The sequence below is a fragment of the Glycine max genome, chromosome 7, assembly GCF_000004515.6.
Source record: "Glycine max cultivar Williams 82 chromosome 7, Glycine_max_v4.0, whole genome shotgun sequence".
Classification (NCBI taxonomy): domain Eukaryota; kingdom Viridiplantae; phylum Streptophyta; class Magnoliopsida; order Fabales; family Fabaceae; genus Glycine; species Glycine max.
In genome coordinates this window covers 17340926-17413014 of record NC_038243.2, presented here as the reverse complement: position 1 = coordinate 17413014, position 72089 = coordinate 17340926, and the positions used below count along the sequence as shown (strand labels likewise).

Below are 72089 nucleotides of genomic sequence, written 5' to 3'. Positions count from 1 at the left end.
CCATGGTAATTGAGATGGGGACATAGACATTATGGGAATATAAACTTTGAGTCCTATATTTTTTCCATAAATAGTTTTAGCTGCAATGACATGGTTGGCTAGTCTTGTAACAATTAATCTAGTGTCATTACAAAGTCCTTGAGTTTGATCTAAGTTTCTTAACAACATGATGGGTGACCCAATCTTAAGTTTGATAGAATGATTGGGCATGCCAGATGTTGTCAATGAATTAAGAAATTCAATAGTTAATGAGTTGAAATGACAACTTTCTATGGTTTCTGACTTGTCTACTAAGTCGAAACTTAGATATTCCATATGTTCACCTATATAAATTAAACCAATAGATAAATAAAACGTTGATGGTAGGTTTGCACAATTGCCAATCAAATGTTAATCAAGCGTACAAAAGGTGAGATATAATTGATATATAAATAAGTGGAAGGGAGTTGGTTAGGTTAAAATTGGCCTCATTTTAAAAGCAATATTGTTATTACCTGGAATCAACGATAGTATGTAATCGTTGACTTGTTGGACAATTTCATTTGTTAAAGCTAGTATAGCTCTAGATTGGAAGAATTCTGTGTTGTTGTGGTTTCGGCATAAATATGGAAATGTTGAATTCACTATAGCATGGATTGGGTCATCATATTCTGTGATCAGTAGGTATTGTGGGATTTCAACTGTGGCATAAACATCATTTGGATGCCCGATAACCTCATCTCCAATGTCCAGAATCCACTATGCAAATTTGGCAGTTTCATCCTTATCTCCTGGTTCCATATATTTTTTGAAAGAATCAATACTTGGTAGTTATCCCATAGATAAGAAGAATTTATTGTTGCATGAACAATGTCAAAGCGGTTGCCTCTAGGAATGACTGGTAGGATTTGTCGAAAATCACCACCTAAGACAATGACCTTACCTCCAAAGATATGATCTGAACTTGATTTTCCTTTAATGATATCTCTCAAACTTTTATCAAGTGCTTCAAAACATAATTTGTGAGCCATGGGTGCTTCATCCTAGATGATTCGATTGCATTCATTTAATAATTTAGCTAGTTGAGTTCCTTGGTGTATATTACATGTCGAGTCTTCAAAAATAGGAACATGTATTTTGAATTTGGAGTGTGCAGTTCAGCCTCCAGGCAATAATAAAAAAGCTATGCCCCTGGAAGCAACCATAAGAACATTTTTCTTGTCTGCTCTTAATGAACTTGCTAGTTTTTTCCAAATGAATGTTTTTCCCGTGCCTTCATATCTGTATAGGAAAAACATGTCACCTTCTGCTTTGTTGACAACTTGAATAATTTTGTTGAAAATTAATGCTTGCTGATCTGTAGTTATAGATATGCATTTGATGAGTGATGAAAGTATGATAAATTTAAAATATTGAAAATTGAAAAGCAAAGGAATTGTAGTCAAGTATATAATTTTCATTTGTTATCTATATGTTGTAAGTAGGATATTAAATGTTTATTGGTCAGATGTAGGGATAACATATGGTTAGGTACATTACCTGTCATTTTAGTAAAAAGATGAAGAAATTCTGATTTGAGCTCATCAGTATTGAAGTTGAGTTCTGATAATATTAGACTATTGTCTAGTTTGTTTGAGCAATTTCCTCCTTCAGGGAATGGTAATGAAGGATAGTCTCTAAGTGTCTTTTGATTGGCTTGCAACAATTGTTCTATTTCAAGCAATGTCAAATTTTTCAAATGTTTGTCATTCAGATGAATCTCTAATAGGCAAGAAGTATTTGGTTAGATCATGATAATTATTCATCACATTTGATATTAAAATATTATTGTACTGACTTGCATTGCCTGTTGATTTCCTTAAATTATATTGAATGTCATCAGCTAACCAATGTCAAGTTTGGTGCCATACTTCTTCAGGTTTGCTCATGGAACCTGTTAAAAGCATCAAAACAAATAGGTTTATCAAATAATGTGTTGTGCCTCAGTTCTTTTCTTCTTTGATTGCTTCTACAAATTCTCGGTCATCTTATAAGAAACCCATTGCAAAGTATGCTTCTCTATATGCATGATATTGAACATTAGCAATTGTTCTGATATGCTCAAATGAGGTTGGTCCTTTGCAAACAGTAAGCATCATCCTTAAATAGAACAATTCTCCTGCAGTTGGTGGAACCCATATTAGCCTCCCAATAGTGCATCCTTTTTTCCTAAGTTTCTAGCATCTTTTCCTGTGAGCATAGACAAACTTACAAATAAATTCAGCATAAGTAAGATTTCTTGCTTCAGGAAAGCTTTTATTAGTGTTGATCCAAGAAATGAACTTTGAATCAGAAATAGTTGGTTTAGACAAAACATCATCAATATCATCATGGTCTTGGTAAAAAAACAACATGTTGTCCTGGAAGGTGAAAATGTAGTCTTTCAACAGCAGGCTTCCTGCCATGAATTGGAAAACCAAAGATCCTCCAAGTAGCTTCACAGGGAGAAATGCATCTGTTATTAAGTCAACCACCAATTAAAATGATATAGTTGATATTAATCGGATATAACAAATTAAGCATGCTTGCAATCTAGATATTCTCTGATCTCATCATGATGGCTTGCAACATGCACGGTTGCATCATTTTCATCATGAACTATAATAGCAGTAACTCTATCATATCCCTTGTTGACATACTTGAACAAATATTTGATGGATGTGCTCTGGTTACACCATTCAATATTGATATATGCTTGGTATTTTCTCAGCAATTTTGGATTGTAAGGTACAATATATCTATTATCAATTATAACCCAATGTTTGGAAATTATTTGGCCCTTGTCTCTTCTCCGATAGACTGGATGACCATCTGCATCTAGAAGAGTATGAGGCTGAAACATTTTAGGATAAAAACGGCTGCACATCCCTTCTTTCATGCATGAAGATTCTTTTCGTAGAATTCCGCATGGGCCATGAATCATATTGTTTTGGACTAACGTATATAGTTTGGGGTCATCTTGTTGTGAAGATATCTCTGCTGATATAATTTAATCAACATCATCTGGAGATGGATATTTATTGTTGGGATGTAAAAACAAAAATAAATGAATATGAGGAAGTCCTCGTTTTTGAAATTCTATTGTATACATATCTAGAATACAAAAAAAAAACCTATTAATAGACAACTGGATATAAAAATTCTGACTTAATGTTAGATGAGTTGCAAATAAAGATCAACAATTTGTCTAGTCAGTAAAAATGACCAGTAAACTATTTGTTGGAAAAAAAGTAATAAAAGTAGAGAGATTGTAAGATGTAAGTAGCATTGAAAATTATTTGGAATAACTTACATGTAACTACTTTCCCTAGTAGATGATTCTTTGTCAAGTCTGAAAGCATTTGTTCAAACTTTAATTTAAAAATCCGTGACATAATGTCAGGTCTATTGGTTGCTTTCAAATTTAATGGTGTTAGTAATCTACGGACTTTAGGCCAATTTGAATTACAGGTCAAAGTAATAAAAAGATCTGGGAAACCAACATGGCTGCATATGGCCATACCATCAAAGTATAGTTGATCCATGTATCGTGGGCTCCCAACAAATGTTGAAGGTAAAATGACCCTTTTACCTTTATGCAAGCCTCTGGTGGAACCAGTATCCAATGACTCTTGCAAATTGCAATACTTGTTAACTCTAAGTTTGTTTTGATTGTTTCTGATGAAGGAAAGTCTTTCTGATTCAACCATAGTATATCCTTCAACCACAAATTACTGGAATAGCTTCCTTGAGTGCAACAAAGTCTATGCTTCATTTGATCTGCATTTTAGTCTGAAAGCAAACCACTATCTCAGTGTAACACGATTCCGCTTTCTTTTTTCGCTAGTTGATGTAGCACGATGAAGTATGTCAGATCTGTATCCATCTTCGCCATAAGGAAACAATAGAGGGTATTGTAAACCTAGATAGCTAGAATGAAAGTCATCAATCCTTTGTAATTGACTAGTCTGAGTCTCAAGAATAATATCTCTTCTTGAATGTGTATCAACATCACCTACAATAAGGGCAGCAACTTTAGGCACAGTAGGCACATTATATATGCGACCATCCTTCTCACGGTTAGCAATCAATCTTAGTTTGATATCATGTACTTCATTTTGTTTCAGCCTATCTCTTGCCATCCTAAAACTTTTTGCATGTGTTATGTTCATCTAGCATTTGACTCAAACTTGAAACAATGTTTTCTTCAATTCCAAAATGTTAGTTGCAAAGTGAAACATTAAAATCTCAATTTCAGAGAGCATCAAGTAAAAAAGCAAGCATGGACCACTGTTAGGTTTAAAAGATGGGAACTAATTTAAAAAAAATGAGAATCAGTACCTCATGGCATTAATTCTATTTTGCACTTCATTATGTGTCAAAGATATATAATTGTGCAAATTTAGGTTCTTTTCCAGGCATTGGTAATAGGTTGCCTATCCTATGACATGGTTGTCCTTGGATTCTAATTGTAGGAGGTCCTTTTGTGTCATTAATTGATTTGTCTATCTTAATACCGGCGGAAGTAAAGGCAAACATCATGTTATATGTCCACGTATGTTGCTGATAATTCTTACTATCAGTTGTATTATGATCAAACAAAAGATGTTGTAGATGTTTGGGGGGATTTAGTAATAATGGGAGTTTAACTTTACCATCACTACAACATAAGTTGAACTTTGCGTTTGCGCTATCTTTATGTTTGGATATTCTTTCATCATACCACATCTTTGCATTGCAGTGCCTACATTGCATGACTTGATCACCAAGTTCAGAGTATCCTGAAATTGTTTTATGAGTTAGTTGTAATCTCATCTACGTTAGGGCACAAATGGTTTGAGCTAAAATTATTACCTTGTGCGATAATAAGAGCGTCATTGTTTTTGATGTGATAATGGTTGTTCCCAACAAAAGCAATAGAATCTGGTTCTGTCAAATTTGTAGTTAGATGTAGTTATTACATGATAATGCAGGGAAGCAAATTGGGTTTGAGAAGTTTTTCAGTAGTACCTTCTGCTGAATTAGAATTGTTATTCTCTGATGAATCAGAATCAATCACTTAGGAATAGGAATAAATTAAAGTTAAATGCAATATATAACCATAAATGAAATACAATTAGAAATCATATGTTGTTACCTATACCCAATTTTGATGTTTTGCTTATAAGAATATAGTTTGGAAATAGGGTGGTCTAGGTGTGAATGTGGTTTTTAATTGCATGCAAGTCTCAGTTAGTTTTTCCATAGTGTCCTAATATTACGGTTGTATTTGATTGAGTTTGTACTAATAAATTGATAAAAGAAATATTTAACCCCAGGAAAAACATTTTAAAAGATGTTAATTAACTAATGTAAGCTCATAATTGATTCTGAATGGCATATTGAGTTTCTTACTCTGATCTTCTGTGGCTGGAGCCAAATGATGTGCAGTTATGCTTCTATTTATATCAAGGTTAGTTGAGCATAGAATCGCATTTGGATATAGTTGGTTTTGTCGAGTAGGGTGTATAGTTGGTTGTATCGAGGACTGAAAATAAGTATGGCGTTTTTGTTGCATGATACATTTTCTCTTAATTCTGGCATTTGTTGCATCTGACTTCTTTGTATATTCATGGTCATCCATGTCGATAATGTGTCTTATTGCTGCAGTTGTGTGCTCAAAGGTGATAGATAACGGTTGTTGGAATGAAGTGGGAGATGAAGATTGGAAAAATATGGAACAAAATGAAGGAAGATAAGGGAAAGGATAAATGGCATGGGGCTTTGTATACATAAAGACATCTACAGTTGATAATGGATAGGTATTTAATGCACCATACATTTTGGTAATGATGGCTTGTTACTGCAGTTGCATATTCAAATGACATAGATGATTGTAGTTGGAATGAAATGAGATGAAGATTGTAAAAGTATGGAACAAAAGGAAGGAAGATAAGGGAAAGGGCAAATGAAATAAGCTATTGCATAGGTAAAGGTTGCTACAGTAGAGAATGGACAAGTATTTAATGCACTATACATTTTGTGTTCTTGATGTTGACATTGAAAGAAAATCTGATATGGTAGGTATTGCGCATGGCAGGAGTAGGTAGCCATAAATTTGTTTATCATATTCTATTTTTAGATTTTTGAAGTTTTTTTAAATATACAAATTGTCATTTTGAATAGGTGTATTAACAAAAATAGGCAACATAAAATTAATGAAGTAAAATTTTAGTTTTTTTTAAAACATAACATTGTCCAATTAATTTGCCCCATTCTTTTACAAACGAAATTTTTTTTATTGCGTATGATTGCATGAAAAAAACAAAAAAAAAACACATAAGGATATTTTTTTCCTTGTGTGTATTTTTTAAAAAAATTATGAGGTAAGAAATCTATTAAATCTGACCAAAGTTAACACGGTCTTGAACATGACAACAACCCAAATGATAAATTAATGTATAGTTATGGTCATCAAATCCAACACAATTTGGTGATGAACTCCTGGAATTTACTTGATAAGGCATCCAAAATACAATTTAAATTGCATAACAGTCACATAGTAATTTACATGTAGAATAAGAAGTAATCCATATATCCCACATTCACAAAGGAAAAATATGATAAGGTTTCATGAACGATAGGCAGGTATAGTACACAAAAAAGTATTTACATGATAAGGTTTTATGAACGATAGACAGGTATACAACACAAAAAAGAGGCTCCTTAGAGAGTGTATGGACATCTTGCAAGTAACCACCTTCATTCAATTTTAGTATGTTTTCCTAATTTGTTAGATGAATATTGAATAGGTGAAATCTGGGAACTTAGTGCTTCATCGTCACATCCCTGAGGTGTTGGTCGCTTCGTTGGTGTAATGGGGGATCTGAGAAGCAGATCATGATCTGCTGTTGCAGATAGGGAGGATAAAAGATGGATCAATTAATCAATTGCATTCAAAGTTGCCATTGGTGCATGTGGAAAATGTCACAATGTCTACAAATATGAGGTAAAAATTGGAACATCAAATTTTGCACTCATAGTCTCATAGTTGGGAGGATCATTGTAATCAGGGAGTGGAATATCGGTCTTGTAAGATGCCTGAATCATATATATGGGAACAGATAATAAGCATAGGTACAATATATGGGTATCCCAATGAGTGCTGAAATATGGGTCACAAAATAGTACCTCAGCATCAGGTAGTAAGTCTACTATGGTCTTAATCAAATCTAAGTCAGATGAGTATTTTAGAACAACAAAATTCTTGAACTTTGGCTGAACCTTAACTTTAAACACAAGTGAATATCCCAAGAGCTTATCAAGCACTTCGGGTGAAACATTCAAATCAACATCACCATCCTTGCATACAACATGTAAGATAGGTTAATTGTTGAATTCATAGACCACAGGGCAAAAAATCCAGGCAAAATAACATTTAGACTGAAGGTTTAATTATGTAGGAACTTACTGCTATCTTTAACCTATTAACTTCGTCAGCTGATTGACCAATTAGCTTAGTGCATTCATGGTCCCAAAGCAAGAATTTCGTGCATTCCTCCTTGTGGTTAACCATGACCTCAAGTCTATACCTGGAAACATAAATAATAGTCTTAAGTTGAAATGCAAATTAAGGAAATGTAAAGCAAAAATAGGCTATTAATGACCTAAGCACAACTTGCTGATTATATTTGCCACATGCACATGTGAAGGGAGCAGTGTCTACATCAGTTTTCTTGTAACAATGGATGCAAGCTGCATAACACAATGAATGATTTTCCATGACAATTTTGGTAATGGTCTCAACTATTACACAAACAATTTCCTGCCCAAAACAACATGGTAATTAGACTGATGAGTAAGTGGCTGGTGTGATGAATTATAGAAAGGATAAATAAGCCCAGTACCTCTAACATGTTGTTAATCTCAGAAAGGATCTTTGCCTCAACTTTATAAAAAAAAATGCATCCTTTGCTGACAATTGGCTAGAACCTGAAAGTTGTGAACTTGTTTGACTGTGAGGTGTCATAACTGAGTGGGCCTCAATGCCTAATTCGGTAAGCCTAGACATAAAGAATTCAGATGAAAGACTATGACAAAGATAATCAAACCAAGGGAACCTTAAACCACAATACCTTTGTTTGAATTCTTGGATTTGAGGGATTGGTTAATTTATATGTAATTTTGAAGCTTTTAAAGAGTTACTTATGGTTGGTGGGTAGGGTCCTACAAATGGTAGAAGAGGAACATAATATGGCATTTAAGCAGCAGAATAATGGACAAATTGCACATGACTCACTACCCTGGGCTTCTTTAATTCTAGCGTGGGTCAACAGAATAATTATTGGTCCCTGACTTTCACACTCATTTAAGTACTCCAAGAACTGCAAGCAATAATCTTCCTAGAGAGTGCACGATAGCAATTAGCCACTATGATAAACAAATGAAACTTTAAACATCACTATATAATCAAAGATGGATTTAACATTACAAAGATGATTAAAAAATGTTGGTCAATGATATACTATATAGTTTGTAAACATACACACAACAACAATTTAAAGTGAAGGAAAAAAATGAATGACACAACCTCAAATTCTTCAATTTAAAAGCAACCCTCATACTCTTCGATGAAACTTGTTGGTAGACGACCTCATCAACGACACCAATAATGTCTAATGAAGAATAAAATATGGAAACATGTTATAAAAAGATGGTTGCAATGTTTGTAATAAGGTTTGTTAAAATGAGAGGCAAGATGGGATCTACACTAACCTACCAACAGGCCATGCTGAAAGTCACCAGAAATGATATCGTTAAATTGAACGAAATTATGCATTCTTAAAGGCACGTCACCCAAATAAATTTGTCTAAGAACAGTTACTCCAGTAAACACTAATTTATACGGGTGTAAACAAACTTTGTATTAACCATCATTCTTGACAACTTTAAAATTGTGCATCATATAAGTACAATTCTCTTTCAAGATCGACTTCCAAGACTTGATTTGGTCTCGCTTACAAACCGCATGAATTTGGTCTCCCTGGTTATGGCAAAGAATGTGACAAATGGTTAGTTAGGAAAAGAATTTTAAAAAGGCAAAAATCACCCAAAGGAAAAAAAAAATAGTAATGATACATTGCAATCTACTATAATCATCTCTGCTTGTTCAGACTTGTCAGGCGTTCCCACAAACCAAAGATCAGTTATCCTCACAACAAGTTTCAGGGTTTCTTTGGATCCATTTATGTCCTGTATCTTGTCTGGGATGCGAGCCATTGCCCTGCTAAAAAATGCAGGGAAAAATATGCAACTTCAAGAGCAAAAGATTTAGAATAATGGTGCTTTTCCAAACGTCTGCAAACAAATAATCTAGAACCCATTTGACCAACAATGTAACTGCATGACAACGAACGTTTTCCAAAACAAAAATTATTAGCTTTGTTCATCACCACCGACACAGCAAACAAAATCTAACATGATCAAATCACAACATAAGCAATGACAGTATATGTTTTCCTAAACAAAAATTATTAGCATCACCAACACAACAAGCAAAGATTAGCATCACCAAATCACAACATAAGCAATGGTGGTTGAGCAAACATGTAAAAAATTGGAAACGAACAACAAAACCAACAAAAATAATCAAGATATGAACATTGCCTTGCAAACAAAACGGTATTATGGCCCAAAACTGACGCCCTGAACAAACAAAAGTTGTGGCTGCTGGATTCTTCTTAGTTGTTTGCCTTGTAGAGAAGGAAATCTTAAAATTTAAAATGGACAACAAAACCCACAAAGTAATCAAGAGAAGAACGTTGAATGGGAAAAGAATACCATGTTATAGGCCAAATCTGAGGTCGCTAACAAATAAAAGTTGTGGCTACTGCATTCTTCTTAGCTGTTTAAAATAGGTATTATAGACATCCAAAACTCAAGAAGCAATGGGGTTTTCTTCTGACCTCAGAGAAAGAGAGGCAACACTTTTTTTTTGCTCGTGCTTTGCATCATCGAAAGGACAATTCAGTGGGGAGCAGAGGTAGTGCACCTGCCATGCCATTGGTTTTCTCTCTGTCACTGCCATTGTCCACCACTAGAACGTGTAGACTGAAATGACCGGAGGGGATTGGAGGCAACGACACCTGGATTTGCCAAACAGTGGTGTTCGTAGGGAAAAATGGAGCAGCACAAAGACAATAAAACCAATAAATGAATGACGTGTCAACAAATTAAGCAAGGGTAAAAAAGACATTTTCCTAGACTACTCCTTTCATATAGATATATTAGATTACCATTTATATTTGTATCGATCTTACTTTCTTTATATATTTTAAACATTGAATTGCAGGGACACGCGTCAACATGGAATCCTTCTTCAGAATGCTCGGTAATTAATTAGTTTGATTAAATATTTTTTTATACTTATAATTTAAGGCAAAAGCCTGAATTAAAGATTATGCCATTTTCTTGTCTACATGCAGCTACGAACAATGCTGATCTTTCAGCTATTCTAAATTGCATAGTACGTATCAAAATCACAAATTATATATATTTTATGAATTGAATGGAGTCGTTATTAATTTCTCTGGTTCTGCAGTTGAGGTTGCAACTTTACAGTCATTCCAATGAATCCCGTGTAATCTCAACTACAATGCCATAGAAAACTCCAATTATGTTGTCCCTTATGGGTTTAAGACGTGCTTTTTTATAGGAGGTGGAAAATCTTAAAATATATGAAATGTTATTCAAAAGGTTTATAAATAAAGTTGCAATTGTTAAAATTAAAGTAAAATTAATATATACACTGATAGCATAATGAGTATTTTTTAAATTGTCAATAAATGAGAAATTATCTTGCATGCAAGCATGATAAAACTTTATCTTATGTTTTGATTTTGAGATCAATCTATCACCAGTACAAAATCACCTTTTAAAGATGGTATTTGGATCTTTTACATGCCGATTTTGAATCATCTTTAAATTCGTCATCGTACAAAATAAACACTTTTCACGATAATTTTTAAATAGTCTTAGACTGTAGATTTCTACGTTGGTTTTTGTAAAACCGTCTTAAAATATTTTTTTAAATGTTAAAAACGAATGGAATTAAAGATGATTTTTATTTGAAAATCATCTTAGAATATATATTTTATAAGACAGTTTTTCGAGAGCCGTCTTAGAAAATATATCTAAGTATTATTTCCTTTTTCAGTTTACAAAAAATAAGCATGCATAAAAACAACAATACCTAGATCATGACAATGAATAAACCACTTCATGAACCAAAATAAATAAACATTGATATAAATAAAAGCTATCAGAACTCACAAATTTGTTTTAATTATTATTGTTAAATTTACATTTTTAAGACTACACAAATTATTCTGTGCAAAATACATACTACCTAGAGAGTTATACAAGACTCTTAGCAGCATAATGCAAATGAGAAATAAAAGAATTCAAATCTTCATAATGAGAATAAATGAAAATAGCAACTTTCATTGTCAAAACTTAAAAACCAAGTTTTTATTAAACTATGTGCGCTGGCATTGTACATGTAATAAAAACTGAGATGCTATTTGGTAATCTACCTTCAAAGACATGATTTGGACTTTGCCTTTGGGATACTGCAATCCTAGCTTTGTTTTACTTATAAAGAACAAGAAGGTAGTGCTTCATACCATGCTAGCTCTTCTGTTGTTCCTCTGTTCTTTATGGGGATACAACCACAATTGTGTTGTTCAAAATTAATTCATTTTGCAGTGGCAATTAATTATGGTTCTAACACTTGTATTTTTTTTTTGTCTTCATGTATGTAGTGCTTGGTTCAAAGCAGATGTATGCATGAAATTGTTACAATTGTCATGGCTCTTAAATAAGTTGTCATTATTGTTAAACATCAAGCAATTGTTATACATCTATTTATTTATTGTAGTCCTGTTTCCCTTCTAACTAATGGTTTCCTAATAGGACAACCCCAATGATATTGCTTATGTCTTCTCTGGATATGCACCATTCAGCATTCGACTAGTCCAGCAAAACATTTCTGATATGGATGGTAAATCTAAATCTCTAATAGTGACAATTATTTCATCTCATGCATCTCATTGCCCCAAGTTGTCTTTTGTTAAATGCTTTTCTGTTAGAAATGGGTCTGTGCAGACCGTAAAGTCTAGTTAAAAATGTTAAAAACCTTGCTCTATTGTAAGGCATTAGTTTTTTGGTACAATTATGTCAACAATCACATTTCAATACATGCTACGGAAAACAGGATATTTTATGGGCTTTGTATTAGTATGTTTAAATTTGGTAACTTAATAGGCAAGTCTCTAAAGATGATATATCATTGTTTGTACATATTACTGTGCATGTTTTACATTTGAGGATAAATTCCAATGTTTACTTCATGCAATACCATTCCTGCTCAGCTCCTTACCATGTTCAAAAATTGAATAAACTTTGACTTTTTGTTTTTTTTTTTTTAAGAAATAGCATTTTCATTGAGAAAGCAATGGAAAATATAAAGATAAAGGACAAGACATTCTCACAATAAAATGCAAAAGAAACACCTACAAACAAAGATGAGTCATGTAACAAGGCATGCCAATCTCCCTACATATCTAGCAATGAAACACCTCTAAACAGTCCATATGATATGATAAAACTGAAGGTTGTTTGATATTAAGCAACTATTTATATACCCAATTACACTTTCTTAAAACTTAACATTTTCCCTTTTGGTATATTATTGCATGCAATACATTTGCTTTTTATTGAATATATCTATTGATTGGTTCAGTGACCGCACTAATTTTTGAAGTGAATTAAGCTTGGTAGTTGACCAACTGATACATTACTGAATGTCATTGATCTTTAAGGCGTCTTGTTGAAGAAATTTTGAAGCTATTGCCTGGACCTCATTTGGAAATGAAGAGGGTTAGTACTTGTCAACACTTACTAAATATGCTTTCTCATGTCATGTTTCCAACTTCCAAGTTCTTTAACTGTTTGAATCGAAGTCATGCCATCACTAATATTCAATTCACCTTTTTTAGTAGATATATTTTAAATTTTGCTTGCTCTATTGCGTGTACAGGGTGGATCCTCAAATAGCCCATCATTTGACACTTTATGAGGGGTTCAATCCAGCATAGCCAAGTATGTTTACATCCGTGCCAGTTTTTAAAACTCTGCATCTTTTCCTTTATCTTTAGTAAAATGCTATCAGAAAAGTGTTATAAATTCCAGGAAGTTCAATGCTTACCATTTCATGTAAAGGTTAAATCACTTAATCACAACTAGAAACATTTGAAAATTATGTTGTTAATAAGGTTATGTAAGATTTGGCTATACTATGGTTGTGGATGATATCAGTTATCCCCTAAGGTGTGGTTTAATGCCTTGCAAAATCTGCTAACTGCAGGGGAGATTTCAATACTTCTCATTTGTTTTTAGCTTTTGGTGATAAGTTCTTAAAAAGGAAAGCTATTAGAACCGGATGGTTGGCATTTGACATTGGTGTGCCAAAGTTGAGTGAATTTCTAAAAACACACAACTTAAAACGATTTCAAAATGAATTCCTATTCTATAACCTACTAAACACTATTTTTCTTAATCAAATTATCCTCAATTTTTCCCCAAAATTTCTAGACTCACTAAGGAATCATTGACAGAGCTCTCTATGGTTGACGATACTAAAGCAAAAGGTCTTAAATGTCTGAAACATAGTCTAGGAACTAGGAACATCATAGTTCTTAACTAAAAATGGTGAATGATTAGAACTAGAGGAAGGACAAATATAGTGGCTGCAAAAAACAAATGGGTTCTAAAAAAAAGTTGGACATTTTCTATTCAGGTTACAAGCTTTGGCTCTCAAAAAGAGATCAACTAAGGGATGGAGTATTAAATATGGATCTCATATGATCCATAATTCCAAGTCTGATGTGGGAGGACTTATAATGGTCCAACATAATGACAGGCCTGCCATTTCGATGGTTTATTCTAGTAGGAAAAGGCAGTATCCTAGTGTAGTTAGTTAGTAGTGGGGTGAGCTAATTCACATGAAGAGTATGTAAGGAGGGGTGCACACATCAGGACGGGGTTAACAGGGAAGAAATCAGTCTAGGTCATTTGGTTGGGCAGAGAGAATTACCTCTTTGAGGAGGGGTGTGTACTTACATTTGTTTCTTATTCAAAAATACTTCCTGAGATTATATCCTTTATTTTGGTCTCTATCATTGGGCCGAAGGAGGAGTTCATTCCTTAGTGATGATTGTCGTCCATGCCACCAAAAATGGCAGACCTTTCATCTTGCTAGCGCACTATAACTCCTCCCACATCAAACTTTAACATTTTGGGCCTTTGGGCCATACCAGGATCTCTATGGAAAGAATGTTTGAAGGTGATCAAATCATCGCTATATAGTTCACTGGAAGGATAGAAAAAACTGTTGTTGGGAGAGAAGCAAAAAATTAGAAGAGGGTTCATAAGGGATATATGGTTGTGGAGAAAGCAACGAAGAAAAACTAGAAATACTTTTTTGGATTCAAAGTAGAATATGTTATTGTTAGTATTTTAAAAAAATAGGATTAATATCTTATTACTTTGAAAACCAGAACCTCAACCTCAGGGACACAAAAGGTAGGGATAAAAATATATATTTTCAAGTGTACTATTGTTCAAATCTTATTTCAAATAGTGTGGTGATGTGAAACACAAAAACAATCGAAGTTGGTTTTCTATACGTTTATCATAGAGGTATTTGATTTGGTTCACTGTTTCACTGTTAGACCACCCCACGTATGTTTTACACTGGAGAATTTATTGTCTCTTCTTCCTTATATCCTGCTTTGTCCAATTGACTGGGCATTAGGAATAAATGTTCTTGATTGGTCTTTATCTCCTAATTCTTGATGTGGTTTACTTTGCAGGAGGGCATGGCATATTTGATTATTGCAACAACAAAAATAGTCAATGGCCAAACCTTGGTTGAAACGTTTATGGAAAAGCTAGGTTGATTAATGAGTGTAGCTTTGTCAGTTTATCATCCCAAGTATCTTTGTTTGTGGTGGTGAGTTTATCTTGATGATGCCTTACCAATGCTATGGCTAACGAGTTCTCTTTGAACGACACAAAACTGATGTTGTGATGAAAGCTTTATTTGTGCTATATATAAAATCCTCCAGTTATAAATTTTGATATCTATATATTTTTTTGCATATGATATCTCTAATTGTTGTTATGCTATATGTTGTTGGAAAATTTAATTCCTATTTAAATACTTCTCTTTCAATTCTTCTCAATAAGACAAGTATATCCTTTATTACTTGAAGGAATATATATTGTCCCAAAAATTTATCCCAAAAAAATTTAAGGGATATATTAGTAATTTTAAATACATTAGATAGACACAAAAACTTAAAATAAAATTAATAGAAAAATAATAAATGTATCTTTAATTATCATTTATGTACAAATAGTCAATATAAAAATAATATAACAACAATCTTGCAGGTAGATATGGAGGTGTGGTGGTAGCCTGCAGGTAGGTATCCTTTTTTGCATACTTAGTTTTTTTCCCCAAATTAATAGGGCTATTGATGAAATTATTGAGGGGATGCTTTGGTTAACATTTGATTATTGTAATTTCGTAGCCATTTAATATATTAATTTAAGTTGGAATGCATTTAGAAGTTCAGTATCAAAATCTACTGAATTTATCATGCATACTTTCTAATACGACTCTTATTTAAAAATCGTCTTAGAAAGATTAAGTTTTTTACGATGATTTTTGTTTGAACCGTCATCAATAGTATCGACTTTTAATGATATTGACTATAGAAATGATTTTTAACCATCGTTGAAAACCATTTTGAATTGTCATTAAATGATTTTTTTTCAATAGTGTTATCTTATTTTATTTTAATTATTCTATTTCTTTATTTTTAATTATCTCCTCAAACAAGGAAAAAATGTATATACAACAGAAATAAGAAAATGAGAAAAAAATAGCACAATATCTACATAAAATAAATCAAAAGTGTTTCCACACCGCATTTTAAGGGTTTTCTTTAAAAAAATCAGAATTTTAAAAAAAGAATAAAGCAAGAAGAAAATAATATAAACTTCTCTAGAAACTAAAACTAAAATTAGTTTATATATAAATTAATTTTTAATTTATACATTAGTTAATTTTAGTTTGTAAAAAAAAATTAAAACTACTTCAAGATAAACTTATCTAAAAGAATCCTAATTAAGGAGTTTAACTATTACTCCTTGCCACCCCATATATATTAAGTAATTTGTTCTTCGACTTTAGTTCTTTCCAATAGCAGTTAATTGCATGAATACTTTTAACATGTAATGAACATGCCATATTATAGGGAATGATCTTATTTTCACTTTCCTCACTGCCAATACTTTCTAAGGAGGTAAGCAACACCGAAAAGAGCCTATATTATATTGCCCTACCCTTCCTAGCCGTTGGATATGCTGGACATGCAGCTTCATACCGAAGGCCATTGGAGTCACGAATTAATAGACAAATCACATATGAAGAGCTGTGGGATAACATCTATTAGGAACTAAAGATTATATCTGTAATACTTTGTAATTACAGACTAATAATAGCGAATTATAAATTTGTGGGTGTCGTGGCCACTTATTTCCTCTCCCATGTTGGTGGCTTTGCAATTCAATTCGTGAAGTCATGGCCAACTCGTTTCGGCGTTGCCACGCTCTTTGTCACGGTAGCTACGCTTCTTTACTTGACTGGGATTGGTTCTTATAGAAAGGGGACTCCAGGAGGAAGCCCTCTCACGACGTTCTTTAGAGTCTTGATAGCATCTTGTTCCAAAAAGTCCTATGCCCTCCTAAGGAATGCAAATGAGCTTTACGATGAAAATGTTGATCCTACTATGCCTCGTCATACTAATTGCCTCAGGTAGCTTTCATTTGTGCATCTTTTCATTTTTTCTTCCTTTTTTAGATACATAAATAGTGAATCTGTATATATAAGTATATGGATCATTTGGTTTCCTCTCGTTGATGAGGTTTATCACCTGTCTTGACCTACTAATCATACCAGTTTAAAGTTAATTTTGACAAATTTGAATTTTAGGAATTAGAGATCTTATTTATTTTTAAAATTTATATTATAAAATATACTTGATCATTGTAGTTTTATATTTTAATTTCAATTTTCTGATTTAATTATGCATTTATTTATTTTGATAAATTTTCTCAATAAATCAAATTTGGTTACTCCTCTACTATATTGTTGATTTGAGTGAAACTAGTTTAGTTAGTTTTTTTTTTATGTAAAGTATTTGATTTAAGTTTTTGGATCAAAAAATATAATTAAAAAGAGAAATCTGATTAAAGATTTTCAACTAAATTTTTTAATAAAAATTCATCATAAGCAACATTGGTGGAATACTCCATACCAATTTTATAGTGATAAAAAAATTAGATAAATAATCAATTTCATCTTTAAAAGTATAAGGTGTTATCAATTTAATTCTTGAAAATAGTAAAATGATAAAAACATCATTAAAAATATATTTTGTCACTCATTTAAGTCCAAAATTTAAAAAGTTACATGATTTAAGTGACAATAAATGGTTAAGCTTAGGGATTAAGTTAAAGTATAGAGAAATTTGAGGACCTTTTTATCTTTTTATTATTTTCATGACTAAATCAATAGCACATCACATTTTTTAGGATGAAATTGATTGTTTATTAAAAAAATTACTTACTCTTATTATATATTATTAAGTCTCAATTAGTTGAATTCAAAGCCAAATTTTCAAATCAGATCAGTAAAAAAAATACGTTCAATTCCAATCCATGCCACATATATATGTACACATTTGAAAAAGTTAAGAAAAGTATATATATATATATATATATATATATATATATATATATATATATATATATATATATATATATATATATATATATATATATATTAATTTCTCCATGTAACACTTTAACCGTGTGACTATTTCTCATCATATGTATGAATGCAGGTGCCTGGACAGGGCAGCCATCATAGTTTCCAACTCAACCCTAGAAGAACAAAAACTTAACAGGTGGAAACTCTGCAGTGTAACAGAAGTACAGGAAACTAAGATCTTTTTTCTCATGATACCATTGTGGATCAACTTTGCAATGTTGGGTTTGTTACTTCCATGGGAGGCACTTACTTTATGAAGCAAGGAAACGAAATGAACCCATATCTAGGAAAATTGCAGCTCCCTCTTTTCACACTTGTTGTATTTCACAAATTAGCCGAGACCTTGATCTCCTTCATCTGGGGCATAGTTAGAGACAAGGTACGCGAAAACCGAAGAAAATACCTCGCCCCAATCGGAATGGCAGGGGCTATAGTATGCTCCATACTGTGTTGCATAACTGCTGCTTCAGTTGAGAGGAGGAGATTGGATGTTGTTAGAAAGCATGGGGTAATGGAGAAAAACCCTAAAGACAAAGGCACAATCCCTATGACCATGTTTTGGCTGATTCCACAATATGTTCTCCTCAGTGCCCTTAGTGCAATATCTAGTTTCTGTTCTTCCCGTTTCTACACTGATCAAGCTCCTGAGTCACTGAGAGATTACTTTGTGGATATCACACTTGGTGTATCTAGGGCAGGAATCATGGGGAGTGTGGTCACAGTTTATGCTATAGGCAAGGTTAGTGCAATTGGAGGAAATCCAAGTTGGTTTCAAGACACAATAAATAAGAGTCGTCTAGACAAATATTATTGGTCACTGGCTGTGTTAAGTTCTATAAATTTAGTCTTATATGGTTTGGTGACTCTCTATGGTTTCCATATAGAGATTCAACAAAGCCAAGGGAGGGACAACCAGACGATTCGACAATTGCTGAGAAACCCATATGTTTAGACGGCTTTAATTAGTATGTGTATATGCCAATAATCATCAATCCGTAGGAATTGAACATTTAATCAACATTATTATTACCTTGCCGGTGATTTAATATTTTTACAACAAACGTAGCGTAACAAAAAGGAAATGTGAAATAAATTATATTTATTATTACGTAAAAGCTGGTTTAATGTATGAAAACTTCATGCAAGCCATTGCTGTAGCCAAAATTAATATTTTTCTAAAGTTTTCTTAACCAAACTTTGTCCAAATTAAGTTAAATATTGAACGAGGGTTTTATGTCCAAGATTAACACCTGGTTTTAGCAAGTTGGGTCCGTCGTCCTCGCTATCGATCCAACAACTAGAATGGGTCTTAGGTCTAAGGTTCCATTTTTCAACTATAAAGCATGTGGAAATGATAAAAGTCAAAGCTTTATGGTTTAAAATCACAACATAACATAATAAAATCATATAAGAATGTTTTGCACAAAAATTCTATTTTTTTTTATAAGTAAACGATATATTATTAAATGAATCCAATTCGAGCACAAAATGTGTCAGGTAATACAGTACAAAAATTCAATTCAATTTCCATTTTATATTTTAAATTATTTTTTTACTTATAAATGATGTCAATCAAGTAAATTTGAAATTAGTAGAAATACAAGAGTTATAATCTACAACTAAATCTTTAATACAACGACATTATTTCACACGTGTTTCTTCATCTTTTCCTCTTGACTCCATTTCTAGATATTCTTACTGAAACTAATGCCCAACAAATTGAAAACTTTCCTTCGAAATGTGATTGAATGGCTTCTTCCAGTGCAAATACATATCCATGTGGTCCTTCATTTTATTTTTTAAATTAATTATTTAGTTATAAATTATGTCAATCAAGTAATATAAGATATTAGGAAAAATATGATTAAATTAATTTTTTAGATTCAATTTGATTTTTTAGTTTTTTAAATTGATTTAATTTAATTTTTCAATTTAAATGATAAGAAATCATACTTTATAATGATTCAAAATTGTTTATAAATGATTTTAATCACAAAATACATAATTTAAAAAAACAATTTTAAAAATTAAAAAATCAAATTAAACAAAAAAAAATTAAAACACTAAATTAAATTAATTTTAAAAATTAGAATACTAAATTTAATTAAGAAAATCAAATTAAACTTGAATAATAAATTAGAGGAAAAAAATTAATTTAAACTAAAAATATAGGTGTAATTATAATTACAACTAAATCTCTCATATAACTATTGCATGATTTACTTCTTAGTCCTGACAAGCATCTCTACCATCCCCCCACCCCACAATGGCTTTATTTCACATGTGCTTCTTCATCTGTTTTTTTTTTTTTTCCTCCATTTCAAAAGCTTCTTCTTTAAAATCGATATGCAACAAATGGAAAAATTCCCTTCAAATTGCTATTGAAAATCTTCTTTGATTGTGAACCCAAGTCCTTATATGATCCTTCATCGCCTTTAGTGTCTCCTCTACTTCCATGTTAGAGGAAGCAAGGTTGCGCATTTTGACTTTGGGTTCCTTTTGGGAATTTTCCATTTGTCATCTTGGTTGAAGAATGAGACGACGGTGTTGCAAGCTATGACGTCGTAGGATAAAGCTCACGGAGGAAGAAAGATGAGATGGGGAGGGAGAAGGGATCCATGTGAGGTAGTAATGAGAAAATGGAGGAAGTAGGGGGATTGCATAAAAAGGAGGAAAAGTTTTAATCGAGTACAACAAGGCATTCACAAAAGCATACAGGGGGGGAATCAATGAACTGCTCCTCAGGGTGGCATTCACAAAAGCAAGAGAGGAACGACGGCGAGGTTGGAGTTATCATTGGTGTTACAATGTTGATGGATGTAATGATGGCAAAGGCTATGATGGTGGTTGGGGTTGGGAGATTCATAATCATAAATGATGGTGTGAGATGGTTTAGAGTATGGTTTTGAAGAAGAAAATGTCAGGGTGTGTTTGTGAGTTACTTTGTGTAAGGAAAAGATGAAAGTGGAGTGAAGAATTGGTAGATGAATGTGGGAGGGTGGGTCTTTGACTACATATCTCTGTGTGTGATTGAGATAAAGAAGAGAACAATTAGGTTCCAATAAACTCAGAGAAAGTAAAGTGAAAGACAAAAGGGCCATGGAAAGAACTATAAAGTAGAAAAGTAAAACGTATATTGTAAGGTCATTAATACACAGATTATATTATTCCTTTTTATATTACTGTCATTATTATAGCCATAAAAATATAATAAATTTAATTAAAATATATTGATAATGTTAAAAAATTTATACATCATTAATTATGAACTGCTGACTAATTCTAAGGTGCACTACCACTATGCATCACTATTTAGAATTCTTAGAATAATCTAAGGTATATATTCTTAATATACATCTTCTACACCAGATCATCTTAGTATACACCCTCATTAATTATGAACTTGGTCAGAAACAACAAAAATCTCTAACGCAATGTTCCATCTCAATCCATTTCATTGACGACTCTCAAGCCCAACAACATGTTCCCTCAGTAGCACAACTCTTCCACCTAGGAGGATCAAACCAAGTTTTGGCTCAGACATGCAGCTTCAACAACCTTGACTCCCTCATTGATAACACCGTTCCCAAATTCATTCATCTCAATGGCATATTCAACACATTCCACGAGGTATGGGAGGGAATATATTGGAGCTTTGGAAAGTGTTGAAGAAGAAGTCACACCAGGCTGTTGGAGGAAGTAGAGCTGTCAAGCGAACTACGCAAAAAGGACAGATCGAGCGTGGGCAGCTGCTGAAGTTGCTATTGTTGATCCTTGCAACGCCACGCTAGTGATGGCAGAATTCTTCACAGATCTTAGGCTCAGTAATGGGATGTGTCAGCTTCCATTTCTTTAGGGTGTAGTGATTGGGCTCGACGGTGTCGTTTTGGTGGGTGGGGTTGGATGTTGGAGGATTTGTAAATCTGAAGAGGGGGAAGACTAGAGTGGAGGAGATTGGCGGTTGATGACAATGGTGGGTGGTGACAGGAAGCTGGAGGTGGTGGAGGTATCATCACAAATAGTTGAGTGGAAGGTAGAGTAAATATTTGATATAGAAGGTATATAATAAGAATATGTACCTTATATTAATCTAAGAGTTCTAAATAGTGATGTATGAGACCACATATGATAGTAGTCCATCCTAGAATTCAACTTAATTGTTAAGCCTTAAAAAAATTATTTTTATAATAATTATTTTAATTTAAATGTTTAAAATAATTTCAAAAGAATCAATATAATAAAATTAAATAAATCATATAAAATAAAATTCTATATTATTAAATCATCAATACTAAATTCATATAATATAATATAATAGATAATAAAATTACATAATTTGTGCTTAATTTTTCTAATAAGATAAAGAAAAGTAATATATATATATATATATATATATATATATATATATATATTTACTTGAGCACATTCAATGAAACTATACAACTCCCAGAAACTATAATATAAATTATTAGATATAAGATACATGCATACATAAGAAAATTAAAATGCTATGGATTTTAAAATTCATGAACATGAAATGAATCAAGGTTATTTACTATCTATACTCCCAATTTCAAACAATTCCCACCTGAATCCAGCTAGGTCATCTTGGAACAACTTGTTTATATTGAAAGACTTTTAAGTTTATTCACAATAGAGGTTTGTCGATCGTGGGGTGAGGTTTATATATGCAAAGATGTTAGAGTATAGAAAATACATAGATAAACATACTTAGGGTAGAAAATATATAAAGGATATGGCCCCCAAAAGTTTAAGTAGATCCTGTGCACTTCTAAAAAAAAAAAAAATAGATCCTCTGCTTATCAATAGACTTAGGCATTTCAAGGTTTTAAATGCGTAGTTGGATTGAGCCAAAAGATGAGAAGCTCAATCTAATCTTAAAGACCCTGTACGATACACAACCCTCAATTTGGAACCTAGAAAACAATTAAATTCAGCAAGTTATTTTATTTTTAAAAAATAAACATTTTAAACCAATACTTAATTAGAAATTTAGTCAAACTAGTAAATCAGCTAAACATATCTTAAACTTGTAAATTGCTCTGATGGGTCACAACATATCTTGTAATGCTAATTAAGGACCTGACTAAGGCATAGTGGACCGTGCCTTCTTACTTTAATGGCTTTAGTCTAAGTTATTATTATCAAGTCACTTAAAAAACTCACGTGGCTTTGAAGATTTTCCAAGTGACTGTCGTGCCACCCTCGTCGCCCCTACATTACGTAGTTCAAAAAAGCTTCCAGTGGAGGAACCCAATAACCTGAAAATCTCTCATTGCATTCTTGATCATGCCTTGCACTGTTTATTCATAATGTCATCTGGAATTTTTTGTTTTCTTCTTACCATGACATGATTAGAGAGGGTGATGATTATTACCAAACGTGTGAACATTAATACTTAAACTTTTTTTATTCTTGCACCATCATTGTCTGCTCCTAGCCTTTTTGTCACAATTTTGTTAAAGTATACAAATTGTTACATATAATCGTCCAATTGTCCAAGATTACTACTGTTACACTGGATGATGATCGTGATGTTACTGTTGCTTTAGTGAAATTATTTTATCAAAAATAAGGCAGAGAAAAAGGGAAAAAAAAAAAAAGGAAAGGTAAAATTGTCACAAGGAAGCAATGGTTGGGTCAATTCTTTTGTACTCTTTTTCATGGGGCTTCGGAATCACTGCACCATACCTGGTAATGGTAAGAACCAATTTTTACTAATTATTTTGGTGTATTACACTTTGTGCATGTTTGATTAAGCATTAGAAACTCTGTTCAACGATTTTGACCCTTATGCACCAAACGTGAGAGAGAAAAAATGAAAATTTTCCATTTACCGAAAAACTAACGTATATTCAAACACGCTCTTAATAGTGTACTTTCAATTTATAAATTTGTCCAAGAGTCATGTCTTTGTGTGGTTTTGGGTCTAACATACCCATCACCTATAGTGCTGAATTACATCATATGCAGTTCATATTTAATAACTGCTAACTGCACTGAGGAACATAGCTTGTATTGCAATATAGTTGTTGGATTCTTTTTGGGGAATAGGGAATTTGGGTCGAATTTCTTATGTTCTGGTCAAAGGGTTTGTTGTAAAGTTGATGTCAATAGGGATATTTGCTAATTTGCTGGATATGGTTGACAGTGGCTTTTCAAATGTTGGATAGAATAGAAGAGGCATAGATACAAGAGAATGCTCCTCTGTCAGCCATGTGGGGTAGTAGTGATGTACATGTCATAACAACAATTCTAAACAACTTGAGTGGCTAATAACTTCATCTTATGCCATGTACCAATTGAATATATCTTGTGGCCTAATTAATTGTACTCACTCGACAATTTCAAAGGTTATTCCATTTAAGAAAGCATCTTGGGCCTACCAAGTTCAACTTATACCTTACTTGTTTTACATTAGGTTTGTTATCTTCTTCGAAGTCACTAAAAAAATGAGGGAAAAGTTGTTTACGCATTAAGAGTATCACCATTCAATTGATACCCTATGACTAAATGCCTTTTAAAGTAGAGAGATTATTTAAGTAGGTACAATGTAACAAAGTCTTTCTATATTGCTTGAAATCAAACCTTAATTAACATATCTAAGAGAAACTCAATTATCTATATGAATTGGATATGAAAACATAGCCTTGTTGGTGGAGCAGCTGGATGTATATTGAAAACACACAAAGTGGAGCTTAAGATTCAGGTGAAATCCAACATACCTTGTGTCTTCTCATGATGCATTCATATTAGATACATATGGTTCCACAACATTTGAGAAAAAGTAATAACATCATTTTTTTTTTCGTGTAAGATCACAAACAATTGATTCATTTTTTTTTCTATTTGTCACGTTTTTATCACTGACAAACAAGAAGTACATAGCTAATTACGTTGACCGCACTCTGTTACGTGAAGAATTTGATCGTGTCATAATCTGCGAGAAATGTGATGAATTTTCTTTTACCACCTTTTTTCATCAAAAAATAAGCAAAGAACAAAAGTTTACAAATCAAATTGTAATGGACAAGAAATAAATATGGCGAATTAGAAAGTCCAACAATGTATTGTTAAGAATGCAAGCTACAATCTGCAATTCAAACTATGATTTGGGCTAATGTTAATATCAGAGAAACTCTACAGTCTGCACATACAAAACATGGCGCACAAAGGATCAACCTCTCTTTCCTTACACTCGAAACATGTTAATTGAAAATCAAAAAACTATAAAGCATACCCTTTTGCACCTAACACACACATCTGAATTCTCATGCAACTAGCAGCCTTAAAGAACTTGGAGAATTGACATAGAAACTCAACTCAACTTGGTCTCTCCCTAGATGAGGAGGAATGTAAGAACTCAATGCAATCTTCTACAGTTTCGGCTCGGTGTGAATCAGTGAGGTCTGATAATGAACGTGACCTAACCAAAGTGGATGAAGAAACCTTTCTGGAGGATCTCCTTCTCACAGAAACGTTTCTTATAGCACTTGCCACCTTTTCTCCTAGCTGCAGTAGAAACTTCGCAGGAGACAAGTTAGTGTCCATAGAAAATCTGAAAGTGCATGGTCTGGTGACCCTCTTCCCGTTTCTTGAAACTCTATTATCCTTGTCGTTGCCACCACCACCATTGTATTTGAGAAAGAGGGTTGGTTTGTCGTTGACATCAGGACTAAAGCACACCCTTTTGCTCTTTCTAGACATTTGAACAACTATAGGAGAATACTAATGCTACAAAAGATTGTTGTGTTAAATTTCCAATGTATGTTTAGTGAAGTGAAGGGAAAGAGAGAAATGGATTCAGAAAAAAAGAGAGGAGAAGCAGAGTGAGAATGTTTGTGAGAGTGGAAATTTGGATAGGAGTATATATAGATCAACCAATTCAAGGAAACAAGCTAAAACAAACTACCTAGTAAAACGGAAAAGATGCCATACTAGAATTATAATTAATCCTATGTCCTATTTATCTTAAAGTATATTAGTGTGACACATTGGTTTGATTATGAGACCAGTTATATAGCATTAAAAAAATTATAGTTAAATTAGAAATAATGTAACATCACATCGTTTGAGCAAGGTGCATAAATTGCTGTAAATTTCTTGATATATGTTTTTGTTTCTTAAAAAAAATCACAGCTTATTTATAGTATAAGAATTACATTACACTTTGTTTACCTAAGAATTTCTCTAATGAAACATTTTGTTTGATTGAGTAATTTATTGGGTGAAAACGAGAATACAGAGGACAAAGTGAAAAAGTTACTCGTAAGATTTAAAATTAAAGGTCAAAACGAGTTAATTATTGGATGTTAGGTCCAAAACTTATATATATTGTTTGAACTTTGAAGTAAATACAAAAGGCAAAACAATGTAATAGTATATGTAAAAAGAAGTTCAAAGGTAACATCACCCAAGATCAATCAAGTATCTACCTGAGGCTAAGGTCAATTGATATACGTGCATGAGACATGCACACATGGGGCTAATGTTGAATTAACAGTTAACATTAATGGAGCAGGTTTATCACTATTAAGGTAATGGTTGAGAGTTGGACAAAGCATGAACAGAAAGAAGATTGTGACAGAATTTCTCGGGGACCAAGAAGGAGGAGGGAAAAGAACAATAAAGGGTTTTGGTCAAAAGACAAAGTGGTGGTGGAGCAGTGGAGACTTGAGAGGGAGACAAAGGGTGAAACAGTTATGTGCTGAAAAAGGAGGCAACAACAGAGACAGTGAGGATACGGAACTGCTTATTAGTCTTCCAATCAACGTTGCTTTTTAGGTGGCATTGCAGGGCCAAGTGATGCTTTTTTGCTACCCCTTTGGTTCGGTTTCTGAAATCCGAAATCGAGATATCATATCATTGCCCTTATATCTTCTGCAACAAAGAGAATAAAGAGATGAAGAGGAATCTATTTGAATATTTATGTTGTTGGCTAAAACGTTGATGAGGCAAGTAATTTTATCCTCTTATTTTTGTGTTATTTTGCGTTATAGGGTTAGATTTTCCTTGGAACACACACCAAAGCAAAAGCAATGGAAAAACAAAATATCCTGTGTTGTTGGCGTGAATATTAGAGAAGTAAGTCGTTAGCCCTATTCTAATAGGTGACAACTTTTCCTTAGCTTCTTGTTGTACAAGGAAATTCATACACAGAAAATTGGTGCCTCTGCCTCTATTATGGCCTCCAGCAACTTTGTTTGCACTATAAATTCGTAGGCTTCTTTCCACACGCAAATCAACACTTAATAATATAGTAGTACTATATAATATCAAACGTTTCAAATGTTAATTGGAGCCCTTAATATAGGAATTAAGTTCTAACCTAAGTATTTCTCTGAATGCACTCATTTGGAGTCAGCTTTTTGGCAGAGCCATGTTGATTACTAGTCATAAGGCTTGCTCGAGGATAAAAAGATGAGAGGAAAAAGAGTTCTAAATAGCAAGGGTGGTAAGTTTATTATTATTATTAAATATATTCATTTAAATACACTTCGTTTTAAATTAAGTGTGACATTTAAAAAAGAATAACTATTTCAAAATAAGCGTTGTATTAATTTTTTAATATAATATTAATTATTTTTTATTAATATTCATAATAAATGTCACTTTAGCAACAATTTGGTGTCATAGAGTTAGGGTTCAATTTGGTGGAGATTTTACATCAAGTATTTCTTCATCAACAAGGACCCGATGAAGGTATATAGCACAATGAAGAACAAAGAAATTTTGATACTGTTTGAATTTGCGAGATAGTAAATTGTAATTTAAGAACTAGCACCAAAAAATTGAAAATTACATAGACTATTAAAAATTTAAAAGGACAAAAAAAAATGAATATGTTATAAAGATTAAAAATACTTTCAAGTCTTATTATTATTATTATTATTATTATTATGGATTTTTTTCGCATCTTGAGGACAATACCTACACTTCTATACCTTTTTTTGTACAAAAATGTTTTCTTCGCATATTTTTCCTTTATAGGAACGACACTCTTTTCTTTATACATAAAAAGTAGAAAGAGAAAAAAAAAATCATGTTTTCTTCTCTCTTATTTTATGAATAATCCAGGAAACATCGTAAAAGAAATATGATAAACATTAAAAATATAGAATTAGTCTAACGGTGAAGGAAGGAAGAATGAAAGATAAAAAAATGTCATGCGTTTGAATCTTTTTGTTAATAAAAAATGAATTAATTAATAATTAATATTTACCGAAAAAAAGAATGGACATAATTTAAAACTTTTCCAATATAAAGAATGACCAAAATTGACTAATTCTCCTTTTGTTATTGTCAATTTAAAAAATAAAATAAAATAACAGAAAAATATTCCTAAACTCCTTCAAATGTTGACCTTACTGAAGTGTTTTTTTTTCCAATATTCAAACAGAATTTTTAAATAATCTTTTTTAAATAATCTTGTGAGTCAGACGGATTATCTTTATGACGGGTTTGTTTTTCACTTTTGCTTTCATCAAGCGTGCGTTTAAACTGGTATAAAGATATGATGCGACACAAACAGCATAAATAAACAAAGCCTTATTATTAATAATAGTTATCTTGGTGAAAATCTTGACTCGTGGACCATCATGACTTATGGGTTTTGATATACGATAATGATTGTGATATCCTAAGTTTCACATTGGATGGGCTATTGTGGGAACCAACACGCCCCTTTGTCATATTGAAGAGGTCGGGGAATGTGGGACTACTAGATTTAGCTCAAGTTTGAAGTAAAAAGGGAACCGAGAGTGAACCTTGGAAGAGTAGTAGGGAGTGGAAAACTAATTAATAGGTAGAGACCCTCGTTAGAAAAAAATATATATAATGATAGCTAGGTGAGGCAATTGATTGGCTAGTTTCGTTATCTGAATGTCAGAAAATTATATATATATATATATATATATATACTTTACTATTATTTTTTAACTGAAATATTTATTAATAATGTAAAAGGATTAATCTTTATCGAAAATTTTAATAGATAATTTTTAGTGATATAAGATCTCGTTTAAAAAAGAATTGAATTAATGGTATTTTTATAAAATATTTTATAATTTCTATAAATTATTTGATTTTTTTTCACTAGTTTTTATTATTAAATATTTATGTTTTTTTATTAATAATAATACATATTACTTTAAGACTTTAATTTTTTCACATCACTTATAATAAACTATTTTTTTTTTACAGATTAATGGTTATTCATAAAGGTAAAATTGATATACTGATAAGTTTTTTTAAAAAAATCAATAAAATCAAATTAGTTTACTTTATTTTTATTAATCTATGTGATTATGTCCAAAATATTTGATATTAAGAGCGGAGAAAGTGCAATATTTGAAGTGATCTAAACCTAATTATACACGCATTATGTAACAATTTATATTCCACCTTATAGGAATTAATCTTTTATTTCATGTAAGATATTTTGAGGGATTTAATTATTTTGGTATTTAAAATAAAATTGAAATAATAATAGTTTTTAAAAATAAAATTGTTTGATGGGGAGGACTTCAAACGCACGGTTAATTACATTTTATATCTTATATATCTTGGTATTCGATATTTATTTTATTTTATTTATTTGGGATATGCATCACTTTATGTGATGTTTTAAATAGATTAGATGTTTAAAATAATTATCTAAGATGTTTGTAAATTGTTTTAGTCTTGTTAGTAAATAAAAGTTTGTTACTATTATAAAGAAGAGAATTAATTGGGCCCTAGATAACAAAAAAATAGATACTTTCACATATTGGGTTGTAGTTAGTAAAATGTGATGCTGTGAATAGTAACGATGTTTGGGCCTTTAATTTAAATAAAACATGTCTGTTTAACACATCATAGTGGGCTATCAACAATTAAATGGACTTAGGTAAAATTAGTTAAAGGCAAGGATAGTTGCTATTTACACACCTTATATTTACTTATACATTCCAATTTTTTGAACACCTAAGTTAATCTTGTAAGCATACACCAGTAAGAAAAAAAAATGTTTATTTTTGGTCTTTGAATGTATAAACCATGAAAATTTAGTCGTTGAAAGAAAAATTCTAATTTAGTGATTTAATGTGTAAAAAGAACACAATTAAATTCTATTTTGCAGATATGTCTCAGGGTACAAAAACCGGTTTCAGAACTTTATTAGATGCCTTCGTGAAATAGGAGATGAGGTAACTTTTTCTACTTTTTCTTTCTATGTATGCACATGTGTATTTACCTTTATATTTGGTACTTTTGTGCGTTATCCCAAAAATTCAGAGAAATTTTTCAATAGATAGCTTCTGCAGATTACAGTATAGTGTTTAAACATTTGTCCAGTACTTTTTTCTTTTTCCTTTTACATTGTGTACTGACTAGTTATGTTTATTTCTCACTTAAAGGTGATGGTTGTGACAACACATGAAGGAGTGCCACAGGAATTTTATGGAGCCAAATTAATTGGATCTTGGAGGTTGCTAACACTGATCTATTTTAGTTGCTTAGCTCTTTTTTGCTTCATCAACTCTTTTCTCTACTTGTACTTCTAATTTATTTGTTTTCAAAACATAAACTTTGTGTCTTTCTGTCACAAGGGTAATTCTTGTTTCTTATCTTCAATTATTGTATATATGCTGTGCAATTATTGCATGTATTTGTTGACTATATAATCGTACTTTTTATTTTAAATGCATTTTTGTATATTTCGTAAGATCTTGTGATTCATGTTTTGATCACACAATTTACATTTACAATATTTCACTCTCTTCTCGATCCTGGGTGCAATCTTAATATTGACAACCTTGGCTGTAAAGATGACATGGTAGAGGGAGATCAACAAACGGAGTTGTCAAATTGGAATGCAGTTTACTGGAAATTTCACCAGTGAACAATGGATTCATCAAGCACACATGGATTAGGATTGCTTCTCATTAGGATCTAAATACCGTGTGAAGAGGAAGAGAAAAAGAAACATATAATGAAATTTGTGTGTTAAATTACATAGGGGAGGCTCTATTATATAGAGTTAATGTCATAATTACACGATTAATAAACATCTAATTTCTGTAATTGAGAGATTTGGTTAGCCTTTTTACATTGTCTATCTATTTTCCAACAACTAGCATGCCCATATGTTTTATACTAAAAATTTTCTTTTATACCAAAAACAATTGAGAAATGCAGCTTTCCCTGCCCTTTGTATCAGAAGGTACCCCTCTCCTTGGCACTTAGTCCAAGAATAATTTCGGAGGTAGCTCGGTTTAAGCCTGACATAATACATGCATCGTCACCAGGCATAATGGTTGGTCTGCAATTCCTCTATCTCCTCATTTGTTAAATTTGGGGGTTATTATGGATAGTGTAGTGTAACTGTGTAAAGAATTATTTGTCACACTGCATATCTAATGCTGGCTTAATTTCAGATTTTTGGAGCTCTTACCATTGCAAAACTTTTGTGTGTTCCTATTGTCATGTCCTATCATACCCATGTACCTGTGTAAGTTTTATTCAGGTTACAGATTCTCTGAAAATATTTACCATTTTAGATTGCATGTTACTTCTGTTTACAATTATTCTGATATGATGCTATGATGTCAGAACTGCTTCAAGTTATACAAATCATGTATAGCTTATGGCTGATCTTGTTTAGTCTCCAGGTACATTCCAAGATATACCTTTAGCTGGCTGGTGAAACCCATGTGGTTGATCATAAGTATGTACACTTTCTTGCTTACACTTTTCAATTTGGACTCATATTGGTGAACATAACAAATTTTGGTGGTTATAGAATTTCTTCACAGAGCAGCTGATCTGACTCTGGTGCCATCTGCTGCCATTGCGGGGGATCTCCTAGCAGCTAGAGTCACAGCAGGTGAACATAGAATCCCCTTATCTAGTCTTTTAGCTATGCTTAATTGGTAATAGCATCAGAGAATATGTGTTTCCTGGTATGCCTACTACTATGCAGCAAAATTTTGACCGAGTTTTTCTCCTGTTGGTATCCAGCTAACAAGATTCGTCTTTGGAACAAGGGTGTTGATTCTGAAAAATTCCATCCCAAATACCGCTCCCATGAAATGCGATTAAGACTAAGGTATGGACCTTTTCTCATTTTTTCATATGCTCAAGTTTTGGTAATAATGACATTTCATCTTATTCTTAAACATTTGTCATACAGCAATGGTGAACCTGACAAACCCTTGATTGTTCATGTTGGACGGCTTGGAGTAGAGAAGAGTTTAGATTTTCTGAAAAGGTAGTGAACATCATTGTGAAATTTTCATAACTTGAAGTATTTGTATTCAAGTTTTTCAAGTCAATCTCAAAAATCTAGAATATAAACTGGAAAACAGCAAAAACTGCTTGTTGATTATTGATGTACAAAAAGCTGAAAAAACACTAATTGCTTTTGGATAGGCTTCCTGATGCCCGAATTGCTTTCGTTGGTGATGGACCATACAGGTGACTAATTCTGCCATCCCTTAAAAAAAAAGTATTTGGTGTTTGTTTCATGCTTTTTATCTTTATATTACTCCCCTCTTCCATATCTACATAAAGCAATGTTAATATAAAAACTTTGGCAACTTTTAGTAATATGAGTTGCTTTGCTAACTACTAGGGAGGAGCTAGAGAAAATGTTTGAAGGTATGCCTGCAGTATTCACTGGAATGTTAGTTGGGGAAGAACTGTCCCAAGCATATGCCAGTGGAGATGTATTTGTCATGCCTTCAGAGTCAGAGACACTTGGTCTTGTAGTTTTGGAGGCCATGTCTTCAGGGATACCTGTTGTGGCGGCATGTGCTGGAGGTATTCCTGATATAATCCCTGTGGATCAAGATGGTAAAACTAGCTATCTGTACAATCCAGGAGATTTTGAAGACTGCTTGAGCAAACTAAGGCCCCTTTTGCTCAACAAAGAGTTGAGAGAAACCATGGGAAAAGCTGCGCGTGAAGAGATGGAGAAGTATGATTGGAAGGAAGCCACGCGAAAGATTCGCAACGAACAATACAATGCTGCCATTTGGTTCTGGCGCAAGAAAAGAGCTCAACTATTGAGACCCTTCCAATGGCTGGCAAAACGTTTTTTCCCATCACCACAAGTCAACTAGAGGTGATGCAACTTCACACCAAGCTTAGGCTGGTTCCCTGCCAGCTTTATTTGGCTTCACAGAAGACTTCTATTGGATAAATGTGTGGTTGATAGTGTAATGCATTCATTCTTTTTGAATGTAAGGGTACATACAATATGGTGGCTTGCACCGTATTTTGTGCTATTATAAAGAGAATCAATGCCATAGCTTGAATCCTTCATGTCCCTATTCTATTAAATTAAATATTTGAATGCCAAATCAATTCAGACTATAGCATCATCATAATTCATAAAAAACAAAGGGATTTCACTTGGATGTATACTTCCCATTCCAATTTTTAAGACTTTTTTAATTAATTCACACCTTTTAAGAAAAGTAGTTATTATATTAAATTCGTCAATTATTTATACTATAATTTCAAAATAAAAACTTTCTTCTCTCACTCTATCCACTTACATGTTTTTCATTAATGTTTAGAGAGGGAATAATTAAGTACATTCTTCTCCTTACATCATTTGTCACATTCATAGTTACAGCTCTAACTCGATTATTTCCTAATAATTGTTGAACTTCACAAGTCACGATAATTTGTTGACCAATAGGATCTCAACCCTTAAGTATAAGAGCGTTATAAATATTAGGCATCTTCCATGGGAATAGCTACATCTAATACCAGACCAATTATTTGGGCGATATGTAGAAAAAAAAATTAATACATCTAAAAATTACAAAAAGATCTTATAAAAGGGAACAAACAAATTTTTAAAAATGATCTTTTAATTAGGAATAAAGGGAGTATATCATTTTATTTTAAAATATAAAATTACATTTTGGAGTAGTCTTTCTAGAATGTAAAAAGAATGTAATTTTACATAAAAATAATGTAATTTTACATTCTAGATTAAGTGGACGAAGCAAAAATGGAGATGCAGTAAGCAATCGGGTGCATAATAACATTTGCCTAGCCCACTAATACCACTATATCCCGGGGATTGCCCATGACATTTTGACTTTCATGTTATTAACACGACACTCTACCCAAATCAACTGAGTTAATAAATCAATTATGTTATAAAATAACTAATGTCGTTATATATAATACTAAAATTTCTAATGTATATTTAATGCTCATGTAAATTTACATAATAAATTTTGTGACAATTAATTTTGTTCTAATAATTAATTTGTTTACATATATATTAGAACAAAATTAATTGTCACAAAATTTATTATGTAAATTTACATGTGTTTTAAATATACATTAAAAATTTTAATATTATATATAACGACATTAATTATTTTATAACATAATTTACGTATTAGCTCAATTGGTCATGATAACTTTTATACATCTTTTACTACTCTCTTTTCTCTAAAAAAAGAAAAACTTAAATCCACCTGTGGTGCCTATAGTTCTACAATTGTGAAATTTTGGTCCACGAAAAAAAAATTAATTGCACATGTGATCTCTCAAAGTTTTTAAAATTTAACTATTTTGATCAAAATTGTTAAATTTTAGAAATATGAGGAACCACTAAATGTGCAACAAAATTTTTCCAGGCATCCAAAATTGCATAATTGTAAAGTTATAGAGACCAAAAGTGAATTTAAGGAAAAAAAAATAACACATCAAGGTTTCAGTGACACTCTTTTAAGTTATGATAAGTAAATAATTTTTAAAACTCTCCAACATATTTTTAATAAATATTATTTTAATATTAACGAAACATTCACATATTAACATTTGACTAGAGTAGGAGTAAGTATGACTCAACCTATCTAGTAATTTAGTTTGGCTGAAAGTAGATTTTAACAAGTTTAAGTTTTAAAATTAGAGTCGATATATTTTTAAGATGTCTTTGAATTATGTTTTGAGTCGTCCTAACCAAGTTTAGTGTTCAATATTCTTAAGTTTTTTTTTAACAATTATATATTATTAATATAAAAAATTATTCAATAGATAAAATTTTGTATAACGTGATATGTATTATTTACTTCAAAATATATATTTTAAAATATATCTGAATTTAAATTTTATATTTCATTTATTCTATGATTGAATTATATATAATGTTAATTAATACATTACATTAAAAAAGTCGGATTAATATAGTATTGTGATGTATATTTTAAATCTTGCTTGAGTCAGATTTGGATTTAAATAAATTATTTGATCAAATTTTGTGTAGGGCAAAGACAAAGACAAAACTCATTCATGGCTCACCCCAACCCCTAGACTAGAGAACTCGACGACAAAATTATAAAGAATTTGAAGTTGTGATTTTTTTTCAATACTTTCCTTTCATGATTATTAGGGAGAAGAAAAAAGAGAACCATTTTTTCTGCCTCCCTTTTCTTTCCTATAATAAAAGAGAAGAAAGAAAAAAGGTGCAAAAAAACCAAGGGTAAGAAGAAAGTTAGCATCCTTTTACTATAATAATGGGATCACTCTTTGATAAGTACATGGTTCTTAATCACATTCCATATAATTACAACCACTCTGATTATATTCAGTCAAAATGCAAATTAATTAGTAATTACACTTTTCTGGGGTACGTGTAGAATTTTACGTGTAAGAATATGGTGATATTGCTCATGTTGGTGACCACTGACCCCTGGATCATTGCGCGGACCTTTGCTAGTCTCAAGTGCAACAAATGAAGACTGGACTGGTACCGGTAGAACTTTGAATAAAAGAAATCATTGAAACCTTTGTAAATTCTTGGTTATTCACACCCTACAATCTTTATCAGCAATTTTGAATTTTATTTTATTTTATTTAAACTTCTTGTACCTGTTTTTATGATTAAGGAGCAAAAACCATGACAAAATGTACAACATAAGGAGAATTCTTTAATGCTATAAATTGAAGTCGCATATTAGTGACCAAACCAAAGTTTGTTCGTTAGAACAAATTTAGCAACCGTATAAATAAATTTGACTATAGTCATATAATAATTCAGCATAGTGCTTCAAAAGAAGTGTTTTCTTTTTATCAATAAATCCTCAAAAGTTGATAAATAATTGAGTCTTTATAGAGACATATTACGTATACATATTGTAATTAAATTGAACTTATTGCACCAGGAAAAGGAAGACCCAGAAAAGGAATTCCAGTCATATAATCATATTGCCTACGCAAATAAACCAGAGAACAACTCTTACTACCGTATCAGCTTTAAGCATGTCATGGTGTTCCCCAACAATCTATCACTTTGTTATTAAAATTAAAAACACCCTAGTGCATTATTATAGATTTTTCCCCCCATTATGTGTCATAGTTTATGTCTCCTCAACATAACAGCTTTCTCCCTTGTTGAAGTTTTTATACTAATGTCTAGAGTGGCATCTATGTTAGACGATCCCATTAACCACATACTGATTTTACTTTCTCATTTAGAGAGAATTCAATTTCTAGAGTGAATAGGTGTGGGTAAACGGACTCAGGTCCATGGACCGGTCAGCGGGGCCTGTGGTCTGCACGGACTATGGACCAATTTTTTTTTTAAAAAAATCCATGGCTATATAGGATTTTAGGCTCGTCCCGCATAATCCGCAAGTTATGAAGGTTTGGCCCGCGGATTGACCCGCAAATCCACAACCACCAATTAAACCCAACCCAAACTCAATTAATCTTATAAGCTCAGTCCAAAATTTCTTTGTGTTTATGTTAAAAATTTATTTGATTGTGTTAAAACTTTTGTAATTAAGTATTTGTTAGAAATTTATTAAGACTTTTTAATATATATATATATATATATATATATATATATATATAATTGAGTGTAATTGGCTATTTTTTTAAGAGAAAAAATATATTTTTTAAAATTGCATTTTTTATAAATAAAAAAATAGGCTCACGGACTATTCTTTTTGGCCCACGGGGCGGGGGTGGAGCAATAATTTAGATCCTTGTAAGAGTGCGGGATGGGCTGGCCCGGTCCGCTGTCAATGCGAGCTTACACAGGTGGGCCGACGCACTTACCCACCCATAAGAGTGACACATATCTCTCTCTTACTACTAAATTTTTTTTTTAAAAAAAAAAACTTGTTTTATATGCTTTTACATCATTTGTAAAATATTAAATTTGAGAAACAATAATAATATTTTAATAAGTAAATAATAAATATAAAAAATATAAAAGAATCAGAGTTCTTTCTTTTCTATAAGGTGATGTATGTCTTATGGTCATTAATCAACCCGCGGTAATCACTAACTCAAATAGATAAAAGAGTAAACAATCATTTTTGTCAACCTATATGTTAACATTTGTTTGTTACTGTTAATGAAAGAACATACATGGTATAGAGAGGCAAAAATGTCATAAAATGATTGTCAACATGGTAGCTGAATAGATTATACCAACATGTCAATAAGTTTCTGTTGAACTAATTTATCAAATATCAAATTTCGTTTCATTTAAGGATAAAATATAATTTAATTTTCATTTTTTTTCCTTTTTTATCATTGTAAGCATAACATTACAATAAAAAATTTAAAAAAAATAGGAAAGTAAGCATAAGTTAGAACAAACATAATTTTGCTTAATAAGTATAATCTGTGTGTTGCTCTGTAATTCCTAATGTGACAGTACTTTACCCAAAATATGAGACTCAAACAAAAATGCACAACCATTAAGTTAATTCTTACAAAAAATGAGATTCAACTTGATTTTGTCACTACTTAATGTTGTCACAATAGAAATTTGAGAACAATAGACAAATTATACTTACACTACTAGAAAATGTAGATTTAACATTGTCAGTTTAACATCGATTTTTGACAAAATCGATGTTAACATAAACGCAGTGACATAATTGTAAATAATGTGCATTAGTTGACATCAGTTTGGGGGGAAATCAAAGTTAACGAGCTTACGTAACATTGGTTTTATGAAAAACTGATGTTAACTTATCAAATGTTAACATCGGTTTTTTTCAATAAAACCAATGTTAATGTTTGATAAGTTAACATCGATTTTATTGAAAGATGTTAACTTATTTTTTGTGACTCTGTCTTCTCTACATCTTTTTGTATTGGTCACCATCCCCAATGGCTCCAAGGTCATCCGCGCCCTCAAAGCCCTCACTGGTGTCGTCTTCCAACGTCCCCCCCCCCCCCTTGATTTCTGTCATCAAGCGCCAGCTCCGGATTCGGACCATCTACGAAAGTTAGCTCCTTGAGTGTTTTCTAGATTTCCTATGTTAGTTTCATACTTCGTCAAATAAGTCTCATATTTCACATAAACCCTGATAGGCACTTGGTTGTTTTCTGGATTTCTTGTGAGGCTAGCACCTATGTCAAGACTATGTGTGTGCACTTATGCTTGCTTCTTGGTGTGGGTAGCCACATGCAGGAGCTTCGGAGGGTCAGGTCTGGGATCATGGGGGAGAAGGATAACATGGTCACCATACATGATCATGGGGGAGCTGAGTGGGTTTATGATAATTATAGGGATGGGACTTATTTGAGGAGGGTTGTTATGCCCTTGGAGATTCTTTTGACTAACTATAAGAGGTTTTTTGTCAAGGATTCTAGTGTCGATGCTATTTGTTATGGTGCTAAGTTCATGAATCAGATTAAATTTTGAAAGTTGATCAATCACATCCTCACCAACTATGGTTCTTTCACAGTTATATCTTGATGTTTAAGAAGGTTTTTTTTCTTCCTTATGGTTGTAAGTAATTTAGTGATCATGTTTGGTTCTCCAATGTTAGAAATTGAAATTAGAATTGTTTTGATTTTATAATACTTTTCTTTTTTACTTATGCTTCCATTTATTTTTGTTTAACTTCATAGATACATAGCTAATATTACCCTTCTACGTGGAAACCATGAAAGTAGACAACTAACACGGGTATGTTTATATTATATCACAAACTTGTCTATTGTACTTAACCTGAATTATTCTAGGCTAGTATAGAACAACTTATGCCAAAGAGGAGATTTTATTGAAGCTTTTTATTCCATCTCATTCTAACATGCAATTTTGATTCTTAAAATTCATTTTTTATGTGATTGTTTGATTACTTCATGGATTTTACCAGAACAATGACATAAATAACTCTAGACTTGTTGGATCTTATTTTTAGTAAACAGTGTGTACAAAATAAGAGGACTGTTGAAGGTTTCTTCTCCGTGTCATTTTAGCATATGCCAATTCTAAACTTGACAGCATTTGTGATGTGATTGTATGCATGACTTGATTGCATGTTACCTTTAAAAACTTTAAATTTGGTTCTTTTGAAATTTCTTAACAAGAAATAGGTAATCTAGAATAGTCTACCAACTAGGATTTTTCTAAAATTGCAATGAAGGTTAACAAATGCTTGTTTAGGTTTGAAAATGGCCTTGAGAACAAAAATAGTTTAGGATGCAAACCGAATCTAATTTTCCCTAGATTGAGGTTTGGGATTCAGTAAGTGAAGTGGAAATCTGGTTTGCTGTAATGCAAGGTTTGAACCATGGTAGTTACCCTTGATGGGATTTTGTTCATTGGTTCTTAATAGTGCATCATTACTGGTAACTTGACCCTTTTAGACTTATGAAAAGTTGTCTTTTATATTGCAGTGTAACATGTATGTTCTTGGATTTTGAATAGCAAGATGTATGTTTTGGTTATTGTTGTTCGAATAATGTAGTTCAAGTATCACATTTTAAATGGATTTTGTTTATATTGTAGGCAGTATAAAAAACCATCAGCAGCCTGCTGCTTATGGTCTAGAATGGTCATCTCTGGGCCAATGTTCATTTATATAGAACGTGTCTTTTGAAAAATTCACTCAATTCCTCTATTTATTTACCTAAACAATAATTTAGTGGCATACCGTTTTCAAGAAGCTAAGAGTATCAAATGGAGGAGTGCATGACACTATTTCTAGAGCAGCTAGAAGAGAATTAGAACGTCGAAGAAAATCCTCCTGGTCTGGTTGCCTTAGGAAGACTTTATGAGGGGTTGACAATCGTTCACAATATCCCTTTGCGCCATAATCAAGTCAAGGTTGGTGTTAAGGAAGTTAGAGATGCAGATGCTTTGATTTCTGTACTCACTCAAGAGGTTCAGTTAGTGGGACAGATACTTAACACATTCGTTGTTTGGCTGACACATCTTGTCAAGCGTTTATCAGAACAAGTATTTCACTGTCATTAAATGTTTTCTTTCCAATTAAAGTGTTCATTGTATATATATTATGCTAATTATTTGTGTTGGATAAACAGGGAGTTGTGGGACCGAAGAAACCTGCACATGCACTAGATGTCAATTGTAATTTTAGGAAGTTTCAAGAATAATTGAAAAACGGTAATTGTTTAATTCAAATGTATTTCATTTTCTTATAATTGGTATTATATATTATTGACTTATGTTTTATTATATCATGCAGTAGTGCAATGATGCTAGACCATTGGAACCAAAGTGATTGAAGGCGCTTCGCATCCAATGGGCAACTTATTATTTGAAAGTTAAAAATGAAATAATTAGTGTTTAATTTTGGAATTGTAGTTTAGTTAATTTACATTTTTTTACAATTCATGTTATATGCACATTAAATATTCTTTAAATTCATAGCAAATAATCAATTTTTTATGAAATTTCTCATAAAAACTGTTTGAAAACAAAATGAAAATTATCTGCTATGGTTCTGCTTTTAAATTTGCAGATTAATCTGAGGTTATTAAAAAAAAGACAGCACACTAAAAAAATCCAAAAAATAACATCGATTTTTACTAAAAACTGATGTTGTATGTATATATTAATATCGGTTTTTGAAAAACCCGATGTTAAGCTTCATTATAAAATCGATGTTGTTGTTGAACATACAACATCGATTTTTACAAAAAACTGATGTCTGTTATCAGAAAACAATATCGGTTTCTACTAAAAATCGATGTTGTTTGCTGACTACCAACATCATTTTTTGGAAAAATTGATGTTAATATACACATATAGCATTAGTTTTTACTAAAAATCGATGTTGTCTATATATATTAACATCAGTTTTTGGTAAAAATCGATGTTGATATTAAGATATATGACTTTTTTTCTTTTGATAATTTTTACTATATAACATCGGTTATTTAAATAATTGATGTTGACATTTTATGTTAATATTAGTTTTTCAAAATTGATGTTAACGCTATTACTTTCAACGTTGGTACTTTCAACATCGATTAATAACCGATGTTGATAGTCCTTAATAACCGATGTTAAAACCTTATTTTCTAGTAGTGTTATTAATCAATATTATGTTTATTATAATATTTGTTCTAACTTATGTTTTCTTTCCTATAGTGCATATTGCAATGTTATGCGGATAACAATAAATAAAGGAGGAAAAATGAAGATTAAATTATATTTTACCTTTAAATGAAATGAAATTTTGGGTCTAACAAATTAGTCAAATGAAAATTATTGATATTTTAGGTCAATAGAAATTTACATCTTAATCCAATCTATTGAGGAGTCATGTTGATAATCATTATTGAGATATTTTCGTCCATATGTATCGCATAAACTTTTTCATTAACGATAATGAATGTAAGTTAACGGATGAATAGATTTATCGTAATTTTTTTACTTTTGAAAACTAAAATTTAAATTTTCATCATGAATGAATTTGTCAAGACTTTACACATTTAATTAAAAGAATAATTATTAACCTAGATAAAATAAAGTAGTATGTGAAGTGCTCTGCTTTGCAACTTCAGCAAAGTTGCCTCTTCATTAATGAAAGGAAGTGGAATTTTGTCATTTATCATGGGGAAATTTTTTAGGTGCCATTATTGCTTCATAAGTTTTTGGTTTTAGTGGGTGGGACCAAAACTATAGGCGCAAGCAGAGTGATGAGCACTGTACCTTTAGCAAAGGTTGCAAAAGCAACAACGATTTTAATGCCAACAATTAGTAACAGCAATAACAAAAGCAAAAAGAAATCAATAATTTTGTGACTACCGTCTATTTTTTATTTATTTTTGGACCGTCCAAATGGTAGGATTTTGGAAAGTATCTTGCTAATCAATATCTTAAAAGTTCTAGTTAAGAAATTAAAAAAATATATTGATTATAGAAATTATAAGATGATGTAAAAAAAATATGAACACAACTTTATCATTTTAATTAAAAAAAAATCTTCTTTTAATTTCTAATCAATATCTAAGTATATTAATTAACATTTAACTTTAGAAAAGTATAACCAAATATGAGAAGCCATGATATTATATATGTGAGAACTTTTCTTTAAGCATGTTACTCACTCTGTTTTATTTGCTAAAAGTTAGACGAATAAAATATTACCTTGACAAACATTTTTCATGGAGGTCAAATATATTTTTTTAATTAGGCATCATGACTATAAGACTAGTTACTTTAGCTGAGAATGATTGAGAATGATTGTTCAGTGTTCTTTAGTATTAATTCCAAGATTTAAATTCTTAACTCTACGAATGAACGCTGTGGGGTCACAATTGATATGAAATTTTCAATATCGTTTAGCTTTTGTTAAATTTGGATGATAAATAATGAATAATTAAAATTAAAATATGAAATAATACAATAATAATATATTTGTAATTTTAGTCAATTGTTACATATTCAAAATGAGTTGGTTGAACACTTTTGTGTCGAATAAATCCTCGTGTTTGTCCTTGAAATTGTGGAATGTTGTTATAGTAGTATTTGAAATTAGAAAAATAAATATTAAATCCTTAAAATTATATTTTGTAACTAGTTAAGTTAGTTTGTCTCATTAGTCATTCATTAAGAAACTAAAAAGAAGATTTTTTATATATATATAAAATCTTACCATATAATTCGGGTCTAAAGTACAAATACAGAGCCGTTCCTAACCCACAATTTCCCGCTGGTTGATCAACAATATCCAATAGATTGTCCCACAGAAAGGCATAAGGTTCCAAGATAAAGAGATTAGGATTTGGAATTTGAGTAACAGCATGATCCTATGGTTTCTTGAGTAATGAATTAACTATTGATTAATGCAGGGGAAACAAGTCAAAGTTAAGTGCCAAAGGAAATGCCGAAACAGGGACATGCACTAAAGATTATAAAGTAAAATAAAATCCTAATGCCCAAAGAGACAAGAAGAAAGAATAAAATGAAAAAACTAAGATGCTTGGGAACACAATAAAGTGAAAGGTAAACAGAAAGCAGCATTTGATGCTCAAATTTGTGGCCTTTGCTTTCATCTACGGTCAAGATTCCGTAACAAAGTCGGTTTAGCCCTTAACTCTCATACAAGGCCTATATTGGAAATCAATCTCAGTCAACCCATTTCAATTATTATTTTACCAATGAAGTGCAGTGAAACAGCATAACATTCTTTTAAAACCAGCATAATATGGAGTTTAATTTTGATTATATTGTCAATTAATTAAAAAATATTATAAATATAATTTTTAAAATAATTATTGTAAAAGTCAATAACTTTTAATTATATAAAAATTCATGATTAAATGATAATATAAAAAAACTTTTATATCAAAATATCGTTTAATAAAATTATATTTAAATAAATACACAATTATCTATTAGACAAAACTACCTTAAACGATCTTTTTCTTCTGTGGAATCAACTAAAGCAAGGAAATACATTTATGTGTCACTTTGAAGGAATGCAGTGTGAGTCAGCAATTGCGAACCAAGCATATGATGACAAGGTCTAGTGCCCAAATCAACTGCTTCCACTTGTCTAAAAAAGCATGTGAGTGAATGATTTTTCCCTTTGATGATTCTACCCATTAGAATTATTCTTCAATCTTCTCTATAAATATTAATTCTCCACGTAAGATAACTATAACCAATTGTCACCTAACTGAACATTTATATAATCAAAAGTAACTCGTGGACTTAATGGTAGCACATAAAAGCAATGAATTATTGAAGAATTGTGGACTTTCAGCTTGGATCTTAATGACCACCATGTTGTAGACCCAATGCTTCCAAGACATTATGTTTCATATCAAAATGCTTTATGATCACATTTTTACATGAGGACCAAAGCTCTGTCCAACTCCTCACCACACTTGAAAAAGCTTTCTGGTATAATCATAACTTTTTTCTGGCTTGAAATACACTCCTAATATAGGGTTATAAAAATTAACAGTCCAAACTGCTTTGTATTACACCACTAGTACATCAACATGATTGATGCCTTTATTTAATTCTTTATGCATACTTAGAACTGAATATATTTATTTGAAGCATCTTTTTAAAAGGTAATAGATAACTCCTCTTCCTCAGAGGGCAATCTGCAGATAACTCCTGCCTATATAGGAAGATGAACATCAGATGCAAGCTCACTAAAACCTTCCTTCTAACTACAATCAAATTACAAAACATGTAATCAGAAAATCATATTACACATCACCAAACTCTTCTTCTCTGACAGACTAGTCCCAGAATCTTAATATCGGAACAAGATTCCAACTAATCTCTACACACATTCTAATTAAACATATTCACACAAAACCATCTATGAAGCAATCCAACATCACTGGAAAAAGGATTAAACTTTTGTACCTTCAAAACTCTAAACCCTGCATCAAATGCATAGATCATCGATATCGCATCAATTGCATATGCAAAATAGTATCACAAGGTGAAAACTGGCATCCATGAAGATTGTCTAAGTAAATTTTGCTCCTGTGGTCTAGATTCATATGAAGAAATGCCATGCAATGGTGCAGACATGAACATGTTTCCACTTGTGGAATTGAAAACAATTGGCATGCCTTCACACGGCAATTTCCACTCATATTCTTGCTTAACCATGCTAGACAATTTCTGGTTCTGAAGTGGAGAAGAGGGTTTGGTAGTGTCTGATGAAGCAGATTTTGTTTCTTGGAGATTGACCATTGTGATGTCATGGATACTGGATCTCCTCTTATCCTTCCCTCCTGTAAGTTGCCTGATGAAGTACTTCTGAGCATGACTTGCAACCTGAGTTGGTGTCCTTGTGATCACAAAGTTCCTAGAGATGTTTCTCCAATCCCCTTTACCATACTTCTTGAGACCCAGCAGAAATTGTCTGTGGTTGTTTAATCAAAGACATTAAAATAGGTTAAGAGCAAAAACCCTGAACATGAGACATATATGCAAATGCAAAGAATCAGCAAGAAAAGCATGTGACATGGCAAAATCACATAATAATCAAGAAGAACATTATTTATAAACACTCAACCAACCAAATACTTACACAAGCCATTCTAACCAGAATACCTATAAAAAAAGGTTTTAAATTGCAGTTACTATCCTGGTTGTAGTTTTGCCACAATTCTTGATAGAGTTGGAAATTACAGATAAATGCGATAGTAACTGCGGTTGCATATACCTCAAAAACCTTAATATTGCAGCTAAAATTGCAGTCACATATCATTCTTAAAACCTTGGATATAAAGAAACCTCTTGAGTCTTAAATATAGATTTTTTTAACATTCTAGCTAACCAATGATTATTCATTAATTAAATTACCCATAAATTTGAACATTGATCTAAATTGTGCTCGCTGCTGAAGGCATAAAACACACACACACAAAAAAGGTTATGATATGCAATGAATTACCTGTGCTCCTCTTCAGTCCATGGCACCCCTTTCTTCCTTTCCTGCTCTGTTGGCCTAGTGGATGCACCCCTTTTCCCCCCAACACTACAAAACTGCTTGAACTCATCATAGCCTTGATTGTTAACCCACTCCAATGTGAAAGAACTGGCAGTAGTATAGCCAGGAACTGGAATCAAACCTGCTTCAATGACACCCACATCTTCCTCAAGCTCCCTGTACTGTTTGATCACATCACCAACAGTCTTCCCTGGAATCATGGCTGCCACCCTCATCCATCTATCTGGGGTGTCCTTATCATAGTAAGCCAAAGCATTCTCAAACAACTTGTTCTCTTCTGCAGTCCACCTTGCTCCCTTGCTTTCCTGGAACAACCAATTGGAGCTTTGGAGATAGGAGGCTGGAGAGAGCACTTCAATTCCCCTATTCATTGATATCAATATCAATTGTACATACCAAGCATGTCAAAACAAGATTTTTTAATAACTCTCCCTCTCTCTCTCTAAGTTCAAAGAGAGAGAGATACCCCAGAGAGGAATGCAGAGGATAGGAGCTCCTTATGGACAAAGGAATCTAAAAGAGGCTTTATTTTCCAAAAACTGAAGAGAATCAATGATGGGCAAAGCAAAAACCTTTAAGAAACTCTTCAGATCTAAGAGAAGGTGAAACAACCACTATGACAACCAAAAGAGAAAAGAAAAGGCTAAGGAGACGTGACACTCAGTAATTGTATTGGACTATTGGTGTTAGAAACTTTGATAGAACAAAAAACAGTGAAGACGGGGGGGGGGGGGGGGGGGGGGCAACTAAGGAAAAGCAAAAAGCTAAAAATTTTAAGAAGAATTGAAGTGGAAGAAGTGGCTGTGAGATGTGTGCAGTGCAGAGGGTGGTACAATGAGTGAAGAGAAATGTGTCAGCTCTGTGTGTGTGTTTGAAGTGATTGAAAGACAGCGATCTATGGAACAGAGAAGAGGAGAGAGAGTCAAAGGGGTTGAGTTGTGATTGGTGCTGAGGATGTTTGTGGGGGCTGAGAGTGAGAGAGAGAGAAAGACTAAGGTGACAGCGACACACTAACAATATTTTTTGGTTCAGGGCTTTGTGTGAGACGATGAAGGTGTCGTTGTCAACTCATGACCAAATGGACAATGGAGAAATGATAGTAACGTATGTAAACTCAACCGAGGTTGGCATAAGAGTCCAGGATCTGCTGTTAATTTTTAGCTGCATTATTCATGTTATATATATATATATATATATATATATATATATATATATATATATATATATATATATTGGATTGAATAATATTGGTGCCGAGGATATATTGACTTATTGATATCTATTAGGAGGAAATCAATTTTAGTAATTCTTTTCTTTTAATGATATTATTTTATTTATAAGATTTGAACTTGAAATTTTATTTTAAAAAATGAAATTCTAATACTAGTTTGACCAACGGCTACTTGTTGATTGTACATGTGCATTTTGTTAATTTATTTTAATTTCTATGGTCCAAAATTGTAAAGACTCAATCAAATTAAAAAATATGTAAAAAATAAAACGGAGTTAAAAAAGTATATAGATGAATACTAAAACCATTAGTTTCTAGATATAGAAAATTAAAACATAAACATTATAAAGAATAAGTGGCTAATGGTTATTTTTTATTACTATTAATTATAACTCATTTTTCTCTCTATTTTCTATTTTTCTCTTTTTTCGTTGTTTTATTGGTTGTACATAATGTTATATAAATAACATTTTATCTTTAATGAATGTGATCAGTAAAATATTAAGAGTAAAATATTAATTTTTTCTTTAAGTATTTTTTTTCTTAAATAGGTCTTTAAGTATTTTTTTCTTAAATAGTTCTTAAGGTAATTAAATTCTATAAATAGTATTTAAAATATTAATATTCATTAGTTTAGTCCTAAGTTTATATATTTTAGTATTTTAATGTTATTAAACGTCAATTTCTTTTGGTTGATACAAATACATTAGCGTCAACTTTGTTAATGATGATCTTGAGATCGTCGCTTCGCCGATGCTAAAGTATCCAGTTGTGTTAGTCTTTTACTATTAGCAACTACTTTTAGTTATCTATTCGTACTCAAAACCTTGAAAGAGATTTTATTTTTATATTTTTTTTTCTTCTTTTAATCGATTTTTTTTTTGTTTTTTGTCACTTCCATATAATGTTAGTTGTAGATCACCACCAATGTCCTTTACAACTATCTCTTAATATGACTACTTGAATGATTTTATTTAATAAACAAAGTAGATTATATTAATGAAAAGAACAAGCAGTACTGCAGTTTAGGGAGTGACTCAGCTAGCAAAAAATAAAAAAAGCACAAGCAGTGCCTCGGTACAGTTTTTGTTGCTAGTTTCTCAACTGTTTCAATGACAGTAGAGTATCCTTATCTCCTACAAAGATATTCCATCAACCCCAACATTAAATGATTAGTGTTGAAACAATATCATCTTTATAACATAGTGAAGTTTAATAATACCCCAGAAGAAATTCAAACAACATTGTGCATCCAGAAGTCAATTTTTATTAAAGCAGATCGACTAAAAATGATAATCTCACGTCAAGCAAACTTGGAAGAAAAAAATGGAAAGCTTTTCATTTTCAGATGCCATTTCCTTTCCTTTATCCAAATTCTCTACGACATTAAATAGATCATAAGTAATCCCATGGTCTTTAGCATAAATCACTGAATAATACCGTTCAAATGAAATCCAAACATTCAACTAATGTAAAAACTACCAACTAAATGCGTAAGAGGGAAAAGAGAGACATAATACGAATATTTTAGGATAATATTAAAGTAAAAAAGAAAAAAAATTAAGGATTCACTTTCGACATAAACGTGTTGCATTGCCACCGATCATCCCAACCACAACATGTCGACCTCGTTGTTCATGGTTTACACGTGTACACCACTATCACACTTCTATTTATTTTTATTTTTCCTATTTCCGTATGTTATAATGAAGGAATTAGGTAAGAGGATGAGAAAGTCCTTTCTTATATGATCTTTATCCTCTTTCGACTAGCTTAGATGTCGAAATTGTGGGTGGCTGTTTGCCTAAAGGTTGATTTTTGGGGTGATTAATGTTTGAGTTCCTCTTACCACATGTGTGTATATATATATATATATATATATATATAGTATCTTAATCTAAACAATCCGTAAAAAAAATGAAGAGAAAATTAAATATAAAAGGGGAATAATAGAAAAAGATGTTTTATGAAAGAAAATAAAATATTTATGTTGTTTGTATAAAGAAAAACGAGTGAAAAAAGAAAATATGATAAAAGAAACCTATAAGAAGTAGTGAATGGTAAATTAAAATAGGTATTATATCATTTTTTTTCACGACTGGTAAATCAATTTTATATATTTCTATAATCAGTTCATATCGAAAAGAACTCCTACAATATAGGACATAAATGGATTGCTTAAGTTAAAAATTAATCATTGCAAATTATAACAACAAATTAAAGCACCATAGTTTAATCTAAATAATTAATTTGTTACTAATAAATTGAGTTTTTAGTTAACAAGGGCAAGGACCATTGACACATGAAATCGATTTTGGTTCTTAATTAACATTAATTAAGATATATATGATAAGCAAATAAGCATGTCTCTTAATATTTGGTCAGTATTAGGTCTCATCTTGCTAGAAGAGAATCCCTAAATAGATCTATGTGTATTATCAAGAACTTATTCTCACCAAAATTGAGGACATACAAAAAATATAAATTAAAGTCAAAGCATCAAAATTGCATATAAATACTCACAATGGAGATATCTCTTATCTTGTTTATCCCAATCTTCTAATTTCTTGACATATTTTTCATTAATGTCGTCATCATATTTTCAACACATTTTTTATAAGCAAGTTATTTTATTAAATATATTGATATTAGCACAAGTTGTGGACACCAAAAATGAAACATTACAATATTTTTATTTTTCAATAAATATCTTTAACATATCATTTATTCTTCTTCATTGAACACAGGTGAAATAAACAAAGTAACATTGTATCACTACCAAAAAAAAAATATTCAACGATGATTTTCTGACACATCCAATGACGATTTTAAGTTGTCTTTGAAGTCAATATTGTAGAAAGTTAAGATTTTTCACGACGATTCCTAAATAATCATCTTAGAAAAGCTATTATTCTAAGATAATTTTCAAGCAAATAACTGTCTTAGAAAGATACTGTTCTAAAACAATTTTCAAGTCAAAATCATCTTAGAATGACAGTTTTTCTAAAATGATTTTCAAGTCACAACCGTTTTAGAATGGTTAGTTTTTTAAGACAAGTTTAATTTGAAAATCATTTTAGAATGATATCATTCTAAAATGTTTTTACGTCAAAACCGATGTCTGAGTTAATAAATAAAGAGTGAATTATTAGGTTTCATGTATTTCATGCCTATGGCTCATTGCAACCCACCCCTTTTTCTGCAAGATTAGGACCAATGTTCTATAAGCCTTGGAAAGAAAACATGTCTCACACCAACCATTCAATAAAATAAATAAATAAAACAAAAAAAATTAAATACTCATTTAATTAATATGATATACTACTTTTACCAAACAGAAATCAGATATTGGAAATGTTAATATCATAACATATATAGAATACAAGTTATGACAAACATTTCATTTTCAAAGAATGTGATTAATTGGGACAAAATTCAGAACCCTTCTTTCATAATTGGTGTCAGTGCATGCATCAATCAAAAAGTCTATAGCAGAATATTTCAGTTGCACACATACTTGAAAAAAAATTACAAGACGGGCCCCTATATATATCGTGCCAGAAGACTAAAGCAATAAAAAATAATGTTTATTATCAAACGAAATAATATTTCATATTTTTTGTATGTTTGTGTATAGATGCACAATATTCTACTTAATGTAGATATCGATATCATTCCGGCTAAAGGACATATAGAGATATTAACAATGCTAATCAATATCCATGTAGTTTACATAGGTTACATGAAAAGTACGTGACACAAAATCCCTTTCACTTGTGTTCGCTTAATTGTCAAAAGCTTATAATAACAGCTTAGTGATAACAAATCAAATCCACATTGATTGGATTAATATCAAGCTTATTAGAAGAAGCATATAATTCAAGTCTCAACACAACATAATCATAACAATTGCCTTATTTCTTTTCTTATTTTCTTCATTGTATTTAGTGATTATTCTAGAATTAGTGACATGTTCAATAGTACAGGAATATGTCTTGTCTGTTATTTGATTCCTTCTTATCCTTTCTAGGTTTTAGGTCATTCTTTGTCATGTACATAGTATAAAAGGATGTAATCATTTGATGACAGAAAATATACAGAAATTCATTTTATCCTGCATACCTCTTTGTTCCTCTTATGGTATTAGAGCCTTTAAGGTTCCATGGCCACCACACCTAGCACTTCCTCTGGTGAGGAGGATCCCCCACCTCCTCCACCAGCTCCACCTTTCTCAGATCCTAGCCAAAACTCATCCAGTCCCTTTTATATTCACCCTAGTGAAAGCCCATCTTCCATCCTTGTTACTCCTGTACTCACAGGACCCAACTTTAAGTGATGGTCTCGTTATGTACGCATGGCTCTTGTCTCCAAAAACAAGATGGGCTTCCTCACTGGCTCCATACTGATTCCTTCAGAAATAGACCCTATTTACCCTCACTGGGAACGCTGCAACACTCTTCTGATGTCGTGGCTTCTCAACTCACTTTCACCTTCCATTGCTCAGAGTGTAGTCTTCTTTGAGAGAGCCATTGACACCTGGACTGACCTCAGAGAATGATTCACATAAGGAGATATCCTTCGGGTTGCTGAGCTCTAGGAAGAAATTTATTCCCTCCAGCAAGGTAATCTCTCTATTACTGACTACTATACCAAACTTAAGTCTCTCTGGGAAGAGCTTGATAACTTTCACCCCTTGATTACTTGCCCCTACTCTGCAAAGTTATATCATCAACAGGATTTCATCATCCGTTTTCTCAAGGGCCTCGATGAACGCTTTGCCATGGCTCGATCCCTTACCTTCCGCTACTCGCGTGTTCTCCATGATTATTCAACACGAACGCCAGCATCCTGCCAGCACTAATGCTTACTAGCTTCGTGGAAGCTGGTTGGTTCTTCATCATATGAAAAAGACATGAGGTAGTGATGATGAGATGGAGAAATTCGAGCATAGGAGAGACAAGCTTGGAAAGGATCTGAGCACATTGAAGACGACTGGTTTGGCTAGATTGAAGGAAGGACTATTCCATTTGCTAATCGAAAAAGATAGGTCACCATCCACAAACAACATTACTACCAACACCATCAATGATTCAAAGCTTTGACATTTTAAATTATGACATTTATCAAGAAATTGTCTCTATGTTTTACATCAACAATACCCTTTTATTTCAAAAGATTCTAATGAAATGTGTGATGTTTGCCACTTAGCAAAACAAAAGAAATTACCTTATTCTCTTAGTACAAACAAAAGTTCTAAAATTGCACAAAGGTATTTTCAGGTTGAAGGAATAGACTACTTTGAGACTTTCTCTCTAGTAGTTAAGATGACCACAGTTTGTACTGTTCTCGCTTTTGCCTCAATCAATCAGTGGCACCTTCAACAATTAGACATCAATAACGATTTTCTTCATGGTGATCTTTCAGAATATGTATACATGGACATCCCACCTGGCTTGCCTGGTTATTCTTCCAATTAGAGTTACAAACTATGCAAGTCGCTCTATGGTCTGAAGTAAGCAAGCAAAAAATGGTATGAGAAGATCTCTCAATTATTATTGTCTTGTTGTTACAAACATGTTCATGTTGATCATAGCCTTTTTATTAAAAATCATGGGTTTGATTTTACTACATTAATCATTTATGTGGATAATATAGTGCTGACGGGCAATTATGTTCAAGAAATAGAATATATTAAGCGCACTCTTCATTCCAATTTCCATATTAAAGACTCGGGACAACTTAAATATTTATTGGGAATTGAGGTTGCTCATTCCACAAAAGGCATATCTTTATGTCAAAGAAAATACTACCTTGACCTCTTAAACCATATTGGCATGCTTGGTTGACTCTTCTAGATTCCTTAGGAACACAATTTGTGAGGAGTGTGGATGCTTCTGAATACATGAAGACTGGTCAGAAGATCTTTGAGCTTTTGGATAGCTTTGTTGAGGAGATTGGAGAAAAGAATGTTATTCAAGTGGTGACGGACAATGGAAGTAATTATGTGTTGGCGGGTGAGAATTCAATCATGCTTAATGAAGTTTTTTTATAGTTATAACTTTTAATTGTTACACTACTCATACAATTTTATTGATTTTGGTCTTTTTAGGTAAAACAAGTCATGAGACCAAGAATATTTTGGACTCCATGTGCTGCACATTGTCTTGACTTGATGCTAGAAGATATTGAAAAGATCCCAAAAGTAAAAAGGGTTATACAAAGAGGCATCAAGCTTGTAGGCTACATTTACAACCATACATTGGCTTTGAACACCATGAGGAAATTCACACAAAAAACTGAATTGGTGAGACATGGAGTTACAAGATTTGCTACCACTTTCTTAACTTTGCAAAGATTGCATAAGCAAAAGGCCAATCTTAGAAGGTTGTTTACTTCAGATGAATGGTTGAAGTCTAAGGTAGCTAAAGAGCCCAAGGGGAAGCAAGCAACAGATGTTATTCTTATTCCATCATTTTGGAATGATGTTGTTTATGCTTTAAAAGCTATGAGGCCTCTTGTAAGTGTGTTGAGGTTGGTGGATAATGAAAAGAAACCTGCAATGGGTTTCATTTATGAAGCAATGGATAGGGCCAAAAAAGCAATTCAAAGAGCTTTCAATAACAATGAAGGGAAGTATAAGGATATCCTTGCAATCATTGATAAAAGATGGGATTGCCAACTTCACCACCCTTTGCATGCAGGGGGTTATTATCTAAATCCGAAGCTCTTTTACACCAAATGAAGTGGTGGATGGCCTCTACAAATGTATTGATAAGCTTAGTGAAGATGATGATTTTGTAGTTGAAGTTCACAAACAATTGGTAGTGTATAAAAGGGCTAGAGAGAGGTTTGGTATGACTGCAGCAGTGAAAGCAAGGACTGAAATATCTCCTGGTAAGTGGAAAAATTCACTTATAAATTTGAATGATTAATTAATAATTTGTGTAAATGCTAATGCATATGAATTGCATTTTACAACTGAGTGGTGGAAATTATATGGAGGAAAAACACCACATTTGCAAACCATTGTCATTAAAGTTCTAAGTTTGACTTGTAGCTCATCAGGATGTGAGCGTAATTGAAGTACCTTTGAGCATGTAAGTAACTAACATTCATGTTTTTTAAAATTATGAAACTTTAGAAGCTGAAATTGAAACTAAGTAACTAGCATTCATGTTTTTTAAATTATTATAGATTCACTCAAAGAAGAGAAGTAGGCTTGAGCACCAAAAGCTTCAAGATTTGGTTTATGTTAAGTATAACCAAGCTCTTCTAGATCGCTTTGAGTGTCATGATGTGATTGATCCTATTGCTTTAAATGATAATGATGATAGCAATGAGTGGTTATTGGGAGAATCGGAAGGAGAAGAAGCTGGTAATGATTTGGATTTTGATGATGATGATGATTTGAATTGGTTAGATGTTGCTGAGGCAACTGGGGCTGGTGAACCTTTACAAAACACAAGGAGTCAAACACATATAAACAAGGCAGCAGCTGCACTTGCACCTACAAATGAAAAAGGAAAAAAGGTGGTGGAAGTGGAAGAAGAGAATGAAGAAGAGGGGGAAGAAGAGTACAATTCTAATGCTAGTGAGAGTGATGGATTTCAACAACACAATGATTTAGATCTTGAAGAGGATAAAGATTCTGATTAGTAATTTAGTATTAAGAAACTTGTATTTGTCTATTTGAATTTTAATGTCTACTTGTCTATTATTATAGTTACTTTAGGCTTTATGTTAAAGGGACTAAGGCTTTAAGTCCTTTATTTGCTTGACTTTCTACTAACTTTTGTTTAAGTAACTATGTATTCAGTTATTTTTCTGTTCTTGAACTTATATACATACATATTATAACATATATAGAAAGATATTATAATAACGGTCATCCCGCGCTATCCGTTATCCCAATTTTGGGGTGGGCCGCACTGCTCCGCTACGCCCGTCTTGACAACTATGCAAAACCAACTGGCCAATGTGCTTTCAAAGAATGGGGTGGCTAGCAGAATGGCTTAATGCCAGTCTTAGCACAATTTTATGTTTTGGCTTATGTAGTATCAACAACCTTCGCTAGTGGTCTCAAGATAAAGATCTTTCTTTTGGGATGAAACACCTGTTGCGCAAAATAAACATGAACAACACTTTACTATATTTTTATTGTTTTGTACTTGCAATTATCACTTACAAGTTACCACCACACCACATAGCTAACCACCCTTACGAAATTTAGAAAATTGTAATAATGGTAGAGTCATAGTCATTTACTCAACTTTTCTCAGCATATACTTCAAAAATCTCATCTACCTAAAAATGATTTTTTTAAAATAAACTAAGTATTGAAAATGGAAAACCCCATGAAGTCACTACACGTTATGTTATGACACGAGTCACGCAGTTAAATGACCTCCAATGAGATGCTGAATGGTGTTGACAACATGCATGCTGATAAAGGGGATCAAAGAATAACTTGAAATCAAATATGATAATCTCAATCCCTGTGAAAGCAAATGTAGGGTATGACGTGTCTACATATTTTCTCCTAACTGATACCATATTCTCCACCAAGAAGACACTAGTATCTTTTACAAAATTCCTAATAAAAGACTGAATCAGACTCATCAACATCTATTTATGGGTAACTACTCCTCTGTTTAATAACGTATTCTCCATTGAGATAGTTACTTATCCCTTAACTAATTATTACATTTGAGTCTCACTCTTGATGTTTTATTCCCTCTTTGATTTTTTTTGTTAAAAGTAAGGAATGGGGTGGTATGTGAAGGTGTCCATTTTTGTATGGAAATTGTTAAAAAATAGATTACCATACAAAGGAAAGGAAATTCAAGGGGATATTGACAAATCATGAGGAGACATGGTGTATGTAAACTACCTATTAGCTCATGTGTTTTTTTCTCACTTGCGGGCGTACAGATAGAGTAGTGGATTTTACATATGTCATTGTTTGCAAACACTTTTATACATGTGTTATAGAAGGAAAATAATTTCGAAGAATTTTTATATTCCTTTATCCTAGAACTATATATATAGCTATAGTATAAAAGTCGTATAACTCAAATGTGATTAAGTTATCCTAGTATTACACTAACAAAAATTAATGTAGTTAGTGCTAACTGCTAACCATTTGAATCTTCTATGCTAGAATCCATTATTTTGAGTTTGTATAAATGACCAAATCTTAATGCAAACAGTTCTGAAATCCTCAAATGACCCAAAGATCAACCATATAAAGAATGAAGCATGTAACATTTTTATTTCAATAAAGTATGCACTCATTAACCTCGGTACATATGATTTGTATCGCTTTAACAAAGAAAAGGTGCATGTTCAAAGAAAACCAAAATGTTGTCTCCAATTTACAGAACGTGCAAGAAGAAATGCTCCCATTAGCTCAAAGAAGCAATTGGGACAACCCGTTTATTGAATAACCATCCTCCCTTCCATTCTCTTCTTTTTTTCTTTTTTTTTGCCTGGCTTATCTGTATCCTTCCGAAGTTTCTTTTATGCATAGGAAGGCCTCCCCTTGTTTGTGTGCACCAAGAATATCATCTTTAACCCCCCTGTTATATGCACCTCGAAGTGGCAGTGAAAGAACCATACTCCTATCAAATGTTAGAATAGTTAATATGAAAAGATTGGATGTGCAATATATAAGATCAACCCCTACCTGCCATATAGTCGAGTTTTTCAATTTAGAAGTTAATAAAACTCAGATTTTGTGCCACATGAAGATTAACTAACACTACGGTGATCTGAAACCATGTAATAATTTCTTCAAAGGCAAGGACGGTTATGAAGGAGAGAACGTGACTTTTACCTCTTTCTCCTCAAATATTTTTAATGGAATTATATATGTAGACTTAATATTTTATGTATATAAAATCATTTAGTAATCTTGTACTTGTTTTAATTGAGAGTTGTGACTTGCATTATTTAGTCTTCACTCACCATTAGTATTAGTATCGGTATAGTATATCCTAATAAGGAACTTAAGTACCATATTAATTTCTTATTCTATTCAATGTGACACTCAACATTTTCTGGGTCCGTTCCTGGCTTCCATAAAGATTTTGAGTATTTTTTTGCTTACCAAGGTATTGGATTTAAGAATTAGATTTTGAGTATGAATTAGATTTAAGAATTTTTACCTGGGTTATCTGCTCTGAATCTGAAAGCAATCCATCCTCCAGTAGGAACTCCAATTGTGTTCCTCTCAACAGGATCCACAAGGTTAAAGTTATTTTGATTCGTTTTGGGGTCATAGTTTCCCACACCAGAGCCAACAACGGAAAAATTGAACCCATGAAGATGAACCGGGAGGCTCTTAGGAGCAATAGCTCCAGTATCCTGCAAAACAACATGAACAGTGGAATTGAATGCCAGCCTGTAAGCCTTGGTGTCATTTGTGGTTTGCGAAGCAACCACTGGTGGAGTCGCCGTGTAGTTGTAAACCTGAGAAGGGTTAATCCCAAATGTTGAAGTAATGTGCCTGAAGCAATGCAGTGGTTGGCATCACAAATGTCACATTGTTGATGGCAGCCACTACTCTACTCCCATTTCCTGCTCTACAAGATGGACAATGGTTAATCCCAAATCCAACAGTGAATAATCAACTGTTTGTGGAACTTTTGATAGGTATTTCTTGGAATTAAGGCTCTTAAGAGACTTATTGAAGTCGTTAGCAATTTGTGTTGCATTTCTTGGGGGAGGGATGGTGAAAAGTGTGGGGGTGGTGGAAAGAGTGCCAGTGTACTGCAATGTGGCTATAGCAGTCAAGTTATCCACAGATACCACTGGAGAATCAATGAAAGTACAGGCTACAATTGTGTATTAGCCAGAGGTTTTGTCAGCAGTTAAAAGGGCATTGGTGGTTTGGCCAGGGGCTATCAAAAGAGTGTCTGTCTTGAAGGGCTTTACATATGAGGCATCAACTTCAACCAGTGAGTGAATGGCCAGCAATTTTGTAGAAGAGCTCCTCATTGAGTGCAGCATTGATGATTCTCAGTAAGTAGGTCTTGCCACTTTCCACAGGAAGCTTGTACACATCTACTTATATCAAACCAAGAAGGGAAACCAAGCATACCTATATTGTTTGGTTATTAGGTGAATGATGGAAGCATCCTTGGAAATTAAGGTTTGTTGGCTAGCGTATGGGGAAAGAGAAAGGATAAAACCATGTTATTAACTCATTATTAATTTCTTTCATGTCACATAAATTTTGTAATCGAAATTAATCCACGTACGATAAGTTATTAACCTCCTTATAGTAATATAGTTAGACACATTTTTATTTGATAAATACAACTGTTTGAGGTATATTTAGTTGATTGGTTGTATTCTGAGGTTCATATAAAGTTTTTACTGTCGCAACACCATTGGTCATTTTGGGGCTGACTGGCTGAATCAGCTTTTTAGCTGCAGCTGCACGCTAGTGCTGAAGCCTGAAGTTTTACGCAATTTAACAAAAATGATTTTCATTCATTATTTAGGGCATTATAATTAGGGCTACTAAAAAAATTAGTTTTAAAAAAATAACTATAATTATAACCAGTTATAAAACTATAACCAATTTTATAGTTAATTACAATGAACGGATAGAATGCTAGCTGGTATAGTCTCGCAGATAATTGGGTTTAGTTATCATGCGAGTGGGCCTCGTCGTGGCGACAGGAGGACGACGTTCATCGTTGTTAGAGGCGTGGGTGCTAACAATACCTCCTCCCTCGAACACCACCTTGTCCTCAAGGTGGTAGGCTTCTTGTAATTCAGGCCATGGCTCCCAAGAAGTGTCTTCGGGAGGTTGCCCGACCCATTGGGTTAGGACCAATTGAGTTGGAGGAGATGTAGAAGTATCGAACTTGCTGTCCAGGATGCAAAGGGGGCATTGCAAGGGCTTATGGCCCATGATCTCCCGGGGCCAAGGTTCCGTGGCGGAGGGCGGAGCTCCGTGATGATGGCGCAACAAGGAGCAGTGGAAAACAGGGTGAATGCATGCTCTCGCCGGAAGTTCTAATCGGTACGCGACCTCACCTATTCAAGCCAGAATCTTGAAGGGTCCGAAGTAACGTTTTGATAGTTTCGAATGGTTGACTTCGGCAACTGAGCGCTGGCGGGTTGGGCGGAGCTTCACGTAGACCCATTGGCCCACAGAAAATGTTATATCTTCGCATCGAACATTTGCATATTTTTTCATGGAATCTTGAGCCTTTTCCAGTCTCTTCTGCAACTTAGCGTGCATAACTTGACGAGATTCAACTAGGGACTCAACAGCTTCATTGTTGGTTAAGCTGGGAATGTAATGGGGAATTGATGGTGGAGGTTTGCCATACATGACCTCAAACAGAGTAAGCCCCGAGCTAGAGTGTAGAGAAGTGTTGTAGCACCACTCTGCGAAAGACAAATAACAGAACCACGTTGACAGCTAGGAGTGAACGAAGCATTTGAGGTACTGCTCGAGGACACGATTCATTACCTCAGTCTGGTCGTCTGATTGTGGATGATACGTTGTGTTAAGCCGAAGACGAGTGTCGTAGATTCGAAACAATTCTCTCCAAAAGGCACTCGGAAACACAGGATCCCTATCAGAAATGATGCTCCTAGGGAAACCATGGTGCTTGCAAATGATGTCGAGGAATACCGTGGCAACTTTGAAGGCTGAGAACCCTGTGGGTAATGCTCCAAGATGCACCCCCTTGGAGAACCTGTCAACCACGACCAAGATGACAGTGAAGCCGTTAGAGGGCAGCAGATGGGTTACGAAATCCATGGAGATGTCTTCCCATACCCCCGTCGGAGTTGGTAGCAGTTGCAGTAGACCTGCCATGCGCCTAGTACTGGACTTATTCTGCTGACAAACCTTGCACTCTCGAATGAATTGCTTAACATCCTGCTTCATACCTTGCCAGAAGAAGCTCGATTCGAGACGATGCGTGGTCTTGGCTATTCCCAGATGGCCACCAAGTGGTGTGGCATGGAATTCTAGTAATAAGGAAGGAATGTAAGGATTGGTTTTATTCAACCAAATTCGACCGTTGAACAGCAAATAACCCTTACTAAGGCTGAACTGAGGATATGCTGAAGGATTCGCCTTAATGTTGCGTACCAACTCCCAAAAACTGGGATCATTCTCAAGCGTTTGTTGAATATCACGCATGAAATCCATTTGCGGCATAGAGAGGAGGAGCAATTGGCCTGAAGCAGGTGGCCGTCGCGAGAGTGCGTCCGCGACAACGTTAGCTGCACCAACCTTATACTGTATAGTATAGTCAAAACCAAGCAATTTGGAGAGATAGTAATGTTGCTACGGGGTCTGGATCACCTGCGACATGAGTTCCCGAAGGCTCTTGTGATCGGTGAGGATAGTGAATGGACGACCGAGAAGGTACTGCCGCCATTTTCGCACTGCCGCGATGATAGCATGAAGCTCCCTCACGTACGTGGAAGCATGTGACAAACGTGGGCTGAAATTCTTACTAAAAAATGCTAGTGGGTGTCCTTGCTGTATGAGCATAGCCCACATGGTGGTACTAGATGCATTTGTTTCCACCGTAAAAGGCTCGTTGAAGTTAGGGAGAGCCAACACCGGCGCACTGGTTATGGAGGTTTTGAGTTTGTCAAAGGCATCCTGCGACTCTTGTGACCATTCGAATGCATCCTTACAGAACAGATGGGTGAGTGGGGTTGCGATAGCTGCGTACTTCTGAATGAACTTCCGATAAAACCCTGTGAGCCCAAGAAATGCTCGAAGATCCTTGGCTGATGTTGGAGTTGGCCATTGGATGATGGCTTGAATCTTGGACGGCTCGGGAGCTACACCATTGCTGGAGACGACATGCCCAAGGTACTCTAGTTGGGTTTGAGCAAATAAGCATTTCGTTTGCTTTAAGTAGTACTGACCTCGTAGAAGAGCTTGGAAGATTATGTCGAGGTGCTGAACGTGGGATGACAGTGAGTCGCTATAGACGAGTATGTCGTCAAAAAACACAGCTGCTAAACAACGCAGGAACGGCGCGAGGAGGTGATTCATGGCTACTTGGAAGGTCGAAGGTGCGTTACACAAGCCGAAGGGCATAACGAAGTATTCATAGTGCCCATGGTGCGTTCGGAAAGCTGTTTTCTCTATGTCAGCTTCGTTCATGAGTATTTGGTGGAATCCTTGCCGGAGATCGAGCTTAGAAAACCACGATGCATGGCCCAGCTCATCCAACAACTCGTCTATAGTAGGGATTGGAAAGCGATTGCGAATCGTAACAGCGTTGAGGGGTCAATAGTCTACACACATTCGCCATGTGTCGTCCTTCTTCTTCACCAAAAGGACTGGAGAAGAGTATGGGCTCGTGCTCGTCCTTACTAGACCCGCGGACAACATTTTAGAGACTTGTTTCTCGATCTCTGACTTCTGGAAATGAGGATAATGGTATGGTCGTACATTTACCGGCGCCGTGGAAGGGAGTAGAGTGATACGGTTGTTCACCTTGCATGAGGGAGGTAGATGTGTCGAGGGCTGAAAGAGCTTATCATATCGGCGGAGAAGCCTTGCAACGGGTTCAGCCACAAGAGGAAGATGACTCACGGTGGAAGCTGTGGCATCAGCAAAAAAAAAACGCGTAAGTGAAATAAAGTTGAGGTCGAACCTATATGGATTAGGCATTTCACTTGGGCTGCTGAAGCAGGCTTAGGTCCAAGAGCTACGTCGGTGTGCAAGGATATCTCCTGGCCCAAATGGGTGAACCTCATAATGAAGGAGGTGTAGTCAGTCGTGATGGGCCCAAATTGTTTTAACCAATCTATGCCAAGCACTGCGTCTGCCCCACTGATCTGAAGTAAGTGGAAGGTGACCGGAAAGGAGTGGCCCTGGATCGAGAGCTGAGTATCAGGGCAGTGTTGGTTGCAGTCTAGGACAGACCCATTCCCGATGAGGACCCTCAGAGGACGTGTGGTTTCGACAGGAAGGTTAAGGAATTGCGCAACCCGTGCTTGAAGGAAGTTGTGGGTACTCCCACTGTCTATGAGGATGGTGAGGCGTGTGTTCTTGATAGTACCATAGACGCGGAATGTCTCCGATGATGGTAGGCCAGACATGGCATGAAGACTGATGTGGGGAAAGCCGGTGTCCATGGCGGGTTCAGAGTCACCTCCATTGTCCTCCAGGCAAGAATTTGGTGTTATGGAGTCAGGGTCGCCGTCATCTGGTGGCATAGCCCCCATGGTGGTACTAGATGCATCTGTTCCCATCTGAGCAGTAGTATTCGTCCCTTACAGCAATGATTAGGACTCCACTTATCATCACAGTTATAACACAAACCTTTCTCTCTACGAAACGACATGTCCTCCGGTGTACGTTGAACGTATGGTGGCTTAACTTTAGGGTTGAGGCTGGTAGAGGAACTTGATGGGGAAGGCTGGAAGGGCCGTTGGAACGAAGAACGTTTGTCGCGCAACTTATCTTCTTGTAGCTTGGCGAGGGCAGTGGCCTGCAAAAGAGATATTGGCTGGAGAGCCAACACCTCACGTCGGAGTTCTGGATTTAATCCAGAGATGAAACAGCTTAACAAAAATGGTGGAGGGAGTCCTACCACGCGGTTAGCCAATCTCTCGAATTCTGTTAAGTAGTCGTTAACAGAACCGCGTTGCACAAGCTTGAATAAAGCTCCCTTGGGATCGTCGTAGAACGTCGGAGCAAACCGTGATTCCAGAGCTTGAAGAAATCCTTACCATGACGTTATGAAGCCGTTGCTGAACATCCACTGATACCAGCTGAGGGCGGCGCCATCGAGGTAGAGTGAGGCTACGGTGATTCTCTCTTCCTCCGGCGTGTTCTGATACTGGAAGAGTTGGTTAATCTTGAAGATCCATCCAAGAGGATCATGACCATCAAAGCACGGAATATCGAGCTTAACGGAGTTACGGTGGTTGTTCGAGCTGCTAGGGGAGGGCTGGTTCTGGTGCGCATCACGCATCCTGAGGTGGTCCAGGATCGAATCCACTCTACCAGAGAGGTCTGTGTAATGTTCGGTGAGATTTGCTTGGCTGTTAGTGAGGCGTGCGATTGCATCTTCCAAACGTTCTGTGGTTGTATTCCTGGTTCCGTGATCAGCCATGGCGATGGCCGCGACGGCAGGTCGAACCAGTTGTCAGGTTGCGCGATGGTGCAGTGGTGGTGCAAGTGAAGGAAGGGAGAAGAAGTAAGTGCCCAAGTTCGAGGAAGGGCTCATCCTGAGATCTAAAGGTAGTGCTTATTCTCATATATTCCAAATGGTAAGATTTAGTCGTTTATATACTGCAAGAGTACAAGCACGAGGCACCTTAACTGCCATAACCGAATGCGTAACTAACTATAACAAACTAATAGGCATGTGTCTTATTGCTACTAATTTGCACGTGTTACTCATGGGTTTATAATGAACGAATAGAATGCTAGCTGGTATAGTCTCGCAGATAACTGGGTTTAGTTATCGTGCGAGTGGGCCTCGTCGTGGCGGCAGGAGGACGATGTTCATCGTTGTTAGAGGCGTGGGTGCTAACAATTACTTATGTGTGAATTGAAGTATGTAGCATATATAGTGATAGAGGCCGCCAAGGAACTAGAAGATGGTTACTTGTGCAGTTATGCACGGATGCTTAGATCACAAAATATAGTCTAGCTGCGAAATAGCTTTTCGGTCGTGCATCAGAAAACAGCTTGTATGAATTGTAGAGATCAACCATCCAGTTTATAGTTGATAACACATTGAGTATGATTAAATTTTAAATTAAAAATTATTTAATATTATAATAAGTTTAAATGATCAACGTTTATAGAGAATTAAAAATACCTTGAATCGATCTCAACAAAAAAAAAAACAAAAAATTATAGTGATTATAAAAAATGTAAAAATCATGATTTGTTTGAATTTGAAACAAAGATGGATAAATTTAGGGGGTGTATTGGATTAGGATTTTAAAAGATTATTTTGGCATAAGAAATCTTATGAATTTTAAAAGATTTTGTAAGAATGTAATGACTTTTAAATTTTTTTTAAAAGACTTTAATGATTGAGATTTTGTAGTTCAGATTTTAATGGATTTATAAAATATAAATTCACAAGAATTAGATGACATTATAGATTTTTAAGATTTTAAAAGGATATGTGAATTTTTAAAAAACATTCAAAATTATTGATAAAGATCTATGCATGAATTTTGTCTACTTAACACTTTAAATAAAACTCATCTTATACAATCAACCTTAAACATGTTAAGTAATAAATCAATTTCCCCTAGCATATTTACAAGTACAATAGGTTCATTCCCTTCACTCAACAATCATGTTAATATTATAAAAATTATACACCACAATGTATGCGAGTAGCATAGATACTTATAGTCATTCACAAAATAACAATCTCACTTACCAAATTAAAAAATATGTCTAACAATTGTTTTCCACCTCATTTATATATTTATTCACTTATACATAAGTCAACTTCTCGTGCTCATTAAAATTATATGTTTATTATGTTTATATATATTCATGTTCATTTATATGTGTATAAGCGTGTAATCAAGAAGCCACAAATTCAAAAAATTAAAAAGATCTCTCATATCACATGTTTTTAGGACATGTTGACCATTGGTTGAAAGAGAAAAAGAATTATGAATGTCTCACAATTACATAAAAGGGTTTTAACATATGTTTTGGATGAGTTTCAACATCGATTGGTCTAAACTGATGTTGAAACGACCATCGTTAAAAGTAAGCATTTTTTAACATTGATTTTAAAATCGATGTTGAAAATCATTATCTGCATCGGTTATGGCTAAAACTGACATAAAAATATAGCCAAAATTATATATTCTGAAATGTTTTCTTACATTGTTTATAAAAAATTAATGTTAAAAGTCGTATATAACATCAATTTTTGATAAAATCGACGTTAAATGTGTTATACCACATCGGTTTTGGTCAAAACCAATGTTGAATACAACATTTGTTTTGGCTAAAACAAATGTAGTATAACACATTCAACATTAGTTTTAGACCAACCGATATTGTTTCTGCAAAAAAAGTTAATATTTTATTTGTTTTTATAATAAACCAACCTGCAAATTAAAACCAGAACCAACTCAAACAGTTTGTATAATAATAGTATATATATATATATATATATATTCAAATTATTATCAAATGAATAGCCTGCAAATTATATATAGAGACAAAAACTAGAATTTTGTGCAAGAGGGTTAAGTCAAATTATTTCCATGATCTCTTAATTAAACTTCATTGTCATGGTATCAACCACGAATTATACTAAAAATAACAAGGTAAAGTTTTTTTGAATAACCTAACTAGGATATTGAACAAAGCGATAAATATTTTGTAGTAGTGCTTACCGCTTTTAACAAAAAGATAAGTAATTATGTGTGATGGAAAAATAAAAACATGTCAATTGAATGGAAAAGAAAGAAAGAATGTCTCATTAAATCTCAAGGGTTTGGGTGTTGCTTAATGTGTATTGTCCGTTGAAAACTCTTATAAATCCATTAAAATTCATCCTAAGAAAAAATTCATCAAAATTTATATATTTTTGAATATTGGAAAGTCTTTTTAAGTTGTAAGAAATCTTAATTAAATACTATCAGAATTTATTAAATTTATTAAAAATATTAATAGTCTTAATTGAATATTACAAGACTTATTTCTATTATTTAAAAATTTTAATTAAATATCTAAAAAAAGTTTATAAAAAAATCTTTTAAAATGTTAATCGAATACAACATCTTAACTTTTAGGCCTCTTATTCTATATCTGTCTTTTATCCCCATGTTACTCTTTGTCTATCTGTTTGGGCATGTAATAGACTAACACAAATGTGACACATGGTGGTTTACTAAGTAATTAGCAATGTTAAAGAAAGTAGATAACTATGGATTTAGGTTTGTGGTCAACTTGGTTTTGAAATGAGTCTACGTCATGCACTTAGTTGATGGCACAAAGATAGTAGGTATTTTTAGTCTTTGAAGCATTTAAGAGATTGATTGCGGGTAAAGTCTAGACCAAAAAAATGAAAAGATGGATCATCTGTTATTTTTATTTTTCTTAATCTATAATCATTTTTATTTGGGTCATTCAATCTTAATTAGGCATTTAACTTTGTAGACGTTAGTTTTCTAAAATGGGGTTTGTCAAAAGTAAATAAGTGCACTGCTGAGTACATATAACTTATTTACTTTTGAACAAACCGATTTTAATTCACTACAAAAGGTAAAAGTAAATACAGTTTTACACTTTACCTGGTATCATAAATAGATTGTTTGGAAAAGCATTGCGGTCCTTAACATCACCTTTAGTTGAAGTCAAAAACATCACCTTTAGTAATTTTTCTTCAAATCAATTCTACATACATCTTAAATCATGATTTTGACTGAACCAAATTAATTTTGTTACTTTTGCAGTGAAAAAAACAACTCACTGTATACATTAAAAAATATTCCCTTAATTTAATATAATTAATGATATTATATACTTTAATATAGTATTTATATATATTTTTTGTAATTGCGTACATAAAAGTGACTAACACAAAAAAGAAGTTATCAACATAACTTTTATCAAATCAATTTACTTTAAATTCACTTTTAATCAAGGCAAATGTTAATATTAGAGCATTGATTAAAAAAGTAAAAAGGAAAAATATTTTTATTGAAATGCAAAAAATAAAAAGACCCTTTCCTATTATTTAAAAATGTACATTTATATGATTTTGAATAAAATATCCAAAATTAAGCTTTGACTAAAAATGCTAACTTATCTAACTTTTTTCGTTAGGTTGAGGTGTTTCCCTTGGCCTTTCCATACCAAGTCACCAAAAAAAGGTGAAGAAACATATTTTTTGTTTTTTGGATTTTAAAGTATTTGTTTCAAAAACAATTTTCAAAACGTAATAGATTTTGGATAAGAAATTAACACTTGAATGTTGTGAAACTACATTTTAAAGTAAGTATTTATTTTTCTTGTCCAACCAATTTATCTGTTTAACATATGGTTTCTTTGTTATACATTTGAAATATTCTTTCGTATTGGGTAATTTGAAACTTACACTACTACAAAAGAAACATATAACGACGGTTGTAAAGGATATTCAAAGACGATTTTAAATCGTCTTTAAAGTCAACGTCGTTAAATGTTTTAACACTCAAGGACGGTTCTATAAAAAACGGTCTTAGAAAATAATATATTGCTAAGATGGTTCATAATTAAAAACTGTCTTAGAAGAGTATCTTTTTAAAACAGTTCTTCAAATAATCATTTTAGAAAGATAGTTTTCTAAAAATGTTAATCGTCTTAGAAAAATATTTTTCTAAAACGATTTTTAGCTATGAACCGTCTTAGAAAAATATCTTTCTAAGACGGTTCTTTGACAAACCGTCTTAGATAGTCTTTTTTAAAGAAATTATGAAAATATTATTATTAAATAATTATATATATATATATACATTAAAAAATATTATTTTCTTTATATTTTTATATATCAAGAAATTTCATATTTCATACACAGCAACGTATAAAAATTTCATATTTTTAAATAAAAAATTTATACAAAACTGCAGAATAAAAAATTTCATATGGTAACCTTTGTTACTTACATACTCCATACTGAAATTGTCAAAAAAAAATTAATAACAATAATAAATGGTGAATATTGAATAAGCAGAAGTACTTGATATTGTGTTATTCACATTCAACTGCATAACTATGAGGGTTGCAATGGGAGCAGTTACTATGAGTCCTAACCTAACTATCATGAATCTATAGGCCACATTATAATGTCTTATAATACTTGTTATGGAGTTAACTTCATATTCCTTATACAATTAGTAACACTATTTTTTTTGGCTAAAAATTGATGGTGGGTGGGCTAACTACAATTATCGACATTTAAGCCTAGACATATATTTATTACACCCAAAGGAATTATAATTTAAAAAACATGTTTTTATAGTAATATGGCATGTTATTAAGTTTTGTGCTTAATTTTAATTTTCCAATTTCATTAAATAACAATCATATTTAAAAAAAATCGGTGACTTGATGAGAATTCAATCATAATATTTAAATAGAAAAATTAAGAGGTGCCAAAATATAAGGCTTCTTTAAATTGAAAAATCTAGAGCTTATTAACTTTGATAGAAAACTTAGAAGGGATAAAATTATGAGGTAGAAAGCTAGGTGTAGAGATAAAAATAAGAGGTGCCAAACCTTTTGCTTTACACTGTGTGTATGCATTAATTCCTCTACTCCAAGCCAACTATATGATCAGTGTATTAAATATGAATTGTGAAACTCAACCTTCACTTTACCTCTTCTATTCTCCCTGCACACAAAGGAATAATATTGTTACTGCACGCTTTCAATTTAGGGTTAAAGACATGCAAAAACTGTGCCTAGCTAGTGTGTAATAAATATATGCCTAGGCACTTTAAATGTTGAAACACTAGAGTGGCTACATGTACTAATAGAGATTTTGTTTTTTTTTATGTGAAAGTACTACTACTACACTAATAGAGATGCTTTATTGATCTATAAAATATCCTTTGAAATCACACTGCACTTTCAAAAGATGAATGACATAGACTAATTAAAAATGGTATTAAGTAACATGTTATCACATGACAAGCGTAAGCAGCAAACAAGTGCTATGAAAATTAAGTAACAACAAGGACCAAAGCTAAAATATTGAATATTGCAAGGACTATTTTAATTGTGAGTAGTGATTTAAACTAAGCATATATTAAGCTAGCAATAGTCCCACTCCCACATCATGTTGAGGCATAAGAAGTAGTCCCACATCTATATCATCAGTTTAACAATGGCAGTTCTCTAAATAAGTCTCACATCGATAGATACCCTCATGTCCTGCACTGAGGCTTGAATTATCAGTTATTAAATCATTTTACCTATCATGGAGTCCCACGTCGATAGAAATATGAGGGGAATGCACTTTCCGCTTTATAAAAGGGGTATCTCTCGCGTCCAGGGATGCCTAAAAGCGAGCATAACATCACAGTAACTAGTCTAAAGTTTCTGAAAAATCTTATTTTTAAATCTTAATTATTTTTTAAAATTTTATAATATTATATCATTTTCAAAATCTATTTTTATTTTTATTTAATATTTAATATTATATCTTATTTTGTTATCTAAAATTATTTTTAAAGGTATTAGACGATTTATGTTCTAATATTTGTTTATAATTTATTTTAAAATAATAAATTACATGATTTTAATCATGAAAAAATTAATTCAAAAATAATTTTTTAATGATTAAAATATTTATTTATCAACACAACTTAAATTCAACATAGCACATAACATTGATACAAAAATAACATTGAGTTAAAAAATTTTATTTTTTTATTTTTATGATCAAAATTTTCTTAATTATGTTTCACTTGGTTTGTTTGAAATTGTTGATGAACTTTTCTTGTATGTATATTGTAAGTATGTAATTGCAAATCAAGGTTTGAGCACATCAAATACTCTCTTCACATCTTTTTTTGTCTCTTTTTGACATTTTATAAATAACTTTCTTTTATCTCCTTGTGGCATTGAGATTGAAGGAAAGGTTTGAGACTAGAACTATTGGGAGGCTTATGGAACACAATGGAAGTGTTTTGTGGTATTGAAGGAAAGGTTTGAGAATTTTAAGAATCTAGTGGTAGTGACAAGTAGGGAATGAAATGAGGAGGAATTGAGAATTTTCATACATTAATGGAGGTGATAGTGACAAGAAAGAAAACAACGGCAGAGGATGTTTATAATTTATTTTAAAATAATAAATTACATGATTTTAATCATGAAATAAGCTTGTCGTTTAATTCATTTGGATCCATATAACAAGGAACAAACAAAACAAGATTCAAAATAGGAATTGTGGGGAAATTGAGAAAGACAATGGGAATAAGAATAAGAATGTGAAAAATGACCCAATTTATATGTAATACTATTTCTAAAATCTTTTAGTGTGAAAAGTCCCTTCAAAGTCAAACTAATACTAGATTTGCAAATGCATTTGTGTTGTGTGTAAACGGTTAAAACATTCAACTAACATTCACTGAAACACCACCCCCTACCTCACCCGACCCCTTCTCAACCCCTCATCCTCTCTCATCCCTCATTTTTTTCCCTTTCCTTCTCTCCCCCCCCCCCATCCTCTCTTTTTTCTTTCCCAGTCCACACCCTTCCTCCACCCTTTCCTTCTTTTGCCACCCACGCATTTTGTTCCCCTCCATGCACCATTTCCTCTTTGTGTCGCATCGCTCCTCCAAGCCTTACGAAGCCTTATTGTGGTGAATAGGGGGGGGGGGGGAATGGGCCTAAGAGGAATCTTTCTCCTTCCTTCAAAGCTCCATTTGTTTTTGTTGCTAGTAGTTGCTTCCTGTAGATGTTGGGGGGGGGGAGTAAAAAATCAATTTTTTAATCATTGCATACATTGGAAGTTCTTGTAGAAGAACTAGATCTCAATGTTCTTGTAGAAGAACTAGATCTCAATGTGGAAATCCAACAACTTGCTCCAATAATGGATCTTAGAAAGATAATATCTTGAAGTTAAGATCTTCTTAGAAGAATATTTATTGGAGATGCTCTTAGTCTAACCATTCAAAATCGAAGAATTGCTTGTTCATACTAATTATTGCAGTTTTTAACCAGTTGCATCGGTTTTCTGCCGATTCCATTATTGAGAGGTTTTATAGTCTTGTAAAATCAGAGGATAGGCCGATTCATGGTTTAACCAATTGAACCGGCCAGTCCGATTCAATTTTCAAAATCTTTATTGGCATCACCAAAAGAACCAAGTACTTTATAATTATACACAACAAAATATTAGAATGTACATTACAGAACAATATAAGATATATATCTCATGATTCAAAGTATGAATAAGTTAAATAACCAACCAGAGTTGTATAAGAACATCCATGATGTTTCATTTTAAAAAAAATCCATGATATGAACAAGAAATAAAAAAATAATCTTCAAAAAGTATTCCAAGAACACAAAAATAAGAGTCAAATTATGTCAGCAAAACAAGCATTGAGATCATAGGAGCATGGCTAATCAAAGTCACTTTCAGAAATAGGAATTGTATTTGGACTATGAAAATTGCAAAGCTTAGGAGGTGTAGTTTTTACCTCATACACTTGCCTTAGGTCCTCTCCAACCCTAGTTGTTCTAGATTAACTAATTGTGAATCAGCTAGTCTAATAAGGGGACTTGTTATTTTCACTTGTTTTATATTCCCACTTTTCGACTTTTTTTTGACAAAAATATCCTTTTGATAGAAAAAAGTTTATGTCATGTATCTTGAGAAGAATATACTCAACTGAAACTTAACATAATGTGAGGGTGGATAGAGGTAAAATAGGAATTTAACAAACAAACATAAGTTGGGGGTACTAAGAAAAAGGAGTGCGGGAAAACATTTCCCCCAAATCAGCTTAATTTGACCGATAGGCCTAAATCAACTAGCAGACCCAAGCGACCTAAATCAACAAATAGAAAGGACAAAATTAAAAAAATTCACTATATAAATTAAAAAAATGTTTACTACCTAGAATGGCTAGTTGACTAGTTGTATTAATTTTTACTTCTAGTGACTGACTTGTGAAACAATATATTTAATAGTCTGAATTAGTTTCTATATACAAAAGACAAAATATTTATGCACAGAACATATAAAGAGTTTTTAATATTGCTACCAAATCATAAATTATCATGTATGATTAGCTTATTAGATTTTATGTTAACTAGCTTAAAAGTCGTTTTTACCATGATTTACTATTGTTTGACTATATTGATAATTAATAAAAAAAAATAAAATGTATATTTATTATGTATTTCAACTTCTTAAATTTATTTACTACTTTTTACAAAAATAGAATAAAAACTAAAAAATATTTCATCTACCATTTTAGATTGAATTGTATGAGATCATCTTTAAATTTAAGCCAAACTAAATGCATATTAAAAAAAAAGGTGATCCCAACATAGTCAAATAAAAGTAATCACGTGAATCAAATCATATCACACGATGTTCAAGGACTCATCGATGACGGCAACGCCAGGGTTCTTGCCAGATTTCCTCGGCATGACAACAAAGAACTTCAACCTTAATACGTGATGGAT

The 72089-nt window shown here is 32.9% G+C and overlaps 4 protein-coding genes and 1 pseudogene across 5 annotated transcripts; 2 read left to right on the top strand and 3 right to left on the bottom strand.

The window, feature by feature from the left end:
• Nucleotides 1-25282: 25282 nt before the first annotated feature.
• On the bottom strand, nt 25283-25666 carry LOC100804764 (uncharacterized). Its single transcript, XM_003530213.1, has one exon. It carries the CDS (start codon nt 25664-25666, stop codon nt 25283-25285), a length of 384 nt encoding a protein of 127 aa, XP_003530261.1.
• A 4670-nt stretch (nt 25667-30336) lies between these two features.
• Nucleotides 30337-33254, top strand: LOC100804237 (sulfoquinovosyl transferase SQD2). Of its 2 annotated transcripts, XM_006583567.4 has the most exons (9): nt 30337-30425; nt 31136-31253; nt 31375-31448; nt 31609-31664; nt 31740-31823; nt 31958-32045; nt 32130-32207; nt 32369-32413; nt 32571-33254. In XM_006583567.4, the coding sequence occupies exons 1-9, from the start codon at nt 30358-30360 to the stop codon at nt 33058-33060; spliced, it is 1101 nt and encodes a 366-aa protein (XP_006583630.3). In that variant the 5' UTR covers nt 30337-30357; the 3' UTR covers nt 33061-33254. The 2 variants fall into 2 exon arrangements, with proteins under 2 accessions (XP_006583630.3, XP_014633489.1); XM_014778003.3 differs by lacking the exon at nt 30337-30425 and having other exon boundaries at nt 30432-31253; nt 31602-31664; nt 32571-33251.
• Nucleotides 33255-44229: 10975 nt separating this feature from the next.
• Nucleotides 44230-46723, bottom strand: LOC100775697 (transcription factor DIVARICATA). Its single transcript, XM_014778002.3, has 2 exons — nt 45619-46723; nt 44230-45084 (listed from the first exon to the last, which is right to left on the bottom strand). The coding sequence occupies exons 1-2, from the start codon at nt 46044-46046 to the stop codon at nt 44649-44651; spliced, it is 864 nt and encodes a 287-aa protein (XP_014633488.1). The 5' UTR covers nt 46047-46723; the 3' UTR covers nt 44230-44648.
• Nucleotides 46724-52230: 5507 nt separating this feature from the next.
• On the top strand, nt 52231-54909 carry LOC102663883 (uncharacterized). The gene is made up of 7 exons (XM_006584211.1): nt 52231-52366; nt 52762-52910; nt 53016-53610; nt 53708-53800; nt 53964-53980; nt 54101-54350; nt 54773-54909. Exons 1-7 carry the CDS (start codon nt 52231-52233, stop codon nt 54907-54909), a joined length of 1377 nt encoding a protein of 458 aa, XP_006584274.1.
• Nucleotides 54910-56232: 1323 nt separating this feature from the next.
• On the bottom strand, nt 56233-58829 carry LOC121175190 (laccase-4-like; annotated as a pseudogene).
• Between the last annotated feature and the right edge of the window lie 13260 nt (nt 58830-72089).

What these genes read in the sequence shown, in the direction of transcription:
- LOC100804764 (XM_003530213.1), bottom strand. Translation starts at nt 25,666, where the DNA reads ATGTCTAGAAAGAGCAAAAGGGTGTGCTTTAGTCCTGATGTCAACGAC.
- LOC100804237 (XM_006583567.4), top strand. Translation starts at nt 30,358, where the DNA reads ATGGTTGTGACAACACATGAAGGAGTGCCACAGGAATTTTATGGAGCC. An exon ending in AAATTAATTGGATCTTGGAG is followed by an intron (nt 30,426 to 31,135) that starts GTTGCTAACACT and finishes TGAGAAATGCAG; the next exon opens with CTTTCCCTGCCCTTTGTATC. An exon ending in TATCATACCCATGTACCTGT is followed by an intron (nt 31,449 to 31,608) that starts GTAAGTTTTATT and finishes TTTAGTCTCCAG; the next exon opens with GTACATTCCAAGATATACCT.
- LOC100775697 (XM_014778002.3), bottom strand. Translation starts at nt 46,046, where the DNA reads ATGAATAGGGGAATTGAAGTGCTCTCTCCAGCCTCCTATCTCCAAAGC. An exon ending in TGGACTGAAGAGGAGCACAG is followed by an intron (nt 45,085 to 45,618) that starts GTAATTCATTGC and finishes AAACAACCACAG; the next exon opens with ACAATTTCTGCTGGGTCTCA.
- LOC102663883 (XM_006584211.1), top strand. Translation starts at nt 52,231, where the DNA reads ATGACCACAGTTTGTACTGTTCTCGCTTTTGCCTCAATCAATCAGTGG. An exon ending in CGGACAATGGAAGTAATTAT is followed by an intron (nt 52,911 to 53,015) that starts GTGTTGGCGGGT and finishes TGGTCTTTTTAG; the next exon opens with GTAAAACAAGTCATGAGACC. An exon ending in CCACCCTTTGCATGCAGGGG is followed by an intron (nt 53,611 to 53,707) that starts GTTATTATCTAA and finishes ATGATTTTGTAG; the next exon opens with TTGAAGTTCACAAACAATTG.